Raw genomic sequence first — 71,473 nt, forward strand, 5'->3', positions numbered from 1 at the left:
CTCTTACAGGGGCAACCAACATTGTATCTAGTGTCCCCGATGGTTGGTCCAATTGGACTACATGTGCCCCCGGTGGCGGGTCAGATTGGACTACATGTGCCCCCAGTGGCTGGCCAAATTGGACTTCATGTGCCCCCAATGGCTGGTCAAATTGGACTACATGTGTCCCTGGTAGTTCGTTAAATACGTTCAGCTCACCCCGGAGGGCACATAGCTGGTCTCGGAGAGCGTTCCGCTCGAACTGGACGGCACCGAGCTCAGTCTGGAGGCTGTCGTAGTTGGACTGGAGAGTGTTGTACCCTGAACGGAGGGCATTGTCCTCAGTATGGAGAGTATTGTGCTCGGTCCGGAGGGCATTGTGCTCAGTATTGAGAGTATTGTGCTCGGACTGGAGAGTATTGTGCTCGGACCGGAGGGTGTTATGCTCGGACTGAAGTGTGTTGTGTTCAGACTGGGCTGGAGACTTGTGCTTGGGCTGGAGAGTGCCGCGCTCAGACTGGAGGGCATCGTACTTGGACTGGAGAGTGTTGTACCCGGACCAGAGGGCATTGTGCTCTGACTGGAGGATGTTACACTCAGACCGAAGGGCACTGTGCTCTGACCGATGGGCATTGTGCTCGGACTGGAGAGCGTTGTACCCGGACTGGAGGACGTTATGCTCGGACCGGAGGGTGTTGAGTTTGGATTGCATACTCTCATTCTCGGCCCTGAGACTCTCTCTCTCAACCTCAAAATCTTCCTTCTCAGGAATGGTATTGAATAAGGCCCGATAAGCATTAGCTAGGCCCCAAGTCATTTGTGCCTCCTTAGATCTGCCTGAGCCACAACATTCCTGTCTCAAATATGCGGTCAAACTCTCAGGATTCTTTAAGTGTTCAGGAGTAAAGCTCCATGACACTAAAGATGTCTGTCTTCTAAAAGTCTTTCCAAAGTCTCTCCACACTCCCTGCCACTTAGTAGTCTCTGATTCTAGGGAAGACTTCCTCCTGAGGTTATAAATCCAGATACTGAGTGAGATCACTACAATAACCAACAGTAAATTCAGGGAGATTAATACGATTGACAGTGTGGTCCACTGGGACAACAGGTCATTCGAAGACTGCTTAAAGGATGCAAAGAAAAAAGGAAGACCACGCTCAAAAACCACCATTTCCGTACTATTGGTTGCATTAGTTGCATTAGTTGCTCCCTCTGGAGCTGCATGCAAGTACCAAGTAAGCGTTGCTAACCATGCTTTCAATCTATTATACATTCCTATAACTTCATAGGAAAAAAAGGCTAGCTTAAACATGGTCCATTATGTTTGGAGCATTATTAAAGAGGAACTAATGAAATGCAGTACCTTATAAAGCAAACTTAGGAGAGGAAACTTTTTTTTTTTTTCTTCAATAGAGAGGGAGAAAAAGTAAAAAAGCAAAGCTCAGCATTGTTTATAAAATAAACCGGGGTATTGGCAGTCCGCCTGGACTTTCAAGGTCAAGCTCACAGGTGAGGAATCGCAAACCTAAGATAGCTCCTTAACAGGGAAAAAAAAACTCGTAGCTCTGTTAAAAGCTAAAAGAGCAACAGAAGAAAACACAGAGAAACAGCAACTCAATTATGCCCGCATTCTCCACCAAAATCTATCACGGTTTGAACGAAAAATCCACCAGCGTCCGTGACAGGGGGCCGTGGGCCCCGCAGGGGCCCTAGGCCGAAAGGAAAAAGTTAATTAGGAAAAGAAAACAGCGGCAACGATCTAAGGAGGTGCACACTTATTTACTAAATACTATATCGAAATATAGGATAACACAATATAATACAATATAATTGAAAATTGAGCTAACGAATCAAGCAAAATAGGAGAGAGAATGAGTCCCGTAACCGAGAGGCCTACTGTGAAATCTAGGCGAGACGGTGAAGGCTCCCACACACTCCCCTGAACGCCAGAACTCGAAAGACCTCAGTCTGTTCTGCGACCAAGTTAATATAGAGTCCAGGTCCCGTGACCTATCGTGTTGTTCTCTGGGAGATGTAGTCTTCTTCTATAAGTTGCAGATTCAGTAAAATTATTCATGCTTTATATGATGTTATCATGTGGAATACTGATAGCAAAATTACAAAATTATTAAACCATGACACCTATTTTGCTTGATTCATTAGCTCAATTTTCAATTATATTGTATTATATTTTGTTATCCTGTATTTCGATACAGTAATTTAGTAAATAAGTGTGCCTCCTTAGATCGTTGCCGCTGTTTTCTTTTCCTAATTAACTTTTTTTCCTTTCAGCCTAGGGCCCCTGCGGGGCCCACGGCCCCTGTCACGGACGCAGGTGGATTTTTAGTTTAAACCGTGACATGTGGGGAAAGAAATGCTGAGTTCAGCAGTACTGCACCTGGAAGCTGTGGGGCTTATGGTGGCCATCTGGGAACCAAGACAGATTGTAAGGTTGAATCTATGAATCCTGGGAATTGTAGCAGAAGGGCTGTTAACTCCTCAAATTTATAGGGGGAATTTTTTTAAGTCCTTGGGTTGATACTTCGCAGGGATCAACAGAAAACAATTCACGAGGCAACTTTGTGCACAGACTGAGGTAAGAAAAGCAGACTATAAAGTATTATCTTGGTGGTCAGGATAGTTGAGAGGCCAGGGTTTTCCAGTTGAGAGGCTGGGGTGTGGTCAAGAGGCTGGAGTTTTATGGTCAATGACTTGTTTTTAAGATTTTTTGTTACCAGTATTCCACATCATGACATGTAGTGCACGGAGAGTTAAAGAGTTAATGCTTCGGTTCTGGGTACTTGCCCCAGAAGAGAAGAAGGTCTACATCCCCCAGAGGACTGTTCCCTTTTCTATTACCGTTTCTTCTCAGAGCGAAAGATAAAAGCCACTCATAGGTCACTTGACCTTCCCCTTTTTTGATCGTCTGGCTTCTCTCTGTTGTGGGTGCTGTTTCTCCTCAGATCATTGCTGCGGTTTTGTTTTTAGGCCCTTTTCCTCTCTACCTCTCTACCTTTTTCCTCAAGGTCTCTCTACCCTTTTCCCCTTTTCCCCTTTCCTGCGGTATGGGTCCATGTGTCCTCCTGTCCCGCTAGTCATGGAACCAGGCCAAACCAGCCCGTAAACCAAGGCTGAGTACAGCTGAAAGGCTGGGTCTGTGGCTTGAGACGTAGAGTTTTATGGCCCAGAAACTGGGGTACTCCAAAGCCAGAGAATGCTGACTGGCAGGGAATATGGAGAGGTCTAGGAAAAATCTTAGAAGCGTGGGGGCCCGTATTTGAGTCAGGGATAACAGAATCACAGAATCACAGAATTACCCGGGTTGGAAGGGACCTCAAGGATCATGTAGTTCCAACCCCCCTGCCTAGCAGGGCCACCAAACATACGCCTTTAATAGATCAGGTTGCCCAGGGCCCCGTCCAACCTGGTCTTGAACACCTCCAAGGACGGGGCATCCACAACCTCACTGGGCAGCCTGCAGCTTAGATAGATCTAAGGAGGTATGACTTATTTGGGGCTTTCCTTGTGCTTACTGTGCTCTATTTTACACTGTCCTGGAAGGAGAGAGTTTTCGAGCTGAGGTTCAAGCCAAAGTGGGAAATCCCCAAGTCAAATCTGATCAGTCATAGGCGGCACCAGAAACAGTGTCCGTTGCTCCTGTGGAAGGCAAGAAATGGAAACGGGTATCCTCGCGTCTAGAACGGAAAAAAGAAGAAGAAACAGAGGAGGAGGCAGCAGAGGATCCAGGTGAGGGGCCCTCTGCAGCACCGAGAAAGGCAAAAGGAGAAACAAAGAGGCACGAAGAGGAGAGTGATGAGGCAGAAGTCTCTATTACTGTTCATAGACCTCTGAAGATGACTGAAATCCTAGGCTCAAGAAAGGAGTTTGCATGGCGCCAGAACGAATATCTTGATACTTGGTTGCATTGCTGTTGGGACAATGGGGCCCAGAAACTGGGGTACAGTTAAGAGGCAGAGTTTGCAGCTTGAGAGGTAGGGTTTATGGCCCATGAGGCCGGGGACAGTTCTTATGAAAGAAAGTTCTTATGAAAGCCAAAGCGCAGCTAGAACTGGACTTGGCCACCAAGGTAAAGGAAAGAAATAAATATTTTTATAAATATGTCAACAGCAAGAGAAGGGCTTGGGAGTATCTCCATCCCTTCTTGGATGCAGAGGGCAACTTGGTGACCAAGGATCAGGATAAGGCTGATGTACATGGCCTCAAGTTGCACCAAGGTAAGTTTAGGTTGGACGTTAGGAAACACTTCTTTACGGAAAGGGTAGTTAAACACTGGAATAGGCTCCCCAGGGAAGTGGTTGAGTCACCGTCCCTGGATGTGTTGTCACGGAGTTATCTAAATCAATCTATGTCCGTGTTCATCCCAATTAGCTAGGTCCGGAGCTATCAAGCTGTGGCATTAGTTAGGACTAAGCAGATACCCCTGTGGAAAGACATGGAATGTCCATTGCCTGCCATGTAAAAGCATATCGATCTGACTTCAGCAATTGAGATAGTAAAAAAGTCATTAGGGTGATCTAAAACGCAATTATAAGTTTCTAACTCTTTGCTCAGTGTTTCTAATATGGTGGCAATGTTATGTAAAACAGCATGGATAGCAGGTATGACTTTGGTATGACTGTTTAATTCTCAGTAATCTACCGTTATTCTCCATGTCTTATCAGGTTTCTGAACAGAATGATCACAGATCACAGAATGATCACAGAATGACCCGGGTTGGAAGGGACCTCATGGATCATGTAGTTCCAACCCCCCTGCGTAGCAGGGCCACCAAACATACACATTTACTAGATCAGGTTGCCCAGGGCCCTGTCCAACCTGGTCTTGAACACTTCCAAGAACGGGGCATACATAACCTCCATGGGCAGCCTGTTCCAGTAACTCAGCACTCTCCTAGGAAAGAACTTCCCTCTAACATCCAACCTAAATCTTCCCTCTTTCAACTTAAAACCATTTCCCCTTGTCCTGCTATTTTCAGCCCTTACAAAGAGTTTACTCCCCTCCTGGGTGTAGGTTCCCTTCAGGTATTGAAAGGCTGCAATGAGGTCACCCCGCAACCTTCTCTTCTCTAGGCTGAACAAATCCAACTCCCTCAGCCTGTCCTCATAGGGGAAGTGCTCCAGCCCCCTGATCATCTTCGTGGCCCTCCTCTGGACCCTTTCCAGAATCAACATGTCTTTTTTTGTACTGAGGGCTCCACACCTGGACACAGTACTCCAGATGGGGCCTCACAAGAGCTGAGTAGAGAGGGACAATCACCTCCCTATCCCTGCTGACCACCCCTCTCCTGAGGGAGCCCAAGATCCCATTTGCTTTCCGGGCTGCCAAAGCGCACTACTGGCTCATGTTAAGTCTCTTGTCCATCTCCATCCTCCAGGTCCTTCTCTGCCGATCTGCTCTCAAGGACAACTCCTCCCAGCCTGTACAGGTGCCTGGGGTTCTTCCGGCCCAAGTGCAAAACCTTGCACTTTGCTGTGTTGAACCTCATTAGGTTCACCCGAGCCCAGCTTTCCAGCCTGTTGAGGTCCCTCTGAATGGCATCCCTTCCTTCCACCGTATCAACCGCACCACTCATCTTGGTGTCGTCAGCAAACTTGCTGAGGGTGCACTCCATTCCCTCATCGATGTCATTAATAAAGATGTTAAAGAGCACCGGTCCCAAGACAGACCCTTGGGGGACACCGCTCTTTACCAGCCTCCACCTGGACATAGAGCCATTGACCACCACCCTCTGTCTGCGGCCTTTCAACCAATTGCTTAACCATCGAGTTGTCCACCCATAAAATCCACTTCCCTCCAATTTGGAGATGAGGATGTGGTGGAGGACCATGTCAAAGGCCCTGCTCAGGTCCAGGTAAATGACATCAGTCGCCTTCCCTTCGTCCACCAAGGCTGTCACTCCATCATAAAGGGCCACAAGATTAGTTAAGCATGACCTTCCCCTGGTGAAGCCGTGCTGGCTGTCTCGGATCACATGCTCGTTCTTTATGTGATCGACCATGTTGTCCAGGAGGATCTGTTCCATAATCTTCCCAGGCACGGAGGTGAGACTCACCAGCCTGTAGTTACCCGGGTCCTCCCTGCTCCCCTTCTTGTATATGGGAGTGACGTGACCCTTCCTCCAGTCATCCGGGACCTCACCTGACAGCCACGACTTCTCAAATATGATGGAGAGCGGCTCGGCAACCACCTCATCCAGCTCCTTCAGGACCCTGGGATGCACGCCATCTGGCCCCATAGACTTGTACTCATTCAGTCTAAGGAGACACTCTCGGACTTCCTCTGCCCTTACAGTGGGGAGGGATTTACCTCCTTGGTCCCCACATAGAGGTTTGGGGATGCAGGGCTTAGGGACGTGAAAAAGACTAGAATCCTGGCCACCAGTGAAGACCGAGGTGAAGAACTCATTCAGCACCTCAGCTTTCTCTTCATCTGTTGAAGCCAGATGAAGAGATGCCAGATAAAGCCTTTTAAATTTACCAAAGTAGGTGTCACGGTTTGAACTAAAAATCCACCTGCATCCGTGACAGGGGGCCGTGGGCCCCGGAGGGGCCCTAGGCCGAAAGGAAAAAGTTAATTAGGAAAAGAAAACAGCGGCAACGATCTAAGGAGGCACACTTATTTACTAAATACTATATCGAAATACAGGATAACACAATATAATACAATATAATTGAAAATTGAAAATTGAGCTAACGAATCAAGCAAAATAGGAGAGAGAATGAGTCCCGTAACCGAGAGGCCTACTGTGAATCTAGGCGAACGGCTGAAGGCTCCCACACACTCCCCTGAACGCCAGAACTCGAAAGACGTCAGTCTGTTCTGCGACAGAGTTAATATAGCGTCCAGGTCCCGTGACCTATCGTGTTGTTCCCTGGGAGATGTAGTCTTCTTCTGTAAGTTGCAGATTCAGTAAAATTATTCATGCTTTATATGATGTTATGATGTGGAATACTGATAGCAAAAATTACAAAATTGTTAAACCATGACATTCCACCCCTTATTCTACATCATTACATTATGTTTATACATACATACACACTCATATGTATAATTGTGAATAATCAGCAACCTTATTTTTCTCAACAATTTATATTTATTCCATACAAATCCCTAAGTTGAGAACAAAACTCTATAACCTAACCTACTATTTATTAATTTTGAGAAAATGGCAAAACTGCCAGAAAAAGGAAAACATGTCAGCGGTAGAGGGGAAAGGCAGCGCTAGTAGGGCGTCCCCCACATCAAGGTGCACTCATCCTTTCCCTGCCACCACAGCAGATTTCCTTTTGACTTATACTTCTTTCCATGTGTGCTCTACACATGCATGGCCAGTGCAGGATATCGAGTCCAGATGGAAAACTTGCTTACAGAATGCCTAATTAAGGTATAAAGAGAAAAAGTGTTTCCTTAACATTAATCCACTCTATCTTAAGTCCTATACCTAATTGAACTATTCTGTACCTAATTGAAATATTTTCTGAGACTCTACCTATATATTTACAGGAAAATCATTGGCTGCACTCCCCCAACATCAAATTCCCTTGTGGTACACATTGAACATTCCCATTTTTGTCCATCACCCACCACGTGCACCCAGGTCCCTGGGCAAAGACAGTACCCCGGAGAGGTTTGCCCTTTCCAGACGCTGGAAGGACCCAAACCGTCTTTCCCAACACGCTCTTTATGTGTACTACAGGAACCTTATCTCCCTCCACAGTACGTAGGGAGCTGGATTGGTTAGGACCATTACGATTACTAGATCCTCGAGTGTTGACTAACCAGGTGGCTTCTGCTAAATGTTTCTCCCAGTTTTTATATGTTCCGCCACCCATTGCTTTCAACATAGTTTTCAACAACCCATTGAATCGTTCAGTCTTACCAGAAGCTGGTGCATGATAGGGAATATGGTAAATCCACTCAATGCCATGATTTTTAGCCCAAGTGGTTACAAGGGAATTTTTAAAATGGGTCCCATTATCAGATTCAGTTCTTTCTGGAGTGCCATGCCACCACAGGATTTGCTTTTCCAACCCTAATATGGTGTTTCGGGTGGTAGCATGGGGTACTGCGTATGTTTCGAGCCACCCAGTGGTTGCCTCCACCATGGTGAGTACATAACGCTTACCATTGCGAGATCGTGGCAAGGTGATATAATCAACCTGCCATGCCTCTCCATATTTATACTTTTGCCATCGCCCTTCCCCCCAAAAAGGTTTCATCCTCTTGGCTTGTTTAATTATGGCGCATGTTTCACAATCATGAATAACCTGAGCAATAGCGTCCATAGTTAAGTCCACCCCTCGGTCTCTGGCCCACTTATATGTTGCATCCCTTCCTTGATGACCTGAAGTCTCATGGGCCCACCGAGCTAGGAATAATTCACCCTTGTTCTGCCAGTCCAGGTCTATTTGAGCTACCTCAATTTTGGCAGCTCGATCAACTTGATAGTTATTTTTATGTTCTTCAGTAGCCTTACTTTTGGGCACATGAGCATCTACATGGCACACCTTTACAACAATGTTCCTTATTCGGGCAGCAATGTCTTTCCACAGTTCAGCAGCCCAAACAGGTTTACCCTTTCGTTGCCAATTATCATATTCCCACTGTTGCAACCACCCCCATAAGGCATTTGCCACCATCCACGAATCAGTATAAAGATGAAGCATTGGCCACCTCTCCCATTCAGCCACATCTAAAGCCAGCTGAACAGCCTTTACCTCAGGGAATTGGCTTGATTCTCCTTTACCTTCAGTGGCCTCTGCAACTTGTCGTGTGGGGCTCCATACAGCAGCTTTCCATCTGCGATGCTTCCCTACAATACGGCACGATCCGTCTGTGAATAGAGCAAATTCCTTTTCATTTTCTGGTAGCTCATTGTATGGTGGTGCCTCTTTAGCACGTGATACCTCTTCTGTAGGTGGTATTTCAATTTTTTTACTCTCAGGCCAGTCCATGATCACTTCTAGAATTCCAGGACGGCTGAGTTTTCCCATTCAAGCTCGTTGAGTAATTAATGAAATCCACTTACTCCAAGTGGCATCAGTAGCATGATGGGTGGAGGGAACCTGTCCTTAAAACATCCAGTTTATTACTGGCAAGCGAGGTGCTAGAAGAAGCTGAACCTCTGTCCCAACTACTTCAGAAGCAGCCCGAACCCCCTCATACACGGCTAAGATCTCCTTCTCAGTTGGAGTGTAGCGCTCCTCAGACCCTTTATATGCTCGACTCCAAAATCCTAGGGGTCGGCCTCGGGTCTCTCCTGAGGCTCTTTGCCACAAACTCCAGGTGGGACCTTTCTCTCCAGCAGCAGTGTAGAGGATGTTCTTCACATCCTGTCCCGTCCGTACTGGCCCCAAGGCCACGGCACGGGCTATTTCTTGTTTTATCTGCTCAAAAGCCTGCTGCTGCTCAGGACCCCATGAGAAAATATTCTTCTTCCGTGTTACCTGATAGAGAGGGCTCACTATGTGGCTGTAGTTTGGGACATGCATTCTCCAAAAGCCCACTACTCCCAGAAAAGTTTGGGTCTCTGTTTTATTTGTGGGCGGAGACATAGCAGTGATTTTGTCAATCACATCTGCTGGGATGTGACGACGTCCATCTTGCCATTTTATACCTACGAACTGGATTTCCTGGGCAGGCCCCTTCACCTTGCTGCGCTTAATGGCAAAACCAGCTTTCAAAAGAATTTGGATTATCTGTTTCCCTTTCTTGGAAACCTCTGCTGCTGTATGGCCCCACACTACAATGTCATCAATACACTGCAAGTGTTCAGGAGCATTACCCTGTTCCAAAACAGCTTGGATCAATCCATGGCAAATTGTTGGGCTGTGCTTCCACCCCTGGGGTAAACGGTTCCAGATATACTGAATACCTCTCCAGGTAAAAGCAAACTGTGGCCTACATTTTGCAGCCAATGGGATAGAAAAGAAGGCATTAGCAATGTCAATGGTGGCATACCACCTAGCTTCTTTTGACTCCAATTCATACTGGAGTTCTAGCATGTCTGGTACAGCAGCACTTAATGGAGGTGTGACTTCATTCAGGCCACGGTAATCTACCGTCAGCCTCCATTCCCCACTGGTTTTACGCACTGGCCATATGGGGCTGTTAAAAGGCGAGTGCGTTTTGCTAATCACTCCTTGATTTTCTAATTGGCGAATTAGCTTGTGAATGGGGAGCAATGAGTCCCTATTGGTGCGGTACTGCCGTCTGTGAACCACTTTGGTGGCAATTGGTACCTCTTGGTCTTTTACCTTGAGCAACCCCACCGCAGAAGGATCATCTGACAGACCAGGTAAAGTTGACAGCTGCTTAACACCATTTGTGTTTACAGCAGCTATCCCAAAGGCCCATCGATACCCCTTGGGATCCTTGAAATATCCCATCCTAAGGTAATCGATTCCCAGTATACATGGAGCCTCTGGACCAGTCACAATAGGGTGCCTTCGCCAGTTTTTACCCGTGAGGCTTATTTCGGCCTCCAACATAGTCAATTCTTGGGAACCCCCAGTCACTCCATGGATATATATTGGTTGTGTCCCTTGGTGACTTGAGGGCATTAGGGTGCATTGTGCACCAGTGTCCACCAAGGCTTTATATTTCTGTGGATGAGATGTGCCAGGCCACTTAATCCACACAGTCCAGTATACTCTGTTGTCCCTTTCCCCCCCCTGGCTGGGGGCAGGGCCCCTCTATTGTTTACCTCGTTGACTTGCAGCAACTGGAACTCTCCCCTTCTTGGAAGAGTTCACCTTGGTAGTTGTTTCACCTTGTAATTCTTTCACTCGTGCCTGAAGTGCAGAAGTGGATGAATTACACCACTTCTTCATGTCCTCCCCATGACTACAGAGGAAAAGCAACAAGGCAAGACGTGTAGTCTCATCGTTGATTCGAGGTGACTTATCATCGTCATTTGCTTGAATACGAGGACGTCTCTTTTTTATGGTTGAGATTTTCGATGATACAGGTCGAGAGTAACTCATGTTGTTTAGCTTCCTCAATAGGCGATTGTGGAAATCCTGGTTTCCATCATCTTGTACCACCGTGGATTCATCTACATCAGGCACATTAGCCAATTTGTCAATAATATCATTTTGTGTTCCCTCCACTTCGTTTAACCTTTCCACAATTTTGACAATGGCTGAAGTATACAGATTAACTTCTGTGGCGCTTATAAATAATTCAAGTTCCTGAAGTCTGCCAATTAGTTCATTCACAAAGGGTTTCCTGTCCCCTTTGCCATATACTAATGCAAGTGCACTGGCATGCTTTTCTGGAGCTGCTTTTGTAAAGTCACGCCACATTTGTCGTGGAACGCGGACTGCTTCAGGATCATGTAATTGGTCTGGATCATTACGATTGAACTCGCGGCTGTATAGCATTTCCACCAGAGCATTTTCTCTCAAAAACTGGATACCTTTCTCAATATCAGTCCATTTCTTTCTCTCAGGCTCCAAGTCCCGTTTAAAGGGGAATCTATCTCTTACCGCTATCAACATCTGCTTCCAAAGGGTGTAGGACCGATTTTGGCATGTGCCAATACCTCTGTCCACACGTGAGTCCTTGGAAATGCTACCCAGTTGGCGAGCTTCACTGCCATCGAGCCACGCACTGTTGGCGCCATTGTCCCAGCAGCGAAGTAACCAAGTGACCATATTTTCTTTTGGCGGACGTGTGTAATCCTTTCTTAGATCTCGAATTTCACTCAGTTTAAAAGATCGATCAATAATGGTCGTAATACTTTGCTCACCTTTTGCTCTATCAAGAGTCCCAGGTGTTGATGGTGGCAACTGTGTTGATGAGGCTGCCCCATCTACAAGTTTGGACTTGAGAAATTCTCGTAAAGAAAAAGTAGCTTTTGGCTCCTCTTCTGACTCTGACCCTGACCCTGATGCTTGTGTTATTTCCTCCAGGTAACCCTCCTTCTTTTTCCTCTCTCCTAACTTTCTCTGCTCCTCTAACTTCTTCTGCTCCTCTATCATCTTCTGCTCCTCTATCATCTTCTTATACCCCTCTAACATCCTCTGCTCCTCCAACTTCTTCTGGTCTTCTGACTTCCCCTGCTCTCCGGAGTCTCCTGAGTCTCCTGAGTCCTGCTCTCCTAACTCCCTCCGCTCTTCTAACTCCTTCTTCATTTTCTCTAACTGAGTTGAAACTTGTTTTGTCTTTCGCCCTCTTACAGGGGCAACCAACATTGTATCTGGTGTCCCGGATGGTTGGTCAGATTGGACTACATGCGCCCCAAATGGCTGGCCCAATTGGACTACATGTGCCCCTGGTAGTTGGTTAAATATATTCAACTCACCCTGGAGGGCACATAGCTGGTCTCGGAGAGCGTTCCGCTCAAACTGAACGGCACCAAGCTCGGTCTGGAGGCTGTTGTAGTTGGACTGGAGAGTGTTGTACCCGAACCGGAGGACGTTATGCTCGGCCTGGAGGGCAGTGTGCTCAGTCTGGAGAGTGTTGAGCTTGGTCTGGAGGGCATTGTGCTCGGTCTGAAGAGCGTTATGCTCGGACTGGAGGGCATTATGCTCGGACTGAAGAGTGTTGTGCTCGGTCTGGAGGGTGTCACAATTGGGTTGAAGGGCATCGTGCTTAGGCTGGAGGGTGCCGCACTCAGACTGGAGGGCGTCATACTTGGACTGGAGAGTATTGTACCCGGACCGGAGAGCGTTGTGCTCAGTCTGGAGAGTATTGTGCTCCGTCCGGAGGGCATTGTATTCAGTTTGAAGAGCGTTATGCTTGGACCGGAGGGCGTTATGCACAGACTGAAGAGTGTTGTGCTCGGACTGGAGGGTGTCGCAGTTGGGTTGGAAGGCATCGTGCTTGGCCTGGAGGATGCCGCACTCAGACTGGACGGCGTCATACTTGGACTGGAGAGTGTCGTGCTCGGACCGGAGGGCGCTGTGCTCGGACTGGAGAGTGTTGAGTTGGGATTGCAGGGAGCTTTTCTCATCCCAAAGTTTTTCTGCGTCAGCTCTAAGATTCTCTTTCTCGTACCAGATTGAGTCTCGTTGGTACAGGAGATCTTTTCTCTCAGCTTCAAAAACTTTTTCTCTCTCTACCTTCTCATCCCAAAGTTTTTCTGCATCAGCTCTAAGACTCTCTTTCTCGTACCAGATTGAGTCTCGTTGGTACAGGAGATCTTTTCTCTCAGCTTCAAAAGCTTTTTCTCTCTCTACCTTCTCAGTCCAAAGTTTTTCTGCCTCAGCTCTAAGACTCTCCTTCTCGGCCCTGAGACTCTCTCTCTCAGCTTCAAAAACTTCCCTCTCAGGAATGGTATTGACTAAGGCCCGATAAGCATTAGCTAGGCCCAAAATCATTTGTGCCTCCTGAGATCTGCCCGAGCCACAACATTCCTGCCTCAAATATGCAATCAAACTCTCAGGATTCTTCAAGTGTTCAGGAGTGAAGCTCCATAACACTGAAGATGTCTGTCCTTTGAGAATCTCTTCAAAGCCTCTCCACACTCCCTGCCACTCAGTATTCTCTGGTTCTAGGGAAGACTTCCTCCGGATGTTATAAATCCAGATACTGAGTGAGATTATTACAGTAATCAATAGTAAGATAAGGGAGATTAAAAGTGTGGCCCACTGATCATTCAAAAACTGCATAAAGGATTCATAGAAAGAAAGAGGAGCACGCTTAAAAATCACCATTTCTGTATAATTAGTTGCATTAGTTGCTCCCTCTGGAGCTGTATACAGATACGAAGTGAGCATTGCTAACCATGCTTGCAATCCATTATACAATTGTATAGCTCCATAAGAAAAAGTGGCTAGCTTAAACATGACCCAATATGTTCGGAGCGTCTCAAAAAAGGAACCAATGGCACACAGTCCCTGGTAAAACAAATTTAGTAGAGAAAACATCTTTTTTCCTCCAATAGAGAGAAAAAAAGTAAAAGAAAACAAAGCTCAGCAGTGTTTATAAAATATACTGGAGTATTGGCAGTCCGCCTGGACTTTCAAGGTCAAGCTCGCAGGTGCGGAACCGCAAACACGAGATAGCTCCTTAACAGGGAAAAAACTCGTAGCTCTGTTAAAAGCTAAAAGAGCAACAGAAGAAAACACAGAAAAAAAACAGCAACTCAATTTGCCCGCATCCTCCACCAAAATCTGTCACGGTTTGAACTAAAAATCCACCTGCATCCGTGACAGGGGGCCGTGGGCCCCGGAGGGGCCCTAGGCCGAAAGGAAAAAGTTAATTAGGAAAAGAAAACAGCGGCAACGATCTAAGGAGGCACACTTATTTACTAAATACTATATCGAAATACAGGATAACACAATATAATACAATATAATTGAAAATTGAAAATTGAGCTAACGAATCAAGCAAAATAGGAGAGAGAATGAGTCCCGTAACCGGGAGGCCTACTGTGAATCTAGGCGAACGGCTGAAGGCTCCCACACACTCCCCTGAACGCCAGAACTCGAAAGACGTCAGTCTGTTCTGCGACAGAGTTAATATAGCGTCCAGGTCCCGTGACCTATCGTGTTGTTCCCTGGGAGATGTAGTCTTCTTCTGTAAGTTGCAGATTCAGTAAAATTATTCATGCTTTATATGATGTTATGATGTGGAATACTGATAGCAAAAATTACAAAATTGTTAAACCATGACAGTAGGCACGCCCGTTTTGGCCTGTCTCTTCTGGCCAATGTACCTGTAGAAGGTTTTCTTGTTGTTTTTCACGTCCCTCGCCAAGTTCAGTTCTGCCTGCGCCTTGGCTTCCCTGATCCCACGTCTGCAAGTCCGGACAGCAAACAGGCCATACTGGCAAGTTACATGGACTGTACACTGTTCTAATTCTTTTCTAGTTCCAGGATTGTTTGGGTGATCTCTTCATGCCATCCTGGGAGTTGATATTGTTTTGTATTAGTGACCCAAGGGGGTTGGATTAAGTGGATTCATATTTTGCATACCCTTGTAAAATAGGTTTAACTGCTCAGATACTAATCCTCCTGATTCACAATCAAAATTATGCTATGTTCATCTGTAATGTTTGTCCCCATAGCACATCTATACCTAGTATATACTCCCTAATCAAGGCTATGGACACAAGATACTCCTGAGGGGGTAAACGGTCAATGCACAATGTCAGCTGGATTTAGGTATGTCATGGTTTTGTGATTTTTGATTGGTATTCCATATCATAACATCTTGCAGTGCACTGGGAGTTGAAGAGCTAATTATGCAGTTCCGTGGACTTTCGAGAGTTCTAGTCTCTTTGTCTCAGAAGAGAAGAATGAACTACAACTCCCAGAAGACTTCATTTCTCCGTATCCATTTTCCATTTGGAGGGAAAGATAAAACTTACTGGGAGTCATGAGACTCCCCTATCTTTGCTCTCTTTGCTCCCTAGATGTTTTGCCTGCAGCCTTAGAGTAATGACTTCGGTTTTGGAAGCTTCCTCTCATTTTATTTGATTTATTAGCTTCAATTGCAATCATATTGTATTACACTGCACTATTATATTTAGTAAACTAAGATTTTCCCTTAGCTTGTTGCCGCTGTTTTCCTCATCTAGGCCCATCTCCCTACCTTTTCCCTTTCCTCCCCCTTTTTCCTGAGGTATGGGTCCATGGGTCCCTTTGCTCCCTTGTCACAGAACTAGGTTGAATCAGGCTGAACCATGACAGAAAGGCACACACTCAATACAAACACGTACACATTCATAGTTCACTCAAATACCAGCAAGACCCCTCTGTCCTTCTGGTAACATTGCCAGAATACCAAGCCCTCTCGACAACTTCACAGGCTCTCTACTCAGCAACTTACCCAATTTGATGCTCACTAGCAAACATACAGCACTCACGCACTTGTCCCACAGGCACTCCACATTAACAAGTCCACCACTAGATAGTCTAAGTTGAAGTTTGCTAGTGAACACACACGTGCACCTGGTTTGGAGAAGATGCAGACACTTCACACCCCTCCCCAAGAAGCCACCACAAGCCACACAGACTGTGACTGCCCCTCACTCACCTCACTCACTCCAGTCCCTAACAGTAGCTTGTTTTCATACAATCATAGAATCACCAAGGTTGGAAAAGACCTCAAAGATCATCTAGTCCAAGACCAGTGAGACATGTTGGCGTTTCTTCAGTCAAGACAATGCAGCTGGGCAAACATAAGGGAAAGGCAGCCAAAAACATGGTTTTGACTGGTCTGAGTGAAGGAGCTGGGTCAAAGAAGGAAGGTCAACCCGAGGAAGACTTCTGAATAAACACATACCTGCTTTATAACCTAGTTTTGGTTATAGGGTCTGATTCCATACATCACTATGGCCTTTCCAACAACTGACACTAGGACCCCCGTTCACTCCAGTAGCTGACACCACAGGCCAGTGGCACCTATACCTCTGGGTCTGACTCCAGCAGCTGGCACCAACCATACACACGGGTCTTACCAGTAGCTGTCGCTTAGTCCCTGCAGCACGCGTACACATGGTATAGAGTGAGATTATGCAGAGAGAAGAAAAAGTTTTAATGAGAAGATAGAAGAAGTTAGGACAGACTGCAGTGCTCAGCAGGTGCACGACTCAGCCAGACAAGTATACTGACTGGCTCCATTTTATGTGCAGCTGGCCCCTTTTATATCCTATTCTCTTTACCCTCCTCTTTGTTTCTCCTTGCTCCCCTTCCTCTGTACATGCCTTCATGGGTTTGTGTAGTTCCATCAGTTCCTGTACCACTCCTAGTCCCATCCCCCATGTCCTCCCCCGGTTTTTTGGATGGCAAATCAATTTGTGAGTCTGACAAGGTTGTTTCTTGACACTGTCTTAATGTTTGTTTTATAAGATCTATGTCCCAGTGTGTATGTTTATTTATTGTTTCCCTTTTTCCTTGCCCCAGTTTATCAGTACTTAATCAGATAGCCCTGCTGGAATAAACATTCTCGCACTACTCCTTTTTCTCAATCATTTAGTGCATTTGATCAGGTTTGTTTCTGGTCATTGTCTTTGTAAACACCAATCGATCAAAATTTGTTTGTTCTCTGCCCTTTCCTCCACAGTCCAGTTTTGCAGGGCCTTTAGTCAGACAATTTTACTTCAAAGAATAAACATTTTCATATTACACATATCCTTACAAAATACTATTTGATAAAACAATTGAATGAATAATTAAATTTAAAATATGAATATAAAGCAACTAAACAAAAGCAAAAGTCATGTTTGGTCTCCTCCTCTTTAGCAGGCTGCAGAACAGGTTCAGACACGTGGGGCGTGGGGTGGGGGTGGGGGGTGGGGGGAAGGAAGGATAGGGGAGGATAGGGGAGGATAGGGGAGGATAGGGGAGGGGCACCTAAAGGATGAGCAGGCGTGGGCAAGTCAGAACATGCCCAAGGACTATGGATCCCACCTAGAAGTCCTACCAAGGGGACCCTTGGCACAAATACTGTCACATGCAAAGAAGAGACTGATCAGATGATCTGGGCTGAGAGGCCCCCGCATCTGGGCTCAACCCACCAGGATGACCATGCAGGATTACTAGGGCAGACTTTGGGCTTTGCATGGTGCTGCAAGACAGACAACACTGTCTGCGAAAATGGAAAACCAGAACAAAATGCCAGCTTCAGAAGAACGTGTGCATGGGGACAATAAAGAAAAGACCCAAAAGGGATCCCAAAAAACACCAAACAAACAAGAAGAATTGACCAATGGGCCTGTGAACCAGCAACTAGATTTTGAGGTAAGTGTAATGCAGAGAGCGAGTGATGGTGGAGGAGATCCCTTTCCCAGTAACTGTGGGTTAGTAGTCTATAGCCTTATAGTCTTGTAGTCTTACAACTACCTGTAAAGCCATGATGAGGCGCAGGCTGGTGCTATATATGTTTCCTTGTCCTTAGGTTGATGCTGCAGATAAGAGGCAGAGGACCAAGCATGAAGTTGAGACTGTCCTCTTAGACTGTCCTGATTCCTTCAAAAGCAGCAAGACCCAGTCTTTGCGACACAGACTGCAGCCCCATGCTCTTAGAGACCACAGCTACTGCAGAAAGAGCAAGCAGATCAGTAAAAGCAATATGGGTATTGCAGAACTGAAAGATCATGGCTACTATCTGGTGCAGAGGAGTAGCCATCAGGATGCTGTTGATAAAAGGGCTGGCAGTGGTACCATGACAGAGGCTATCCCATGTCAGGGAGATTGTCATACAAGTGTTAGCTGTGCTCATAAGGCTGTGGCTAATGTTCACAGGACATCAAAGCAAAACACAGATTTACAAACAAGGCCAGTAATTAGTACAGATAAGCCAGTTTTTTGGGGGGTGTAACAGTAAGCAAATGGTTTTAGCACTCAAAGACCACAATTCCTTTCAGGCACAGAGGAGTAGCAGGTAGGATGGTGGTGACAAAAGTGCTGGTGGGGCTGTTAGGTCCGGGGCCTTAGCATATAAGTAAGCAACACAGAAAAAAATAGAATCATAGAACCCTTAGAGTTGGAAGGGACCTTTAAAGGTCTCCTAGTCCAGCTCCCCTGCAACGAACAGGGTCCCCTGCACAGCTAAATCAGGTTGCCCAGGGCTTGATCCAGCCTTGCCTTTAAAGTCTCCAGGGATGGGGCATCAACCACATCTCTAGGCAACCTGTTGCAGTGCCTCATCACCCTCACTGTAAAAGACTTTTTCCTTATATCCAACCTAAATCTACCCTCTTTAAGCTTGAAGCCATTTCCCCATGTTCTATCACCACTGACCCTTGCTAAAGAGTCTGTCCCCTTCTTTCCTGTAGGTCCCCTTTAGATACTGAAAGGCCGTTATCAGATCACCTCAGAGCTTTCTCTTCTGCAGGCTGAACAGCCCCAGCTCTCTCAGCCTGTCCTCATAGGAGAGTTGTTCCATCTCTTGGATCGTTTTTGTGGCCCTCCTCTGGACACACTCCAACAGGTCTAAGTCTCCTCTGTACTGAGGACTCCACATCTGGATGGAGTACTCCAGGTGAGGCCTCACCAGTGCAGAGTAGAGAGGCAGGAACACCTCCCTCGACTTGCTGGCCACACTTCTTTTGATGCAGCCCAGGACTGCTAATTAGAAAAACTAAATAATTTTTCTGTCACTGCAAGTGTCTTTTTGACAAGGGGTTACAGAGACTACCTCAAGGACCCTTAAATGCAAACTGTTTTTCTGAATGTCACAGGCCAGTGAACTCATCTCCCATGAAGCTAGATGATGACCATCTTGAGGGGTCTTCCTGGTTACTGCAGTCTCCTGTAGAGCATAAGCTGTCAAACACAATGAATATGTTTCCCTGGGGAGGCTGCCTGTTGGAATCTCAAGTCCTGAGGGGGCCCTGGGCAGCCTGGTCTAGTATTAAACGTGGAGGTCGGTGGCCCTGCCTGTGGTGGGTGGGTTAGAGATTCATGATCCTTGAGGTCCCTTCCGACCTGGGCCATTCTTTGATTCCGTCATTGGAAAGCCCAGCTTTACCACCATCCTCAAGTGTAGCAGGGGTGGTGAAAGAAGCACTAGTCCAGTTCATGGCTTCTGTAGAGAGTGATAGTCAGTGGGACAGGCCAAATCAGAGGTTTGGAGCTAGGCAACATGTAGTAGAATACAGGTTTGTTAATTTAGATCAGATTTTACTAAATGAAACTTGTGAAACATTTGTTTGGGATGTAGAGCAAATTTTTGATCACTTATGGCACCTGTTTGAAACCTGATGATTACACTCAGCTCTGTCTTGAAGCTGCCAGCATCCATGACTCTGTATTCTCCTGCTATTAATCAAAACAATACAGACACTGCAAAAAAATTTAGACTGTGTCAGGACTCCCCTGAAAAGTGAGAAGGAACTGTGTTTTAATCAGTACTTCTGCCTGGCTGTCATTATTGTGAAAGCTGCTGAGATTGTGGTATGCAGAACCCAGTCCAAAATTATAGACAAAAGGAGACATGTTTCACTAGATCAGGTTGCTCGAAGTCCCATTCAAACCGATGTTGACCACACCCAGGGATAGGAAGCCGCAGTTTCTCTGGTTAACCTGTTCCAATGTCTGTCCACCCTCAGTAAAGAATTTCTTCCTAATGTCTAATCAACCTACCCTTTTTTTTTTTTTTTTTTTTTTTTTTTTTTTTTAGTTTAAAAACCATTAAAAAAAAGTCTCTCCCCATCTTTCTTATAAGTTCCCTTTAAGTACTGGAAAGCCATAATAAGGTGTCCCCCAGAACCTTCTTTTCTCCAGGCTGAACAACCTCAACTCTCTTAGCCTTTCTGCATAGGATAGGAGTTCCGGACCTCTTATCATCCTTGTGGCCCTCATCTGGACTCACTCCAACAGGTTCATGTCCTTTTTGTGCTGGGAGCCCCAGAGCTGAAAGCAGTACTCCAGGTGGGGTCTCAAGAGCACAGTAGAGTGGGGAGAATCACCTCCCTCAGCCTACTGGTCACACTTTTTTTGGTGCAGCCCAACACGGAATTGGCTTTCTGGGCTGCAAGTGCATGTTGCCAGCTCATATCTTCATCTACCAATATCTCCAATTCTTTCTCTTCAGGGCTGCTTTTAATCTATTCAACTTCCAGTCTGTACTGACACCAGGGATTGCCTCGACCCAGGTGCAGCGCCTTGCACTTGGCCTATTTGAACATCATGAGGTTCACATGGGCACTCAAGCCTGTCAGAGTCCCTCTGGGCAGCAACCATTCTCTCATCTGCACCACTCAGCTTGGTGTCTTCCACAAAATTGTTGATGGTGCACTCAATCCCTCTATCTACATAATTAATGAATATATTAAATAGTACTGGTCCCAAGATGGACCCACTCGTTGCTGATTTCCACTTGGACATTGAGCCATTGACATTTGGACATGGCCATCCAGCCAATTTCTTATCAATTGAACAGTCCATCCATGAAACCCATATTTCTACAATTTAGAGGCAAGAATGTTGCGGGGAACTGTATCAAAGGTCTTAGAGAAGTACAAGTAGATAGCAACCATTGCTCTTTCTTTGTCCGCTGTTGCAGTCAGTCCATTGTAGAAAGCCACAAGATTGGTCAGGAAGTATTTGCCCTTAGTGAACTCGTGCTGACTGTCTCAAATCACCTCACTGTTGTCCATATGCATTAACATGATTTCCAGGATGATTTGTTCCATGATCTTCCTGGGTACAAAGGCAAGACTGACTGTTCTGTAGTTACCGGGGTCCTTCTTTTTACCCTTTTCCACAATGAGTGTGACGTTTCCCTTTTTTACAGTCGCTAGTGACTTTACCTGACCAACATGCATTTTTAAATATGGTGAAGACTGGCTTAGCAACTGCCTCAGCCAGTTCCCTCAGTACCCTGAGATGCATCTTGTTGGGTCATAGAATGATAGAATCATAGAATGGCTTAGGTTGGAAGGGATCTCAAAGATCAAGCAGTTACAACCCCATTGCCATGGGCAGGGTTGACATCTGGTAGATCAGGCTGCCCAGGGCCCCATACAGCCTGGCCTTGAACACCTCCTCTTAGTAAAACATTTCCGCCTAAAATCTAATCTAAGTATCCCCTCTTTTAGTTTAAGACCATTTGCCCCTGTCCTATCACTATCTGCTTGTGTAAAAAGTCAGTCTCCCTCCTGTTTATAAGCTTCCTTTAAGTACTGGAAGACTGCAATGAGGTCTCCCTGTAGCCTTCTCTTCTACAAACTGAAAAGCCCCATCTGCTTCAGCCTTTCTTCATAGGAGAGGTGCTTCAGCCCTTTGATCATCTTTATGGCCTCCTCTGGACCCGCTCCAACAGTTCCATGTCTTTCTTGTGCTAAGGGTCCCAGACCGGGATGCAGTACTCCAGATGGGTCCTTATGAGGGCAGAGTAGAGAGAGACAATCACCTCTCTTGCCCTGCTGGCCACCACTCCTTTGATGCAGCTCAGGATGCATTTGGCTTTCTGGGCAGCAAGTGTACACTATTAGCTTGTGTCAAACTTTTCATCCACCAGAACCCCCAAGTCCTTCTCTTCAGGGCTACTCTCAACGAATTCTTCTCTCAGTCTGTACACATATCTGGGATTGCCAAGATCCAAGTGCAACACCTTGCACTTGGCCTTGTTGAATATCATTGGGTTCACTTGGGCTCACTTCTTAAACTTGTCCAGGTCCCTCTGGATGTCATCCCTTCCTTCTACTGTATCAACTGCACCACTCAGATTAGTGGCATCAGAAAACTTGCTGACAGTGCACCCAATCTGTTATGGTTTTGCAATTTGGTTGGTGTTGGTATTCCACATCAGAACACCATGCCTAATAATGGGAGTGAAGGGGACAAGTTTTTTTTTTTCTGTGAACTGCCTTAAATGGGCATGTGGGGAGTGGTACCGGAGGGGAAGTGGGGAAGGGGACAGGGTTGCTGGCCCGGCTCCCTGCGAGGAGACAACGTGGTCGGAGCTTCCCGCCTTCCACAGCTCCATCGGTGAGATTGGGGACTTTGTATTCTCTTTGTTGAAACTCTCTTGTTGTTGTTTAGCGTTATTAGGTTACTAAACTGCCGTTCGTTCTCAGATCACCTTTTTTCTCCTTCATTTTTTGTTAGACCCAATCGCAATCTCCCTTCCCTTCCCCTCCCGAAACGCACATGGCCGGGCCGCGCCGCGCCGTACAGTGCCGCTAGAGAGAAGGGGGGAACTGTTGTTCCTGCTCCCCCGAGTTTGTTCCCACTGTTCCGGAGTGAGCTCTAGAGAGAACTCCGTGACATTTTTGGTGGAGGATGCGGGCAATGCTCTGGGCAATGTTTCGGGCAGTAATTAGGTGGCTTTTTTCAGCAGCCCTTTATGTAGGACTGACGGTCCTTATGTTCCTGTGGTCCTGGCTTCAGAACATCCTGTTGGTGGGGATATGGGTAGATATATTAAGCCTACGGCTGGCAGGGATAGATATACCTGCCTGGCTCCCTTCCAGACTAACGAACATCACAGACACTGTGCTTGAACTGGCTCACGAATGCTCTGAATTCCTTAAGTATGACTGGGGTGTCAAATGGGATACTGTGTTGTTAGTCTCTCTAATTGTAGTAGTTTACTATAAAGTGCAGAGAGACTTGCAAAGAATAGTGCAGAGAGACTCAGGAAAAGGGCCAGAAGCATCGGGACCCCCGGTATCAGGTAATCTCACCCCTGAACAACAGAGGGACCTTGGGAAATTAATAGAACTTTTGAATGAGGTATTAAAAGAACTGGTGAGTGAGGGTGGGAGATCAGGGGGATCTCAGAACGAACGGCTTATGAAGAAGATAGAGAGTCTCGAGAATGAGATCCAAACCCTAAGGGGAAGGTGCCAAGTTAATCCCAGCCGACCACAGGAAGCACCAGCATCAGTGTCAGTCGCCCCAGTGGAAGGCCAGAGATGGGAACGTGTGTCCTCATGTCTGGAACGGACGGAGGAAGTAGAGGAAGATCCGGGCAAGGGACCCTCCCCAAAACCACCAAGGAAGGCAACTCAGAAGACTAACAGACATGGAGAAGATAGTGACGATGAAGGCCAGAGATGGGAGCGTGTGAGAGAACTCCGTGACACAATCCCACTATCTGTGTCACTGATAAAGATGTTAAAGACCATCGGTCCCAAGATGGATCCCTGAGGGGTTGTTATTCATCACCAGCCTCCACCTGGACATACAGCCATTGACCACAATCCTCTAGCTGCCAATTCTTTATCCACTGCAGACTCCACCATTTAAATACATCTGTCTGCAATTTAGAGATAAGAATGTAATGTGGGACCATATCAAATGCCTTGCAGAAGTCCAGGAAGATGACAACAGTTGCTCTTTCTTGGTCTGTTGATGCAGTCTGAGTGGAAAAATATTGATCGCAGCCTGAACAGGTGACAAGCCCATGAAAAAGGTCTCATGTTAGCTTGGGAGCACAAGCAACCTGCCTCAGCTTGCATTCCTGAACATAGTCACGCTGGAAAAATTTTGCTCAAATACGCTTGCTCAATTATCTGTCCCAAACAGAGACAGAAGAGAGTCTCCAGCTTTCTTCATTAAAATAAAGGGAGAGACTACTGGGGGCATTTCCTGGTAGGATCTCTTAAACTATTGGACTTGACAGGTTGCCTTTTATTCTAACTTCTTGATCATACTGTCCCTTTCTCATTGGCTGAAGTACTCAGAGGTTACAGACTTCCCAGTCCGCCTAATACACATTGCCCCCTGCATGTTAGGCCTGCACAGTGTCAACGGTTTACGGGCTGGTTCGGCCCAGTTCCGTGACTAGCGGGGCAGAGGGATTTCGCAAAATCCACGCCTCCGGAAAAGGGAAACAGGGGACCCCAAAATAATTAAAAACAGCGGCAACGATTGAGGAGAAACAAACTAACTTACTAAATATGGTATCGGAAGGCAAGGTAACACACTATAATACAATATAACTAGAACTGAAGCTAATGAATCAAATATAATGAGAGAAAGACTGTCCGAAAAGCTGAAGGCCTTACACTAATACTGAAGTGATGCGTGCAGTCGGGACGGGCAGCAGCGAGGAGAGGTGGAGTAGGAGAGAGAAGAGCAAGTAATCAAGTGACCTTGCCAGGAGTTATATCTCCTCTCTGACCGCAAAGCCACCTGGGGTATGTAGTTCTTCTCTTCTGGACAGGTACCTGGAACTGGAGCATTAACAGTTTAATTCCCAGTGCACTACATGATGATATGATGTAGAATACCAGTAACCAAAAATCACAAAACTATGACATTCTACCCCTTGTTCTACATCACTACATCATGTTTAATATATACAAACAACCATAATTAAAAAGGATTAAACACACACACACACGCAAACCTACTACAAGGAATTTCTGACTGCACTCCCCCAACATCAAATTCCCTTGGGGTATACACCGAATAGCCCCACTTTTCTGCATCGCCCACTAAGCGTACCCAGGTGCCTGGGAAAAAACAGTTCCACGAAGAGGCTTGCGCTTCCCAGAAGCTGGAAAGACCCAAACCGCTTTTCCCAACACGTTCGTTACGAGTCCTACAGGGACCTTATATCCCTTGACAGTATGTAGGGAGCAGCCAGGACCATAGTGATTGCTAGGTCCTCGAGTGTTGACCAACCAGGTGTCCCCTGCCAAATGCTTGTCCCAATGCTTAAATTTTCGGCCACCCATTGCTTTCATCGTGGTTTTTAACAACCCGTTGTATCGTTCGATTTTACCAGAAGCTGGTGCAAGATAGGGGATATGGTAAATCCACTCAATGCCATGACCTTTGGCCCAAGTATTTACAAGAGAATTTTTGAAATGCGTCCCATGATATGACTCAATTCTTTCTGGGGTGCCATGTCGCCAAAGGATTTGTTTCTCGAGTACTAATATGCTATTTCGGGCGGTAGCATGAGGCAATGCATATGTTTCGAGCCGCCCAGTGGTTGCCTCCACCATGGTGAGCACATAATGCACACCATTGCGAGATCGTGGCAAGGTGATATAATCAACCAGCCACGCCTTCCCATATTTATATTTTTGCCATCGCCCTTCCCCCAAAAAAGGTTTCATACTCTTGGCTTGTTTAATTATGGCACATGTTTCACAGTCATGAATAACCTGAGCAATAGCGTCCATAGTTAAGTCCACCCCTCGGTCTCTGGCCCACTTATATGTTGCATCCCTTCCTTGATGGCCCAAGGTCTCGTGGGCTCACCGAGCTAGGAATAATTCACCCTTGTTCTGCCAGTCCAAGTCTATTTGAGCCACCTCAGTTTTGGCAGCTCGATCAACCTGATGGTTATTTTGCTGTTCTTCAGTAGCCTTACTTTTAGGCACGTGAGCATCTACATGGCGCACCTTTACAACAATGTTCCCTATTCGGGCAGCAATGTCTTTTCACAGTTAAGCAGCCCAAACGGGTTTACCCTTTCGTTGCCAGTTGTTTTGTTCCCACTGCTGCAACCACCCCCATAAGGCATTTGCCACCATCCATGAATCAGTATAAAGATGAAGCATTGGCCACCTCTCCCGTTCAGCCACATCTAAGGCCAGCTGAAAAGCCTTTACCTCTGCGAATTGGCTTGATTCTCCTTTACCTTCAGTGGCCTCTGCAACTTGTCGTGTGGGGCTCCATACAGCAGCTTTCCATCTGCGATGCTTCCCTACAATATGACATGATCCGTCTGTGAATAGGGCAAATTTCTTTTCGTTTTCTGGTAGCTCATTGTATGGTGGTGCCTCTTTAGCACGTGATACCTCTTCTGTAGGTGGTGTTTCAATTTTTTTACTCTCAGGCCAGTCCATGATCACTTCTAGAATTCCAGGACGGCTGAGTTTTCCCATTCAAGCTCGTTGAGTAATTAATGAAATCCACTTACTCCAAGTGGCATCAGTAGCATGATGGGTGGAGGGAACCTGTCCTTTAAACATCCAGTTTATTACTGGCAAGCGAGGTGCTAGAAGAAGCTGAACCTCTGTCCCAACTACTTCAGAAGCAGCCCGAACCCCCTCATACACGGCTAAGATCTCCTTCTCAGTCGGAGTGTAGCGCTCCTCAGACCCTTTATATGCTCGACTCCAAAATCCTAGGGGTCGACCTCGGGTCTCTCCTGAGGCTCTTTGCCACAAACTCCAGGTGGGACCTTTCTCTCCAGCAGCAGTGTAGACGATGTTCTTCACATTCTGTATCGTCCGTACTGCCCCAAGGCCACGGCACGGGCTATCTCTTGTTTTATCTGCTCGAAAGCCTGCTGCTGCTCAGGACCCCATGAGAAATTATTGTCCTTCCGTGTTACCTGATAAAGTAGGTTTACAATGTGGCTGTAGTTTGGGACATGAATACTCCAAAAGCCCACTTCTGCCACAACAGACTGGGTCTCTGTCTTGTTGGTGGGCGGAGACATGGCAGTGATTTTGTCAATCACATCAGCTGGGATGTGACGACGTCCATCTTGCCATTTTATACCTAAGAACTGAATTTCCTGAGCAGGCCCTTTCACTTTGCTGTGCTTAATGGAAAAACCAGATTGCAAAAGAATTTGGATTATCTGCTTTCCTTTCTTGAAAACTTCTGCTGCTGTATCGCCCCACACGACAATATCATCAATGTACTGCAAGTGCTCGGGAGCATTACCCTGTTCCAAGACAGCTTGGATCAACCCATGGCAAATGGTTGAGCTGTGTTTCCACCCTTGGGGTAAACGGTTCCAGGTGTACTGAACACCCCTCCAGGTAAAAGCAAACTGTAGCTTACATTCTGCAGCCAATGAGATGGAAAAGAAGGCATTAGCAATGTCAATGGTGGCATACCACCTAGCTTCTTTTGACTCCACTTCATACTGGAGTTCTAGCATGTCTGGCACAGCAGCACTCAATGGGGCTGTGTCTTCATTCAGGCCATGGTAATTCACTGTCAGCCTCCATTCCCCACTGGCTTTATGCACTGGCCATATGGGGCTGTTAAAAGGCGAGTGAGTTTTGCTAATCACTCCCTGACTCTCTAATTGACGAATTAGCTTGTGAATGGGGAGCAAGGAGTCCCTATTGGTGCAGTACTGCCATCTGTGCACCACTTTGGTGGCAATTGGTACCTCTTGGTCTTTTACCTGGAGCAATCTATTGTCCCTTTCCCCTCCCTGGATGGGGGCAGCGCCCCTCTATTTGTTTTATCGGTGGCTTGCAGTAACTGGAGCCTTCATCCTTTTGGAAGAGTTCACCTTGGTGGTTGATCTGCGTTGTAATTCTTTCACTCGTGCCTGAAGTGCAAAAGTGGGTGAACTATGCCACTTCTTCATATCTTCCCCATGATCACGCAGGAAAAGCCACAAGACAAGACGTGCAGCCTTACTGTTGTCATTTGCTTGGACACGAGGACGTCCCCTTTTTATGGCTGAGATATCCGATGATGAAGGTTGGGAGGAACTCACGTTGTTTAGCTCTCCCAATAGGCGGTTGTGGGAATCCTTGTCCCCATCATCTGGTACCACCATGGATCCATCAACATCAGGCACGGTAGTCAGTTTATCTATCATATCTTTTTGTGTGCTCTCCAGTCTGTCTAACCTTTCAATTACCTTGGTAATGGCTGAAACATAAACTTGTACAGAGCTGTCACGGTTTGAACTAAAATCCACCTGCGTCCGTGACAGGGGGCCGTAGGCCCCGGAGGGGCCCTAGGCCGAAAGGGAAAAAATTAATTAGGAAAAGAAAACAGCGGCAACGATCTAAGGAGGCACACTTATTTACTAAATACTATATCGAAATACAGGATAACACAATATAATACAATATAATTGAAATTGAGCTAACGAATCAAGCAAAATAGGAGAGAGAATGAGTCCCGTAACCGAGAGGCCTACTGTGAATCTAGGCGAACGGCTGAAGGCTCCCACACACTCCCCTGAACGCCAGAACTCGAAAGACGACAGTCTGTTCTGCGACAGAGTTAATATAGAGTCCAGGTCCCGTGACCTATCGTGTTGTTCCCTGGGAGATGTAGTCTTCTTCTGATAAGTTGCAGATTCAGTAAAATTATTCATGCTTAATATGATGTTATGATGTGGAATACTGATAGCAAAAATTACAAAATTACTAAACCATGACATTCCACCCCTTATTCTACATCATTACATTATGTTTATACATACATACACACTCATATGTATAATTGTGAATAATCAGCAACCTTATTTTTCTCAACACTTTATATTTATTCCATACAAATCCCTAAGTTGAGAACAAAACTCTATAACCTAACCTACTATTTATTAATTTTGAGAAAATGGCAAAACTGCCAGAAAAAGGAAAACCTGTCAGCGGTAGAGGGGAAAGGCAGTGCTAGTAGGGCGTCCCCCACATCAAGGTGCACTCATCCTTTCCCAGCCACCACAGCAGATTTCCTTTTGACTTATACTTCTTTCCATGTGTGCTCTACACATGCATGGCCAGTGCAGGATATAGAGTCCAGATGGAAAACTTGCTTACAGAATGCCTAATTAAGGTATATAGAGAAAAAGTGTTTCCTTAACATTAATCCACTCTATCTTAAGTCCTATACCTAATTGAACTATTCTGTACCTAATTGAAATATTTTCTGAGACTCTACCTATATATCTACAGGAAAATCATTGGCTGAACTCCCCCAACATCAAATTCCCTTGTGGTACACATTGAACATTCCCATTTTTGTCCATCACCCACCATGTGCACCCAGGTCCCTGGGCAAAGACAGTACCCCGGAGAGGTTTGCCCTTTCCAGACGCTGGAAGGACCCAAACTGTTTTTCCCAACACACTCTTTATGTGTACTACAGGAACCTTATCTCCCTCCACGGTACGTAGGGAGCTGGATTGGTTAGGACCATTACGATTACTAGATCCTCGAGTGTTGACCAACCAGGTGGCTTCTGCTAAATGGTTCTCCCAATTTTTATACATTCCGCCACCCATTGCTTTCAACATAGTTTTCAATAACCCATTGAATCGTTCAATCTTACCAGAAGCTGGTGCATGATAGGGAATATGGTAAATCCACTCAATGCCATGATTTTTGGCCCAAGTGGTTACAAGGGAATTTTTAAAATGGGTCCCATTATCTGATTCAATTCTTTCCGGAGTGCCATGCCGCCACAGGATTTGCTTTTCCAACCCTAATATGGTGTTTCGGGCGGTAGCATGGGGTACTGCGTATGTTTCGAGCCACCCAGTGGTTGCCTCCACCATGGTGAGTACATAACGCTTACCATTGCGAGATCGTGGCAAGGTGATATAATCAACCTGCCATGCCTCTCCATATTTATACTTTTGCCATCGCCCTTCCCCCCAAATAGGTTTCATCCTCTTGGCTTGTTTAATTATGGCGCATGTTTCACAATCATGAATAACTTGAGCAATAGCGTCCATAGTTAAGTCCACCCCTCGGTCTCTGGCCCACTTATATGTTGCATCCCTTCCTTGATGACCTGAAGTCTCATGGGCCCACCGAGCTAGGAATAATTCACCCTTGTTCTGCCAGTCCAAGTCTATTTGAGCCACCTCAATTTTGGCAGCTCGATCAACCTGATGGTTATTTTTATGTTCTTCAGTAGCCTTGCTTTTAGGTACATGAGCATCTACATGGCGCACCTTTACAGCAATGTTCCTTATTCGGGCAGAAATGTCTTTCCACAGTTCAGCAGCCCAAACAGGTTTACCCTTTCGTTGCCAATTATCATTTTCCCACTGTTGCAACCACCCCCATAAGGCATTTGCCACCATCCATGAATCAGTATAAAGATGAAGCATTGGCCACCTCTCCCGTTCAGCCACATCTAAAGCCAGCTGAACAGCCTTTACCTCTGCAAATTGACTTGATTCTCCTTTACCTTCAGTGGCCTCTGCAACTTGTCGTGTGGGGCTCCATACAGCAGCTTTCCATCTGCGATGCTTCCCTACAATACGACATGATCCGTCTGTGAATAGGGCAAATTTCTTTTCGTTTTCTGGTAGCTCATTGTATGGTGGTGCCTCTTTAGCACGTGATACCTCTTCTGTAGGTGGTTTTTCAATTTTTTTACTCTCAGGCCAGTCCATGATCACTTCTAGAATTCCAGGACGGCTGAGTTTTCCCATTCGAGCTCGTTGAGTAATTAATGAAATCCACTTACTCCAAGTGGCATCAGTAGCATGATGGGTGGAGGGAACCTGTCCTTTAAACATCCAGTTTATTACTGGCAAGCGAGGTGCTAGAAGAAGCTGAACCTCTGTCCCAACTACTTCAGAAGCAGCCCGAACCCCCTCATACACGGCTAAGATCTCCTTCTCAGTTGGAGTGTAGCGCTCCTCAGACCCTTTATATGCTCGACTCCAAAATCCTAGGGGTCGGCCTCGGGTCTCTCCTGAGGCTCTTTGCCACAAACTCCAGGTGGGACCTTTCTCTCCAGCAGCAGTGTAGAGGATGTTCTTCACATCCTGTCCCGTCCGTACTGGCCCCAAGGCCACGGCACGGGCTATTTCTTGTTTTATCTGCTCAAAAGCCTGCTGCTGCTCAGGACCCCATGAGAAATTATTCTTCTTCCGTGTTACCTGATAGAGAGGGCTCACTATGTGGCTGTAGTTTGGGACATGCATTCTCCAAAAGCCCACTACTCCCAGAAAAGATTGGGTCTCTGTTTTATTTGTGGGCGGAGACATAGCAGTGATTTTGTCAATCACATCTGCTGGGATGTGACGACGTCCATCTTGCCATTTTATACCTAAGAACTGGATTTCCTGGGCAGGCCCCTTCACCTTGCTGCGCTTAATGGCAAAACCAGCTTGCAAAAGAATTTGGATTATCTGTTTCCCTTTCTTGGAAACCTCTGCTGCTGTATGGCCCCACACCACAATGTCATCAATATACTGCAAGTGCTCAGGAGCATTACCCTGTTCCAAAACAGCTTGGATCAATCCATGGCAAATTGTTGGGCTGTGCTTCCACCCCTGGGGTAAACGGTTCCAGGTATACTGAATACCTCTCCAGGTAAAAGCAAACTGTGGCCTACATTTTGCAGCCAATGGGATGGAAAAGAAGGCATTAGCAATATCAATGGTGGCATACCACCTAGCTTCTTTTGACTCCAATTCATACTGGAGTTCTAGCATGTCTGGTACAGCAGCACTTAATGGAGGTGTAACTTCATTCAGGCCACGGTAATCTACCGTCAGCCTCCATTCCCCACTGGTTTTACGCACTGGCCATATGGGGCTATTAAAAGGCGAGTGCGTTTTGCTAATCACTCCCTGATTTTCTAATTGGCGAATTAGCTTTTGAATGGGGAGCAATGAGTCCCTATTGGTGCGGTACTGCCGTCTGTGAACCACTTTGGTGGCAATTGGTACCTCTTGGTCTTTTACCTGGAGCAACCCCACAGCAGAAGGATCATCTGACAGACCAGGTAAAGTTGACAGCTGCTTAACACCATTTGTGTTTACAGCAGCTATCCCAAAGGCCCATCGATACCCCTTGGGATCCTTGAAATATCCCATCCTAAGGTAATCGATTCCCAGTATACATGGAGCCTCTGGACCAGTCACAATAGGGTGCATTCGCCAGTTTTTACCAGTGAGGCTTATTTCGGCCTCCAACATAGTCAATTCTTGGGAACCCCCAGTCACTCCATGGATATAAATTGGTTGTGTCCCTTGGTGACTTGAGGGCATTAGGGTGCATTGTGCACCAGTGTCCACCAAGGCTTTATATTTCTGTGGTCGAGATGTGCCAGGCCACTTAATCCACACAGTCCAGTATACTCTGTTGTCCCTTTCCCCCCCCTGGCTGGGGGCAGGGCCCCTCTATTGTTTACCTCGTTGACTTGCAGCAACTGGAACTCTCCCCCGTTTGGAAGAGTTCACCTTGGTGGTTGTTTTGGATTGTAATTCTTTCACTCGTGCCTGAAGTGCAGAAGTGGATGAGTTATACCACTTCTTTATATCCTCCCCATGATTACTCAAGAAATACAACAAGGCAAAACGTATGGTCTTATCATTGTCGTTTGCTTGAATACGAGGTCGTCTCTTTTTTATGGTTGAGATTTTCGATGATACAGGTCGAGAGGAACTCATGTTGTTTAGCTCTCTCAATAGGCGATCGTGGAAATCCTGGTTTCCATCATCTGGTACCACCGTGGATTCATCTACATCAGGCACATTAGCCAATTTGTCAATAATATCACTTTGTGTTTCCTCCACTTTGTCTAACCTTTCCACTATTTTTTTTCCCATTTGGACAATGGCTGAAGTATAAAGCTTAACTTCTGTAGCGCTTATAAATAATTCAAGCTCCTGAAGTCTGCTAATTAGCTCATTTACAAGGGGCTTTCTTTCCCCTTTGCCATATACCAATGCAAGTGCACTGGCATGCTTTTCTGGAGCTGCCTTTGTAAAGTCACGCCACATTTGTCGTGGAACGTGGACTGCTTCAGGATCATGTAATTGGTTTGGATTGTTACGATTGAACTGGGGGCTGTAGAGCATTTCCACCAGAGCCCTTTCTCTCAAAAATTGGATACCTTTCTCCATATCAGTCCATTTCTTTTTCTCAGGCTCCAAGTCCCGTTTAAAGGGGAATCTATCTCTTACCGCTATCAACATCCGCTTCCAGAGGGTGTAGGACCGACTTTGGCATGTGCCTATACCTCTGTCCACACGTGAGTCCCTGGAAATGCTACCCAGTTGGCGAGCTTCACTGCCATCGAGCCACGCACTGTTGGCACCATTGTCCCAGCAGCGAAGTAACCAAGTGACCATATTTTCTTTTGGCTGACGTGTGAAATCCTTTCTCAGATCTCGAATTTCACTCAGTTTAAAAGATCGATCAATAATGGTCGTAATACTTTGCTCACCTTTTGCTCTATCAAGAGTCCCAGGTGTTGATGTTGGCAGCTGTGTTGATGAGGCTGCCCCATCTATAAGTTTGGACTCGAGAAATTCTCGTAAAGAAAATTTAGCTTTTGGCTCCTCGTCTGACTCTGACCCTGACTCTGACGCTTGTGTTATTTCCTCCAGGCGACCTTCCTCCTTCTTCCTCTCTCCTAACTTTCTCTCTCCTAACTTTCTCTGCTCCTCTGACTTCTTTTCCTCCTCTAACATCTTCTTATACTGCTCTAACAACCTCTGCTCCGCCGACTTCCTCTGGTCTTCTGACTCCTCCTGCTCTCCTGAGTCCCCCTGACCTCCTGAGTCCCCCTGCTCTCCTGAGTCCCCCTGACCTCCTGAGTCCCCCTGCTCTCCTGAGTCCCCCTGCTCTCCTGAGTCCTGCTCTCCTAACTCCCTCCGCTCTTCTAACTCCTTCTGCATTTTCTCTATCTGAGTTGAAACTCGTTTTGTTTTTCGCCCTCTTACAGGGGCAACCAACATTGTATCTGGTGCCCCCGGTGGTTGGTTAAGTTGGAGTACATACGGTTCAGACTTGAGGGTGTCGCATTCTGCCCTGAGGACGTTATAACTAGACTGGAGGGCTTCGTGCTCAGACTGGAGAGCGTTGTGCTTACACAGGAGGGCGCTGCGCGCTGCCCGGAGATTGTCGTACCCGGACTGGAGGTCTTTGTGTTTGGACTGGAGAGTGTCATACTTGGACCGGAGGGCGCTGTGCTCGGACTGGAGAGTGTCGTGCTCGGACCGGAGGGCATCGCGCTCAGTCTGGAGAGTGTCATGCTCGGACCGGAGGGCATCGCGCTCAGTCTGGAGAGTGTCATGCTCGGACCGGAGGGCGCCGTGCTCGGACTGGAGAGCGTCGTGCTCGGACCGGAGGGCGCCGTGCTCGGACTGGAGAGCGTCGTGCTCGGACCGGAGGGCATCGCGCTCAGTCTGGAGAGTGTCATGCTCGGACCGGAGGGCGCTGTACTCGGACTGGAGAGTATCGTGCTCGGACCGGAGGGCGCCGTGCTCGGACTGGAGAGCGTCGTGCTCGGACCGGAGGGTGTCGCAGTTGGATTGGAAGGCATCATACTTGGCCTGGAGGGTGCCGCACTCAGACTGGACGGCGTCATACTTGGACTGGAGAGTGTTGTGCTCGGTCTGGAGGGCATTGTGCTCGGTCCGGAGGGCATCGCGCTCAGTCTGGAGAGTGTTGTACTCGGACCGGAGGGCGCTGTGCTCGGACTGGAGAGTGTCGTGCTCGGACCGGAGGGCGCTGTGCTCGGACTGGAGAGTGTCGTGCTCGGACCGGAGGGCATCGCGCTCGGACTGGAGAGTGTTGAGTTGGGATTGCAGGGAGCTTTTCTCATCCCAAAGTTTTTCTGCGTCAGCTCTAAGATTCTCTTTCTCGTACCAGATTGAGTCTCGTTGGTACAGGAGATCTTTTCTCTCAGCTTCAAAAACTTTTTCTCTCTCTACCTTCTCATCCCAAAGTTTTTCTGCGTCAGCTCTAAGACTCTCTTTCTCGTACCAGATTGAGTCTCGTTGGTACAGGAGATCTTTTCTCTCAGCTTCAAAAGCTTTTTCTCTCTCTACCTTCTCAGCCCAAAGTTTTTCTGCCTCAGCTCTAAGACTCTCCTTCTCGGCCCTGAGACTCTCTCTCTCAGCTTCAAAAACTTCCCTCTCAGGAATGGTATTGACTAAGGCCCAATAAGCATTAGCTAGGCCCAAAATCATTTGTGCCTCCTGAGATCTGCCTGAGCCACAACATTCCTGCCTCAAATATGCAATCAAACTCTCAGGATTCTTCAAGTGTTCAGGAGTGAAGCTCCATAACACTGAAGATGTCTGTCCTTTGAGAATCTCTTCAATTCCCTGCCACTCAGTATTCTCTGGTTCTAGGGAAGACTTCCTCCGGATGTTATAAATCCAGATACTGAGTGAGATTATTACAATAATCAACAGTAAGATCAGGGAGATTAAGAGTGTGGCCCACTGATCATTCAAAAACTGCATAAAGGATTCATAGAAAGAAAGAGGAGCACGCTTAAAAATCACCATTTCTGTATAATTAGTTGCATTAGTTGCTCCCTCTGGAGCTGTATACAGATACGAAGTGAGCATTGCTAACCATGCTTTCAATCCATTATACAATTGTATAGCTCCATAAGAAAAAGTGGCTAGCTTAAACATGGCCCAATATGTTCGGAGCGTCTCAAAAAAGGAACCAATGGCACACAGTCCCTGGTAAAACAAATTTAGTAGAGAAAACATTTTTTTTCCCTCCAATAGAGAGAAAAAAGTAAAAGAAAACAAAGCTCAGCAGTGTTTATAAAATATACCGGAGTATTGGCAGTCCGCCTGGACTTTCAAGGTCAAGCTCGCAGGTGCAGAATCGCAAACACGAGATAGCTCCTTAACAGGGAAAAAAACTCGTAGCTCTGTTAAAAGCTAAAAGAGCAACAGAAGAAAACACAGAAAAAACAGCAACTCAATTTGCCCGCATTCTCCACCAAAATCTGTCACGGTTTGAACTAAAATCCACCTGCGTCCGTGACAGGGGGCCGTAGGCCCCGGAGGGGCCCTAGGCCGAAAGGGAAAAAATTAATTAGGAAAAGAAAACAGCGGCAACGATCTAAGGAGGCACACTTATTTACTAAATACTATATCGAAATACAGGATAACACAATATAATACAATATAATTGAAATTGAGCTAACGAATCAAGCAAAATAGGAGAGAGAATGAGTCCCGTAACCGAGAGGCCTACTGTGAATCTAGGCGAACGGCTGAAGGCTCCCACACACTCCCCTGAACGCCAGAACTCGAAAGACGACAGTCTGTTCTGCGACAGAGTTAATATAGAGTCCAGGTCCCGTGACCTATCGTGTTGTTCCCTGGGAGATGTAGTCTTCTTCTGATAAGTTGCAGATTCAGTAAAATTATTCATGCTTAATATGATGTTATGATGTGGAATACTGATAGCAAAAATTACAAAATTACTAAACCATGACAAGAGCCTAAATGTAACTCATAGTCTTGAAGTCTACTAACCAGTTCATTCACAAGGGGTCTCCTTGCCCCTCTGCCTTACATTGCTGCAAGTGTACTGGCATGCTTTTCTTATGCAGTCTTTGTAAATGTACGCCACATATTTCGTGTACACTGGATTGTCTCAGGATCATGTAGTTTGTCTGGGTCATTATAGATGAAGTGGGGGCTGTGTAGCATTTCCACCACAGCACTTGCTCTCAAAAATTGGATACCTTTCTCCATATCAGTCCACTTCTTTTTCTCAGGCATCAAGTCATCCTTGAAGGGATATCTTTCTTTTACGGCTAACAACATCCGCTTCCAGAGGGTGTAGGACTGATCATGGCATGTGCCAGTACCTCTGTCCACAGCTGAGTCCCTGGCAAGGCCACCCAGTTGGCGAGCTTCTCTGCCATCGAGCCACAAACTGCTAGCCCCATTGTCCCAACATCAAAGTAACCAAGTGATAATAGGCTCCTTTGGGTGGTGTGTGAAGTCCTTTCTTAGATCCCGAATTTCACTCAGTTTTTAAGATCGACATTGGCTGTCCTCCAGTCTTCAGGCACCTCCTCAGTTCTCCAAGACCTCTGAAAGATTACAGAGAGCGGCTCAGCAATGACCTCCGCCAGCTCTCTCAGCACCCGTGGATGCACCCCATCAAGTCCCATGGATTTATGGACCTTAATGTTTCCTAGGCACTCACGGACCACCTCTTCCCTGACTAAAGGGAAATATCCCATTGCCCAGACTCTCTCATTAACCTCCAGGGTTGTTGTAGAACGGCGGGAGAAAAGCAAACGACCACACCTGTCATTGACATATGATCAGCTAATCTCGTTTATTCCTTGGCTGCTTATACATTTATAATACGGATAATTCGCTCATACATAGTGCAAAAGCGGAGCTCATCATTGGTTCCCAATTACATACCATCGCCAAGTATCTTTGCAGCTTGTTGTTATCATCCTGAAAATTACTCCCTTGCTGAGTTCACAAAATCATGGCTAGTTTCTCACCATCACAGGGCATCCTGTTGTTCTTGCTGTCCTTGCAGGTGGTATGGCTGCTTGTTTAGCTGCACTGTGTTTATGACCCTTCTCAGCTAACCAGCTGTAAATAACACTCTCTACACAGGGTCTGGGATTCCTGAGGGAGAGCCTTTTCACTAAAGACAGATGCAAAGAAGGCGTTCAGTATTTCTGCCTTCTCAGCATCCCCCGTTACCAGAACGCCCCCCTCACTTAGTATGGGGCCTACATTCTCCCTAGCCTTCCTTTTGCTGTTAACATACTTTAAAAAGCCATTTTTATTATCCTTTATCACCTTAGTTAGATTCAACTCCAGGTGGGCTTTAGCCTTCCTTGTCGCATCTCTGCAGTCCCTGACTACATTCTTATATTCTTCCCAAGTGGTCAGACCCTTTTTCCACATATCATGAACTTTCTTCTTTCCTTGGAGCTTCCACATGAGCTCCTTGCTCATCCATGCGGGTCTCCTGGCACCTTTTCCTGATTTCTTAGTCACAGGGACGCACCGATCCTGAGCTTGGAAGAAGAGCTGTTTAAATGCTAACCAGCTCTCACAGGCCCCCTTGCCTTCTAATACCCTGGCCCACGGGATAGCCCCAAGTAGGTCCCGGAAGAGATCAAAATTGGCTCTCCTAAAGTCCAGGGTAGCAATCCTACTTTTTGCTTTGCTTCTTCCACTCAAGGTCTTGAACTCCACCATCTTGTTGTCACTACAACCCAAGCTGCCCCTGACCTTTACTTCCTTAACAAGTCCTTCCTTGTTGGTGAGAATAAGGTCCAGTAACACCTCACCCTGTGTCGGTTCCTCGACCACCTGCATTAGAAAGTTGTCTGCAACGCACTGCAAGAATTGTCTGGACTGTGCATGCCTGGCCGTGTTGGTTGTCCGGCAAATATCTGGATAGTTGAAGTCCCCCATAAGTACCAGTGCCCGGGGAGTGTAATGCTACTTCCAATTGCTTACGGAAGGCCTCATCAACCTCCTCCTCCTGAGCAGGGGGCCTGTAGTACACACCCACAACAGTGTCACCCTTACCAGACTGCCCCTTGATTCTCACCCACAAGCTCTCCACTGATACATTACTCTCCCCCAGGCGGAGTTCAATACATTCTAGCTGCTCTCTCACATAAAGAGCAACTCCACCACCCTGCCTTGCCAGCCGATCTTTCCTAAAAAGCACATAGCCCTCCATGACAACATTCCAGTCATATGACCTGTCCCACCACGTCTCCGTGATCGCAATGAGATCATGGCCACGCGACCACATGCAGAACTCCAGTTCTTCCTTTTTGTTACCCATGTTGTGTGTGTTAGTACACAGGCACTTGAGAGAAGTAGCATCTCCCCACCCCTCTCCATGCCTTTGAACTCCATTTCCTCTACCCATCAAGCTCTGTTTTAAGTCTCGAACTGCCGCCTCAGACCCAGCGGCCCTCATTTTGTCCCCCTCCCCCTTCATACCTAGTTTAAACACCTGTCAATAAATCCCAACAGTTCCTCGGCTAGAACCCTCCTACCCCTTGGAGACAGTCCACTTCCATCTGCAACCGTCATGCCAGGTGCCGAGTAAATTGCCCCATGATCAAAAAACCCAAAACTCCTATGTCTGCACCAACTCTTCAGCCCAACTCAGTATCCTTCCCTGCCACTGAAGGTACAGATGCAATAACCACTTGCACACCTGTTCTTTCAACTATCCTCCCCAGTCCCCTGAAATCATCTTTGATAGCCTTCAGGCTTTTCTTACCAACTTCTTCACTGCCAGCCTGAACTATCAGTAGGGGATAATAGTCAGAAAGGCAGATCAGACTGGGAAGTTTCCCAGCAATGTCCCTGACCCGTGCCCCAGGGAGGCAGCATACCTCCCTGCGGGTAGGGTTGGGCTGGCATATAGGGCCTTCTTTTCCTCGCAGAAGGGAGTCACCTATGAATACTACCCTTCTATCCTTCTGTGTGGAGGAAGTCTTGAGGCACGGGTGTGTCCGCTTCCCCTGAGGCACACTCACAGGTGGGCCTCCCTCCACATCCACACTCACCTCTCCCTCGGGTTTGTCATGATTTTGTAATTTTGCTATCAGTATTCAACATCATAACATAATGTAAAGCATGGATAATTTAACCGAATGTGCAGCTGACAGAAGAAGAGTACATATCCCAGAGAACATCACGGTCAGGGATAAGTCACAGGACTCGGACACTATATAATCTCACTTCGGGGCTGGACTCGCTCTCTTGAATCCTCGGAGCCAGGGGGGAGCGTGTGGGAGCCTTCCAGCCGTTTTGCCTAGAGCTACAGTAGGCCTCTCAGTTTTGGGACTCACTCTCTCTCCTATTTTGCTTGATTCGTTAGCCTTAATTTCAATTATATTTTATTATATTGTGTTATCCTGTATTTCGATATAGTATTTAGTAAATAAGTGTGCCTCCTTAGATTGCTGCCGCTGTTTTCTTTTCTATCTTTCCTTTTTTCCCTTTCCTTTTTGGGCCAGCAGCCCTGCAGGCCAGCTGTCACCCTGTCACGGGCTCAGGTAGATTTTCGGTTAACCCGTGACAGATTTTGGTGGAGAATGTGGGCAACGAGCAGCTGTTTTTCTGCTATTCTTTTAGCTTTTTTCAGAGAGTTTTTGTTAGTGAGCTATCTGAGGTTTACGTTTCTGCACCTGAGAGCTTGAACTTGAAAGTCCGGGCGGAATGCCAGTACCCCGGGATATTTGTAAACTTTGAGCTTTGCTATCTTGCTACTGAAAAAAAGAGAGAAGAAAAAAAATGTTCTTACTTGAATCCTTTATGCAGTTTTTGAATGCCCAGTTGACCACACTGTCAGTCTTGTCAATCTCCCTGAACTTACTGTTGGTTATTTTATTAATCTCACTCAGTATCTGGACCTATAATATTTGGAGGAAGTCTTCCCCAGAACCAGAGAATACTGAGTGGCAGGGAGTGTGGTGAGGCTTTGAAGAAACTTATAAAAGACAGACATCTTCAGTGTCATGGAGCTTTACTCCTGAACACTTGAAGAATCCCAAGAGCTTGATCACATGTTTGAGGCAGGAATGTTATGGCTCAGGCAGATCGCAGGAGACACAAATGATTTGGTGCCTGGCTAATGCTTATCGGGCATTATTCAATACCATTCCAGAGAGAGAAAAAGGTTTTGAAGCTGAGAGACTCTCAGAGCTGAGATGGAGAGTCTCAGAGCTGAGAGAAATGACCTCCTATATCAGCGTGACACCCTCCGGTCCAAACTTGATGCCCTCTGGTCCAGGAAAGATACACCCCAGTCCGAGCACGACGCCCTCCAGTCTGGGCACGACGCTCTCCAGTCCGAATGTGATGCCCTCCAGTCCGTGTGCAATATCCTCCAGTTCGAGTGTAAGAACCTCCGGTCAGAGCGAGGCCCCTCCCCGAGCCCATGCAGGGCAGCCGGCAGCAGAGCAGCGCAGCCCTGAGTGGACGACACCTGTCTCAGCACTCCCGGTGGGTCTGTTCTGTATCTGGATGGGGTCGGTGCGCTTCCGGGCTGAGCGGGCGTCCACCGCTATGGCTGCGGGGCAGGAGGCCACGCTGCCCACGGTCTGGCCAGCTGGAGGCCCAGCCGTACGGTGTCACGGGTTACTTAGATTTACCTATGCCCGTGACAGGGGAAGCCACCCCGTGGGCCCCCCCCCGGGGCCCGGAAAGGAGGGGGAAAAAGGGGAGTGGGATAAAACAGCGACAATCTAAGGAGGAAAAACTTATTTTACTAAATATGATATCGAAATACAAGATAACACAATATAATATAATTGAGGCTAACAAATCGAACGAAACAGAGAGAGAGAGTCCAGAACAAGAGAATGCTGACTGGCAGGGAATATGGAAAGGTTTAGGAGAAATCTTAGAAGCATGGGGACCCACAGTGTCGTGGGTTTTCACTCTTGAACACCTAAGGGACCCTGAGAAATTAAGTGAGTATTTGGGTCAGAGATCTAAGGAGGTAAACCTTATTTGGGGTTTGGCTTATGCATACCGTGCTCTATATCGTACTATTTTGGGGACAGAGAGTTTCCGATCTGAGATTCAAGCCAAAAAAGAAAAATCCCAAGTCAACGTTGATCAGTTGAACAACGCTGATCTGTTGAATTCTGAACAGGAGGCACCAGTAACAATATCAGTTGCCCCTGTGGAAGGCAAGAAATGGAAACAGGTGTCCACGTGTCTAGAACGAAAAGAAGGAGAAGCAGAGGAGGAGCAAGGAACAACAGTATGATTGCACCACGTGTTTCCATGCGGCACTACCTATGTGACCGCGGAGAAGACATGAGGAAGTGGCATGACCAGCCTACTCCTGTACTACGAGCACAGGAGAGAGAACTACACAACAGACCAACCACCAGTAGAGCTGCTCCAGTTATCACAGGTAACCAACAGAGGGGCCCTGCCCTCAGTCAGGGGAGGGAAAGGGATAATAGAGTTTTTTGGACTGTGTGGATTCTATGGCCTGGCACATCAGAACCACAGGAATATAAGGCACTGGTGGATACCGGTGCACAGTGCACCCTAATGCCCTCCAGTCATGAAGGGACAGAATCAATCCATATTTCTGGAGTGACTGGGGGCTCTCAAGAATTGACTGTGTTGGAGGCTGAAATAAGCCTCACTGGTAAAGACCGGCAAAAACATCCTATTGTGACTGGCCCAGGGGCTCCGTGTGTACTTACACGGCGCCTCCGGTGGCGCAGTGGTAAGAATGCCGCTTGCAACACTGGAGGCCCAGGTTCGAATCCCCTCTGTGGCACAAGTGGTAGAAGTGCCACTCTGTTACACAGGAGGCTCGAATCCCGGGGGTTGGACTCGATGATCTCTAAGGTCCCTTCCAACCCGCACGAGACTGTGATACTTAGTATTGATTACCTCAGAAGGGGGCATTTCAAGGATCTGAGGAGGTATCAATGGGCCTTTGGAATAGCTGCTGTAGATATGGACAACATTAAGCAGCTGTCTGTTTTGCCTGGCCTGTCAGAGGACCCATCTGTTGTGGGGCTGCTACGAGTAAAAGAGCAGCAGGTACCGATTGACACAAAGATGGTACACAGGCGGCAGTACCGCACCAACAGGGATTCCTTGCTCCCCATTCATGATTTGATTCACCAGCTGGAGAATCAGGAAGTGATTGGCAAAACTTACTCACCTTTTAACAGCCCCATATGGCCAGTGTGTAAAGCCAGTGAAGCCCGCACCCCTAAGTGCATCATATTTGATATTGCTGTGACTCCTGGGTTGTACAACATTGTTTTTCCCCATTTGTGCTAAAGTCAGACTTACAGTTTTTTTAATCAGTCAATATTGTTGGACCCTTAGCTTTAGTTTTATTAAATTTCTTGCCAGAGTAACCTGGCAGGTAAAAGAATTTCTGCATTCCTACTTACCTTGTATTTAGTTAATCCAAAAAAACGGAAACCTTTTCTTGTTGGGCAGTAGCTTCTACTACTGTTACAAAACCATATGTGAGTAGTAAGAAGCACCCATATCCACCAGAAAATAAATCTCTTTATCCTACTTCCCTAGATGCAATTTCCTGCTGCAGTTTGCACACTGATTTCTTTCCAGTGGGGCGGAGCCCTCCTTGGGTACTTCAAGCCCCCACTCCCCCCACCTCTCCCTGAGGGGATCTCTGGGTCCTACGGCCCTATTCTAGCACCACAACAGTAACAGCTGTTATTATCACCAATTCCCTTACTATCTGTTTGTCAATCAGTTTTGTTTTGTTTGCATATCGTTCACCTCTTTTCAGTCCTGATATCCTTGTTATACCTTGCCAGTCCTTGCCTTCTTCAGCCTGTGTCTGTCCCAAACTTTCTCACTTTCCAAACTCTCATCATTACATAAACTACTAACATCCTATTTCATTTTCATCCCTTTCTCTCCAGAGGTGACCAGTGCTAACACTGGAATTTCAGGTTTCCCAGACCTCTGCACATGAAGGCTGTTCTCACTTCCAGTGCCCTGTCCTCTCCACCTCCCCCTTTTCCACCTCCCCCTTTGTGGTTTACAACAGCAGTCTCTGTTTGGCTCTCTCTCTCTCTCTAAGAGACCTTGTTGGGGGAGGGGGGGGGGGGGAGGGGGGGGGCGGGGCGGGAACAGTGCAGGGGGGTTGCTCTCATACCAATGCACCATCAAAGGAGTTTGTCTCATTCCTTCAGAACCGACAGATCAAACAATACAGTTTTTCAGTTTCCACAAACACCCTTAGTACCATATAAATTTCCTTTAGCAATCCATAGCATTCAGTTCCTTGGGCTGTTCCACCCTTATTTTTATGGCCTTATTTCATATTTTTCTTGATTCTCAATTTCATCTTTATCCCCTAGTTTTAAATCAGTATTCATAAAAAGGGGTACTGTCGTCCAGGTTCTCTCTTCCCCTGTTATGTTTAAGGCCTCATTTATTTGAGTCCTGACACCTTATGGGCCAGCAGTGAATGAGCTGCCCCTGTATCAACTAAAACCACAACTTCCTCCCCCTCAGGTCCCACTTTTATATTTACCAGGGGCTCCTGGTGGGACCAAAATTTTGAAAGCCCCGGAAATTGATCTAAGTGTTTTGCTACTCTTAGTCTTATTTAATTGATCCTCAATTAAAGATTTTATTTTCTTCTTAAAATTTCTAATTTCTCCACTTGTGATTGGGGAGTTTACATAGCATATTTGTCCTTGTCCCATTGGGACCTCCCATAAGGGGCACACTGAGGTGCTGGTACAGCTAGTGTCTGGGAAAGGAAAGTTTTTGATGCCCCTTTCACATAATTTTAATTCTCTCCTGAGCCCAGCATGTCCCCCCTTTTCTGTGAAATGACCCTATGTGCTTTACCATTTTCTCATACTGGGGCAGTGCCTGTCTCCCTTTGTGCTTCATTGGGGTTATATGGGGGGGGGGGGGGGGGGGGGGGGGAGATTCTCAGGAGGGTCCCATTGATTTGTTCCTTTTTCTAATTCCTCTCCTGTGGGAATACAAGAAAAGCTGTTCAGAGCAGCAGCTGTGGAGCAAGATAAACAGCATGAGAACCAAGGACACCTCTGCAAGGAGAAGAAGTCTCACAGCTCTGATTGGATATGTGCCTGCATGGACAGTTGAAAAGTGTTTTGTAGAATGCTTTGTTGACATGTAAAGGTGTTTGGGAAAGTTGTAAGGGTGGATGGGAAAGTTAGAAAATAACAACTTGTGAAGGTATATAAGGGATGTGAGAACTTGTAATAAATGATTTGGATCGTTCACATCTGAGTCCGTGCCTGAGACGCTGCAAATGGCGCCCACTGCGTGGAGCAAATCAACCCGCGGCTGAGCGAGCCCGGTCCGGCAGCGTCGCCCGACTGAACTTCGGAGAGACTGTTTCGCGCGCGCCCGCACCGTTCTGCAGGACAGAAGGTGAGCAGTCGGGAACTATGGGGAGCTCACTAACGAGGGAGCAACGAGTACATCTCGAAGTATTGCGGTCAGTGTTACTGTATCAGGATGAGACTGTGTCTACTTCAGCATTAGCTACTCTTCTTAAATGGATAAGCAAAAATGTCCCTGAATTTCCGAAAACTGGGTTCTCTCTCGATGGAGAACTTTGGGACAAAATTGGCTCAAAACTCTACGAGGCTTCTCTCGCTAAAGACAGAACGGCTGCTAAGCTGTTGTCCGTTTGGAGCCGGATAATGGAAAGGGATTAAGCAATCACGACGGGAAAGAATTTCTTCAGACCATTCCCTGCCGCCCCCCGTCCCACCCCCGCCGCTGCCTCTCGCTGCGGGAAGCGGCCCGTGCCCGGATCCGACTGGCGGCTCCGACCCACCCCCGATTCCGGGAGACAAAAAGCCGCAAACCCCCCACCTCGCGCTCCCGCCGTTCGCTCCTCCCCCGACGTTCGCCGCGTTGCCGCCCTCTACGGCGCCCCCGCCCTCCGCTCCGCCCACGACGCTCGCCGCGCCCCCGCCCTCTACTCCGCCCACGTCGTTCTCTGCGCCTCCGCCCTCCGCCCCCCCCACGTCGTGCGCTGGTGAGTCTGTGCAGCCGGCGTGTAAAGTGGTTAAAGACACGGACGGATCGAAACCAGGGGATCGTTGTGACCCTGGTCCAGTGTATCCGGAAGGCGAATCGGGCGCATTTCCTCCTGATGATAATTTGAAGGGAGCAGGAACGACAAATTTCCCTACAGCGTACTGTGGTGTCTTAGAGCAGTGCAGAAAAGAAGCAATATTAAGGGGTGATGCTGACACGTTGCAAGCCTTTCCTGTGTTGCAAGGCCTTTGACATGGTCCCCCATCACATCCTCATCTCCAAATTGGAGGGAGGTGGATTTGATGGGTGGACAACTAGATGGATAAGCAATTGGTTGAAAGGCCGCAGAGGGTGGTGGTCAATGGCTCTATGTCCAGGTGGAGGCCGGTAACGAGCGGCGTCCCTCAAGGGTCTGTCTTGGGACCGGTGCTCTTTAACATCTTTATTAATGACATCGATGAGGGAATGGAGTGCACCCTCGGCAAGTTTGCTGATGACACCAAGCTGAGTGGTGCAGTCGATACGGTGGAGGGAACGGATGCCATTCAGAGGGACCTTGACAGGCTGGAAAGCTGGGCTTGGGTGAACCTAATGTGGTTCAACACGGCAAAGTGCAAGGTTTTGCACTTGGGCCGGAAGAACACCAGGCACCTGTACAGGCTGGGAGGAGTTGTTCTTGAGAGCAGCTCGGCTAAAAAAGACCTAGGGGTCCTGATAGATGAGAAACTTAACATGAGCCAGCAGTGCGCTCTGGCAGCCCGGAAAGCAAATGGGATCCTGGGCTCCATCAGGAGAGGGGTGGTCAGCAGGGATAGGGAGGTGATCGTCCCTCTCTACTCTGCTCTTGTGAGGCCCCATCTGGAGTACTGTGTCCAGGTGTGGAGCCCTCAGTACAAAAAAGATATGGAGATTTTGGAAAGGGTCCAGAGGAGGGCCACAAAGATGATCAGGGGGCTGGAGCACCTCCCCTATGAGGACAGGCTGAGGGAGTTGGGTTTGTTCAGCCTGGAGAAGAGAAGGTTGCGGGGTGACCTCATTGCAGCCTTTCAATACCTGAAGGGAACTTACTCCCAGGAGGGGAGTAAACTCTTCGAAAGGGCTGATAATAGCAGGACTAGGGGAAATGGTTTTAAATTGAAGGAGGGAAGATTTAGGTTGGATGTTAGGTAGGGGAAAGTTCTTTACTAGAAGGGTGGTTAGGTCCTGGAACAGGCTGCCCAGTGAGGTTGTGGATGCCCCGTCCTTGGAGGTGTTCAAGACCAGGCTGGACGGGGCCCTGGGCAACCTGATCTAGTAAATGTGTATGTTTGGTGGCCCTGCTAGGCAGGGGGGTTGGAACTACATGATCCTTGAGGTCCCTTCCAACCCGGGTAGTTCTGTGATTCTGTGATTCTGTGATTCTGTGAATCAGGTCCCCCATTGGGAATCCCTGCCTTATGAGGCAGTGAAAGAGCTAAGGAAGTCAGTGAGAACGTACGGAGTTCAGTCAGCCTTTACATACAATCTTTTGGTTGCAATCGGTGATAGTTATGTTATGACTCCTCATGACTGGAAAAGTGTGTTACGAATGATCCTCTCTCCCATGCAATACACCGTGTTCATGACTGAATACCGGGAACAGGCTGCCGTCCAGGCCTTGAATAATTTGAACAACCTAAATCATATTGGCCTAGAGGAACTCATGGGGGAGGGGGCCCGGGCAACACCTCAAGCACAGGCACAGCTGGACAGGCAATGCCTGGAGCAAGTTAAGACTTTGGTGTTGCGTGCTGTCCATCGGGTTCCTGATATTAATTCACCTGATGCTTCATTTATTTCAATTAGGCAAGGGGCTACTGAGCCTTACATTAAATTTCTTGACCGTTTACAAAATTAATTAGAGAGACAAGTAGAAAATGAAGCCGCCAGAAATGTCTTGCTTAAGCAATTAGCAGTAGAAAACGCAAATGCAGACTGTTGAAAGGTTTTACAGTCCCTAAAGAATGCAGACCCATCAATTACTGACTTGATTAAAGCCTGTCAAGATGTAGGCACAGAAAGTCATAAAATGGCCCTGCTAGCAGATTCATTGGCAACCCAACTTGATGCAGGGACGGCTCAAAAAGTAAAGTGTTACAATTGTGGGGAACCAGGTCATGTCCAAAGGGACTGTAAAAAGCCCAAGCGAGCAAGTAAAAATGCTTCTGCTGTTCCAACTCGACCCTGTCCACGGTGCAGGAGGGGACTACACTGGGCGAGAGACTGCGGATCCAAACTCCCTGTTGCTGCACAGCCCTGCGATCTGCCGGGAAACGGCAAGAAGAGCGCGAGACCGCGCGCTATGACAGCAAATACGGTCCCGACTCAGCCAGATGCTGTCTGGCTAGCTCACTCAGACCAGCCACCGTTGGCAGCGCAGGAATGGATTTGTCCACTGCCCAGTCAGTGACGCTGACTGATAGCACCATGACTCTTGTTCCAACAGGGGTAATGGGACCCCTTGGGGACGGGCGTAGCACCCTCATGTTAGGATGTTCTTCTGTTACAAGGATGGGACTTTTTGTTTTACCTGGAGTTATAGATGCTGACCATACCGGGGAAATTAAGATAATGGCATGGACACCCTCCCCCCCCCCCCCCCCCCGTTTTATTCCAAAAGGCCAGAAAATAGCACAATTAGTCCCTTTTCATTCTATGACCAAACCTGGTATTAGAGATCGAACCGGTGGATTTGGGAGCACAGATAAACCTGTTGTGCTATGGACCACACAAGTGTCAAAAGACAAACCATTATTACCATGCTTAGTAAATGGCAGACAGTTATTAGGACTAGTGGATACTGGAGCTGATGTTACCATCATTAAGTCCAGTGATTGGCCCTCTGAGTGGCCACTAAGAGATCCTAATTCTGCTATTGTGGGGGTTGTGGGCCTACAGCAGCCAAAACAAAGTGCCCGAATTTTATCTTTTGAAGGGCCTGATGGTCGCATTGCTCACGCTGCTCCTTACATTTTGCCAATTCCCTGTACTTTGTGGGGTCATGATCTCTTAAGTCAGTGGGGTATGATTTTGCAGACAAATTTTCAGTGAGGGTCATTGATCGGCAGCAACCTATATCCTTAGCTTGAAAAACAGAACAACCTATTTGGGTAGATCAGTGGCCCTTAAAAAGAGAAAAGTTGCTGCACTTACATGAGTTAGTTCAAGAACAGCTAGCTGCTGGTCACATAGTGCCTACTACCAGCCCTTGGAATACTCCGGTTTTTGTTATCCTCAAGAAGAGTGGAAAATGGAGACTTTTACAGGACTTGCGTGCTGTCAATGCAGTAATTGAGCCTATGGGAGCGTTGCAGCCTGGCCTTCCTTCACCCTCAGTGTTACCTTCGGATTGGTTTATGGCAGTCATTGATTTGAAAGACTGTTTTTTTACCATTCGGCTTCATCCAAAAGATGCACCACGATTCACTTTCTCAGTGCCCTCCATCAACCTACAAAGCCCTGCTCAGCGGTATCATTGGACAGTGTTACCACAAGGAATGCTTAATAGTCCAACGATATGTCAATTGACTGTAGCAAATGCATTACAACCAGTACGAAAGGCTAGACCTCATGTCCTTATTTATCATTACATGGATGATATTTTAATAGCAGCAGAACAAGAAGAGGGTCTAAAGGATGCTTTACTGCTCGTCCGGGAGGCAGTCCAATCTATTGGCTTACAAATAGCAGAAGAAAAAGTGCAACTTAGTTCTCCATGGAAATATTTAGGATGGAAAATTGCATCTCACACTATCCAGCCACAAATCCTCAAAATAGTACCTCACATACGGACATTTAACGATCTGCAAAAGTTATTAGGAACCATCAATTGGTTGCGGCCACTTTTGGGAATTACTACTCAAGAGCTGCATCCTTTATTCAAACTACTGAAAAGAGACCCAGATCTAACTTCTAAAAGACAGTTAACACCAGAAGCACGACAATGCTTAGACTCTGTAATAACATCAGTGCAAAATCGATATAGCCATCGTGTTTGTTTATCACTTCCAGTACATCTCATAATAATATCCAACTTCTATCAGCCATGTGGCTTGTTATGTCAATGGGATACCTCAAGATAGGATCCTCTCATTATCCTCGAATGGGTATTTTTACCTCATACATTTTCAAAAACTATTACATCACGAGTGGAAATGTTTGCTATGCTAATACAGCGAGTTCGACATTGTCTACAAATTCTACGAGCTCTTGACCCTGATTGCATATACGTACCCGCTACTAAAAAAGATTTAGATTGGATGCTTGCACAGTCACTTGCTTTTCAGGCTGCTATGGCAGACTATACCGGACAATTGTCCATCCATCCTCCCAAACATCAGTTACTACATAATTTGGCTGATATCCCCCTTGCTACTAATACTTTACTTCCACATGTTCCAATACTTAATGCTGTTACTGTATTTGCACATGGCTCCGGCAAGACACCCCAAGCAGTGGTTCTCTGGCGTGCGACTGCTACACGATGGCAGTCAGACGTACATGTTGTTGATGAATCACCTCAAGTTGTAGAACTCGCTGCAGTAGCTCAAGCTTTCCAAATTTTTTCAGACCAAAAGCTTAATATAATAACTGACTCTTTGTATGTTACAGGTATCATTCAGCGGATTGAAGGATCCTTTCTTAAGGAAGTTAATAATCCGGTTTTGTTTGTACAGCTCAAGCGAGTCTTGCATTTTATTTCTCACCGTACTCTTCCTTATTTTATTATGCACATTCAATCGCATACTACATTGCCTGGTCCTTTAACTGATGGCAACCGTAAGGCTGATCAAGCCACAGTCGCTTTTGCTACTCCTCAATTATTTGAGCAAGCACGACTCTCCCATCAATTTTTCCATCAGAGCAGGAGAGCCTTACAAAAACAATTCCAACTGACAGTGGATCAAGCCCATAACATTATTCTAACATGCCCAGACTGCCAGGCAATTGCCCCTTTGCCTCAAACTGGGACAAATCCACGTGGAACAGCCCCTCTTCAACTCTGGCAGACAGATGTCACTCACGTTCCTGAATTTGGCTGTCTAAAATACGTACATGTGATGATAGATACTCATTCTTCTTACATATTTGCCACAGCACATATAGGTTAATGCAGTTGCGACGCCCGTAAACACTGGTTATCTGCTTATGCTGCTATGGGAATCCCTCATACTATAAAAACAGATAATGGGCCCGCCTATACCTCTAAGGCCACTCGAACTTTCCTTCAAGAATGGGGGGTTAGACATATTACAGGCATCCCTCATTCTCCCACTGGACAAGCTATCATTGAGAGTACTCATCAAACACTGAAATCTGTTCTTAATAAACAAAAAAGGGGGAATACGGGAGACACACACAAGAAAGATTATGTAAGGCTTTGTTTGTGCTGAATTTTTTGAATCGTGATCATACAAATACAACTCGTGTGGATCATCATTTTGGGGCCTCCCCAGTGCTCAAGGAACGGCCAATGGTTAACATTCGAAATATGGCCACAGGGCACTGGGAAGGTCGCTTACCATTGATAACCTGGGGTCATGGATATGCTTGTGTTTCTACAAGGACTGGCCCTACATGGGTTCCAGCAAGATATGTTCGGCCTCATCTCAAGGCAGAAAATAACATCCAGCCTTAATAATGATTGTGATTATACGCCTTTTACTTCATTGATATTGCTTTGTAATTTGTTGTATTGCAAATAATAATTTTAGTAGTGGTAGGACATAGTGGGTAACTCTTCCACATTACTGGTACAAATTTAAGAATTAGAATTATTAAGCATTATTTAGATTATTGTGTCTTTCCTATTTTGGCAGTAGATCGAATTTAAGTTAAATAGGATTTGATGTTACCAATGCTAGAAACTATGGGAATAGCTCTTTTAATGTATTAGTAATGTTCAGTTATGATTTTATTAGCCTATCAACTAGCTTCTTCTTAGTTTGTAAAAACAAGACCCTGGAAAAGAATCCTGGACAAAGGAATGATTCTTAAACATAAAAATTATTAACTCTTTTTCATCTCACTAATTGGGATTTTCAAAATATGACCATGCATCAATTGAAACAAAGGTGCTTGCTAAAAGAGCTAACCTCGGCAATTTATTCTGTTTTGCAAGCAGGTGTTCCACTTGGTCTCTGTACTACGCACTGGCCATGCGGATGCAGTGTACAAATGGAAAAAACCATTCAGACCCTGAGTAGGATAAGAGCAAGAGAGAATCCGTGGTGTGTGAGAAAGGGAAAGTGCACCTTGAAGCAGGGGATGCCCTGCTGGCGCTGCCTATCGCATCCACCGCCAACATGATCCTTCTCTCTCTTTTTCTGCAGTTTTCTGCCTCTCCAGGGACAATAAGTAATAATGTGCTAGCTTAGGGAGTATTCGCTTCATGCTAACGGGATGGTCTAAAATGTATAACACGAAATTGAAGTCTTTTCTAACCCATTTCAGATTTACACAGAATTGGATTATCAGGGATTCTTTTCCAGGTTGTAGGAACTTAGGCTGCAGGCAAAATGCGTCTGATATTTTAGTGGATTTAACCATATATTTTGTCATTTGCCTTATCTCCTTTTTCATTTTCAGAGTATTGTCAATCGAGGCCTTGATTGAGTTATAATGATTATGTTATTAATATAATTAGTGTTATTATTTTATAGTATGGTAGTTGTTGTTCTGAATTGTCCCGTGTTCATCCCTGACTATCCGCAGCTGGGCCAAATGCCGAGACAGTGACAAGAGAGCACATGGCAAATGGCGTTTTATTTAAGTTTACACATCCTTATATACCCTTGGCACAGAGCCTTCTGGGGAGTAGGCATGGCTTATGATGCCCACACGCTTGCATCACGCATATTAACTAGGGAGGTGGAACCTTTCCTGTAACAACCCGAAGCCCCGCCTTTCGCCTAATACACTACATTTCCCCCTCCCTATGATAGAGTAGCTTAACCCCTGACAACCCGATCACTTTTACTCTTCATGCTTCTTTAGAGCCTCTCATACATTTGTTCTTGCTCACGTCTCTCTTCGAAGATTCCTGTCACGATCCATCTGATGCATCCTTGGAGGCACTGGATGATACACGGTATGCAGATCAGCAGTGCGAGAAATATAATGAGCCCTATTACTAGCACCTTTAATAATTGCTTAATCCAAGGTCCAATACCTCCAAATATACTACCCAGCCAGTTCCCAAATGGATCATCCTGGATGCCAGTCTTCTTGGTATGATCTTGCAACCAAGCTAACTACTTATGCATTGATTCACTATGATCACTCAGGTTAAAACAACACATCCCTTCGACATCTTGACAACCATTCCCTTGGGCCAGAAGCAAGAAATCTATAGCTGCTCTGTTCTGAAGTACAGCATGTCTAATGCCGCTTACGTCTACAAGCAGGTCCGAAAGGAGTTGAGAAGTAACCTTAGCCTGTTTTGCAGTCCAACAAGCCAATCTTTCAATTTCTTTCAAAGCATGTGCAGCCGCTACCCCAGGGGCAAGGAACGAAGCAAAGATCCTTGCCGTGGGTCCCCACAATTTAACATCATCGCCACATTCAGAATCCAAGGCGTGAATTCCTCTCTTAGGTCGAGTGTGATTGAGTGCCTTATAAACCTCCGTAATGTTGGGTGATAAAATAGTTATCGTTCCTAGATAACAGGGTCCCCCTATTGCATTTCTTGGAATCCCTTACCAAGCGCGATCCCCACAGATAAGGAAAATTCCTGGGGGTAAGGCTTTAGCGGTATTATTATTCCAGACGGAAATCGCATATATGGCTGAGCCTTTGGGAAAAGAGGCAATGATGCAGCCATTGTACCTGGAATAATTCCCGCAATATACCTCTCTAACCGATCCATCCGGTCTGGTAACATTAAAAGTCATTACTGGTGGAATCCAGGACCCATTCAATGGATTCAGTGGACTGTATGCCCTTGTTAAGCACCTAGGGCTCAGCCACTGCAAGCTATTGGTGCCCCAAGTGTCAATCCCAATAAGGCACGTTTGAAAGGGTGAGGCTGAAAGGGTGAGGCGGCTGATTGTAAAGCAAGGCAAAAATGCATATTCCCTGTCTGATTAGCCCATGTAACCCAAAGGTTTCCTGGCTGTTTAAGCAGGTGAAAGCCCCCCACTGGTGACCACAATAAACACATGAGGTATATAAATGTCAACATAGTGATTCTCGTAGGCAGCAAAGATTCTTTGTCAGGGGATTCACGTCCCTTCTTCTTCTTTGGTATCCACAGGAGCGTCTTCCCGTGCTTCTTTTGTTCTGGGTTCTCCGGTCTCTTCGGGCATCCAATTGGCAAATCCTATGAAGAAACACTCGACTCTTGTTACTTCCTTAGCCTTCTTGTATTGTTTGGCCATTTCTGGTTTAACTCGACGCGAGGGTACCCATTGAATATCCCCAGTCTCATTGCTCTTTACTGCTGCAAACCCCTGCCCCACACTAATACAGTCCATCCTGATTCCCAGCACGATGATCACGATGATCAGCACTGATGAAGCACGAGCCATTGTCTGTCTTGATGTGTTGTGGCACACCAAGGACCACGATGGCAGTGGCCCAGTGTCGCTGAGCTGCAGGGGACTTAAATGTTAACATAATCATCATCACTCAATCAAAACCTTGACTGATAATACACTAAACATAAGATTACATGTAACGTCATAATTTTTTGAGTTGACACATACACACTCATTCAAGCATTCATTTTAGACAATTCTATAAATGAAAATTCCGAAGCTAATGTATTATTACTTATCGATAACTATGAGGTGGCAAACCACCAAAAGGAGAGAGAAGGAACACTATAGTGGTGAATGTGATAGGCAGTGCCTGCAGGGCGTCCCCTGCTTCAAAGTGCACTTTGCCTTTCTCACCCATCACAGATTCTCTCCTGTTTTGATTCTTGCTTAGAGACTGCAAGGTTTTTTCACATGTGTTTCATACATGCATGGCCAGTGCATGATACAGAGCCCAGGTGGAACACCTGCTCTTAAAAGATAACAAACCACTATATTAGATCTCTCTACAATACAAACTACTCAGAAAAGTTATTTGGAGCTACAGTTACTTATTCCTATTGTTTGTTACTTGCTTTACCCTTAGCTCCTTCTTTATTTAATTTAATCGGTAAGCCTTTTCTTGTTGACCTACTACTATAGTTACAAAAATCATCTATGGGTAATAATTCTTGATGCAGTATAGAGTGAGATGCACCTGTAACTGTCAGAAAACAAATATATTTGCACTGCTGTGTGCACGTTGCATTCAGCCCACTGGGGGCAAAACTCATCCTGGGATCTTCAGGACCCGCTCTAGTACAGCTGCCACCGTTCCATCCAACTCCACCACCACAATTCCCCCTCCATACAATTTCCAAGCTCCATCAACAAATTTGTCCAAGAACCCTACCCTAGTTCCCTAAATGTGTATATTATTGGGAGAAAATGAAGACATTATTGCTCGGACTAGCAAGAGACCTTCAGAGGTGCAATCAGTTCTGCAGACAAAGAGGGAGAAAACCGAAAGATTGTAACAATTACTGCCAGACAAACACTTTGTCTGTAATACTGGTCCTAGCAGGGGTAGTGATTAACACTAAACTAGGGGCACGAACACCCAGAATGTTTTGCTTTTGTCCCCATTCAGAAGTAACGATTTGTTTACTTTCACAAGCGGCGGAGGGTGGGGGGGGGGGGGTAGGCAGTGAGGAGGGGCAGCGCGGGGGTTTGCGTTCTCTTGCTGGCACTTAAACTTCTCTGGCTAGAGCAGATCACTTTCAATATTTTAACTCACTGTTCTTCTGTAACCTTTTGGCTGTTTTTTGTTTTTCACAATTCCACTACTCATACCCTCAATTACACTTCCATGTAACATTAGTAATTCCACTTCCATATAGCATTTGCATTTATACTTTCATATACCATAAACATTTAACAATCACGACGACAGTGACAATAACCAATACAGTTTATCCTAAGCATTCTTCCTCTCCTCCAAGTTGTCAGCAGGAATGGGCCTTCCCATTAACCTGATTCCAAATTCTTTAATATTATCATATTTTTTCCATGACTTTTCACTCTTTCCTTGTTAATTGAAATGAAGTGAGGGCTACTGGTTGTTGCCCATCATCACATCCTTGATTTAAAAGTTCAAAACATATGTCGTTTTAGCAAGCCTTCCTGCTGGAAGTGCCATCTCTATTCCTTCTTTTTTTCTCTCAAGTAATATAGTTTTCACTGATACCACTGGGCTGGAGCTGACACTGAAATACATCAGTGCGAAGGTCTTTATGATAGATTTCTTTTGTGACCACAACTAACAGATATTAGATAGGTCCCTTGGCTCATTTCATTTGGAAACACTATGGAGGAGTTACATGCAAATCATAATCAGTTTGACAAAAAGAGGTGAAAGAAAGGAATGATTATCACTGTGAAGGAAGTACCAGAAATCCAGGATGACATGAAAAAAGGTCTGCAAACACTTCTAGGTTTTTCAACAGCAATAAACTTCTTGGAGAAGCACAAACGTCAAAAAATTACTTTCTCACTTCCCCAAGAGGTGCACAGAACTTTACAAATTCCAAGATACATTACAAGTTACTTAAACCACCAATCTTCAAGCCATAACCAAATTATGTAGTTTTAACACATCCAAGGACTGATATCATTCTCAATCCATAACCACAACAAACAAAAGCATAGATGAAAAAGGACTTCTCAAAGTTGTTAACAGCAGTTTAACCGACTCCAACTCGGGCTACAGTAGCTCACTCGTCAGCTGGTCTTGTTTCTGCTTCAGAGACTCCACTTGAGCCCAGGGCCCCCTGACCGGGCCCCCAATTAACGATAAAAAGGAATGCCTCCCTTATCTTTGACCAATCCGTGACTTGGTCGCTCTTGTTCTCCCTTCCCCCTACCCCCAGGTAGAGCCGGACCAGTAGTCCACCCTCTTGGGGAAGGGTTATGATGACTAGGAACGCCTCCACCTCCGCCCCCGCTGATGTGGATTAGCTTCTATCTTGGTTACGCCTATCCACCCCGCCCCCCGGGGCGGAGCCACACCCACAACACATCCCATCTCGAGGAAGGGACCCATCCTCCCGCCCCTGCTCACTCCCCTTCCCCACCCCCAAGGATGGGCGAAGGAGTGCAGAAGATACCAGTTGCTTTGGATACCGATATGGGGCCTCAGAGGAAAACTTCTGCTGGTCAAGAGATAAGGATGTGGAATGTGTGGAATGCTGCTGGACAGGGCCATCTGGTTGTCGTTCAGCCGGAGTGATGGCTGCGGTCAGGATGGCTCGGATGGCGCGCTCCACCTTGTCTTTGTCTTTCAAATCCTCACATCTGCAAGAGAAAAAGCCTCCAGACCCAATTCCTGAAGCAGCCCCAACCTGAGCATCCGTCTTCCTTTCTTTCCAAGCCTCTTTCATTGCTTGTAGGGCGGCAGTTGTGAGCGCAGCCACTTCCCCTGCGACTAACTCCACTGCTTGGACCTCTGGGGAGCCCACCATCTTATCCTCCCCCCCGGAAAGAGCAGAACTCCCCCCCCCCCCCGGGCTCTAACCCCAGGAGCGATCTTGCCCGATCGTTAACGAGTTTCTCATCGCGGGCCGCCTTGAGGGCCCCCAAAACCAAACCCCAGGTCTTAAACTCTGAGGCTTTCTGCGTGACAAGAATGCGCTGTGTCAACACAGAAGTAATCCCATCCCAATTAGCAGGGTCGTAAATATCTGAGGGGGCCACCAGCGGCCCCTCTGTCACGGGGTTCTCTCTAGAGCTCACTCCGGGACAGTGTGCACAAACCCGGGGCAGCAGGAACAAAAGCCCCCCCCCCCCTTTTCTCTCGCGGCACGGTACGGCACAGCGCGGCGTGGCCCGGCCACGTGCGTTTCGGGAGAGGGGAAGGGAAGGGAGATTGCGATTAGGTCTAACAAAAAATGAGGGAGAAAAAAAGGTGATCTGAGAACGAATGGCAGTTTAGTAACCTAATAACACTAAACAACAACAAGAGAGTTTCAACAAAGAGAATACCAAGTCCCAAATCTCACCGATGGAGCTGTGGAAGGCAGGAAGCTCTGACCACGTTGTCTCCTCGCAGGGAGCCGGTCCAGCAACCCCGTCCCCTTCCTCACTTCCCTTCCGGTGCCCCTCCCCACATGAACATTAAGGCAGTTCACAGAAAAAAAACTTGTCCCCTTTACTCCCATTATGAAGCATGGTGTTCTGATGTGGAATACCAACACCAACCAAATTGCAAAACCATAACATTCCACCCCTTATTACACATCATCACATCATGCCTAACTTTTATCAACATATAAACAGAACATTAGTTAACATGCATTACATATGTACATACAGATATATATATATATATACACACATGGAATCACAGGCTGCACTCCCCCAGCATCAAGTTTCCCTGTGGCACACACTGAACATCCCCATCCTTCTGCATCACCCACCAGGTGCGCCCAGGTCCCTGTGCAAAGACAGTTCCACGGAGGGGCCTCCCCTTTCCAGAGGCTGGAAGGACCCAAACTGCTTTTCCCAGCATATTCTTTACATGCACCACAGGAACCTTGTCTCCCTCCACGGTACGCAGGGAGTTGGACTGTGTAGGGCCGTCTCGGTTGGCTGATCCTCGGGTGTTTACCAGCCAGGTGGCTTCTGCTAGATGTTTCTCCCAGTTCTTAAATGTTCCACCACCCATCGCTTTCAGCGTGGTTTTCAGCAAACCGTTGTGGCGCTCGATCTTACCAGCAGCTGGTGCGTGATAGGGGATGTGATAGATCCATTCAATGCCATGTTCTTTGGCCCAAGTGCTCACCAGTGAATTTTTGAAATGAGTCCCATTGTCTGATTCGATCCTCTCTGGGGTGCCATGTCGCCACAGGATTTGTGTCTCTAGGCCTAATATGGTGTTTCCGGTGCCAATTACCTCAGAGGCAGCCCGGATCCCTTCATATGCGGCTAGGATCTCCTTCTCAGTTGGAGTGTAGCCCTCTTCCGACCCCCTGTATGCTCTACTCCAGAATCCTAGGGGTCGGCCTCGGGTCTCATCTGAGGTTCTCTGCCACAAGCTCCAAGTGGGACCTTTCTCCCCAGCAGCCGTGTAAAGGATGTTCTTCACATCCTGTCCCATCCGTACTGGCCCCAGGGCCACAGCACGGGCTATCTCTTGCTTGATTTGCTCAAAGGCCTGCTGCTGTTCAGGGCCCCACGCGAAGCTATTCTTCTTTCGGGTCACCTGATAGAGGGGGCTCACAATGAGGCTATAATTTGGGATATGCATCCTCCAGAAGCCTACCACACCCAGGAAGGACTGTGTCTCTTTTTTGTCAGTGGGCGCAGACATTGCAGTAATTTTGTTGATCACATCAGTTGGGATGTGGCGACGCCCATCTTGCCATTTCACCCCAAGAAACTGGATTTCTTGGGCAGGGCCCTTCACTTTGTCTCGCTTAATAGTGAAACCAGCAGACAGGAGGATCTGGATTATCCGTTCTCCTTTTTTAAAAACCTCCGTCGCTGTATCACCCCACACAACGATATCATCTATATACTGCAGGTGCTCTGGAGCACCGCCCTGTTCCAATGTGGCTTGGATCAGCCCATGGCAGATGGTCGGGCTGTGTTTCCACCCCTGGGGCAAACGATTCCAAGTGTACTGAACACCCCAGTCATACTTAAGGAATTCAGAGCATTCGTGAGCCAGATCAAGCGCAGTGCCTGTGATGTTCGTTAGTCTGGAAGGGAGCCAGGCAGATATCTCTATCCCTGCCAGCCATCGGCTTAATAAATCTACCCCTACCCCCAACATCAGGAAGTCCTTAAGCCAGGACCACAGGAACCTACGGACTATCAGTCCTACATACAGGGCTGCTGAAAAAAAACACCTAATTACTGCCCAAAACATTGCCCTGAGCTCTGCCCGCATTCTCCACCAAAAATGTCACGGGGTTCTCTCTAGAGCTCACTCCGGGACAGTGTGCACAAACCCGGGGCAGCAGGAACAAAAGCCCCCCCCCCCCTTTTCTCTCGCGGCACGGTACGGCACAGCGCGGCGTGGCCCGGCCACGTGCGTTTCGGGAGAGCGGAAGGGAAGGGAGATTGCGATTAGGTCTAACAAAAAATGAGGGAGAAAAAAAGGTGATCTGAGAACGAATGGCAGTTTAGTAACCTAATAACACTAAACAACAACAAGAGAGTTTCAACAAAGAGAATACCAAGTCCCAAATCTCACCGATGGAGCTGTGGAAGGCAGGAAGCTCTGACCACGTTGTCTCCTCGCAGGGAGCCGGTCCAGCAACCCCGTCCCCTTCCTCACTTCCCTTCCGGTGCCCCTCCCCACATGAACATTAAGGCAGTTCACAGAAAAAAAACTTGTCCCCTTTACTCCCATTATGAAGCATGGTGTTCTGATGTGGAATACCAACACCAACCAAATTGCAAAACCATAACACCCTCCTTCTCTAGCAAAGAAAGAAGAGCAAACAGCTCCTTCCTAGAAGGGGCCTGTTTGTGAGAGAGAGATTTACAGGAAGAGAAGAGTACCTTAACCACGGCTTCCATAGCGCCACTGACCCGCAGTCAGTATCCGGCGTAAGTATCCCAACAATGGAGGGGTACGTCCGCTCCCCCACCAACCGGGCTTCTGTCTACTCCGCGACGAAAAGAAGAAAGTATGTCGCTTGCAACAGGAACCAGCCATATAAAAGCAGCCACAGTCAGGGCATGGAGGGGTCACCAATTGTTGTTCTGAATTGTCCCGTGTTCATCCCTGACTATCCGCGGCTGGGCCAAATGCCGAGACAGTGACAAGAGAGCACATGGCAAATGGCGTTTTATTCAAGTTTACACATCCTTATATACCCTTGGCACAGAGCCTTCTGGGGAGTAGGCATGGCTTATGACGCCCACATGCTTGCGTCACGCATATTAACTAGGGAGGTGGAACCTTTCCTGTAACAACCAGAAGCCCTGCCTTTCGCCTAATACACTACAGGTAGTAGCTTGTCAATAAACAAAAAAGGGGGAATTGTGGGAATACAAGAAAAGCTGTTCAGAGCAGCAGCTGTGGAGCAAGATAAACAGCATGAGAACCAAGGACACTCTGCAAGGAGAAGAAGAGTCTCACATCTCTGATTGGATATGTGCCTGCATGGACAGTTGAAAAGTGTTCTGTAGAATGCTTTGTTGACATGTAAAGGTGTTTGGGAAAGTTGTAAGGGCGGATGGGAAAGTTAGAAAATAACAACTTGCGAAGGTATATAAGGGATGTGAGAACTTGTAATAAATGATCCGGATCGTTCACATCTGAGTCAGTGCCTCAAACGCTGCACTCTCCTTCCTGGTCCAGGCCTTTTTCTTTTTACTAGTAACAGGCTTATTTCTTGTATCCATCAGGCAGCATATTCTGCCAAAATATTGATTTCCCCTGTAGTGACCCTCTAGGCCATATCTGTACACAATATTTAAACATCTTTTCCCTGTCCTTTTTCCTGATTTTGAGATCACTTTTCCCCATCCTCCAACTTATATTCTAACCACCAATTATTACAACCACCGATAGAGGGTCCTTGTCTGCTCCCGCAGTGATCGGATGAGGGAAGGGAGTGCTTCTGAGAAATCTCGGGGCGCGCCAAATATGTCCCCTCTCTCATCTGGTACTGCAGCCGAACAGAGAGGGTCCCATCTAGAGTGCCAAAATTTGTGGAATCAAACTCTATAATCCAGAGATTGGTTATAAAGCAGGTATGTTTATTCCAGCGTTGCGCAGCGCCCGGTGCAAGGGGGATAGCTCCAACCAAACTTGCACCCCAACTTGTAAAATCGTGACACAGATATAGGTACACCTAATACACAGTCAATGATTTCCTGGAATTCGAATACATATTCAATAGTTCTTTAGCATGCAGACCCCCTCTTGTTATCACCCATCTTATCAGGGAGATGCAACTCCTCTTCTGATATTTAAACATCTAATCCCCTCCTCACCAGGTGTCTCAGGGAAATCTCACTCCTTATCTGCATCCTTCCTGCTCTCCCAGACCCATTGTCTCCATTCCTTGTTGTTGTAACTAACTAGATCATTCCTTTTTCCACCTACAAACTACATTTAACTATCTCCCTCCAGCCCCCCTTTATTCTAAATTCCAACAGAGCCTCTGCTTCTTGCTTCAGTGTTCACAAGGACCCTCTATCGGTGGATAAGGTATGTTTAATGGGTACAGGGGAACCTGTAAGTCGTGAGGAGACGTCCTACGTGGGAGGTGTGAGCTGTCAAGCTCTCCCCTTTGGTAAAGGACCCGGGTGGTTGGTTGTGTAATCACGATCAGAGGCCATGTAAATCGTGGGTTCGAGTCCCACTGAAGTGGCCTCAGAGCCGTTTCAATCGTGGGTTTAAGTCCCACTGAAGCAGTCATAGCTATTCTAATTGTGGGTTTTGGTCCCACTAAGGCAGTCTCAGCTGTGGGTTCAGGTCCCACTGGGATTACCGCGCGTGCACGAGGAGAGTTATTTTTGCTCCCCATTAAGGGGTTGGTTGGTGACAAAGTATAGTGGATACTCTGTCAATGTTAACCTGGGTTTTCCTCGCTGTATTAGCAGGAATTGTTGTGTATTTGGCCATTATTAACATGTCTTATTAGCGCTTGTTACTGTACATTTGAACTAAGTATTGAACCAACAACTTAGATATTTTCTGAGAAATGTTGTACCTTGAACTGTGTAAAGACCGGTCTTGTGCAGTCTGTGTGAGTGTGGTTGTGAGTGAGACGCAGCCCAGCTGCGGGGTGAGTGCGGAGTCCTGACCCGCGGTTCAGTCCTCCCGCGAGGGAAACGGCCGGGGACGGATGAAGCGAAAGGCCTCTATGTTCTATATGTTATGATGTTTTTGTGTATATTACGATGTTTTTGTCTTATTAATTGTTGTTAGTATTCTGGCAACTGTAACACACATAATAGTGAAGTGCATCCGCAGTTGGGTGGTGGAAAGAAAGCCCACAAAGGCAAACCACAATTTGTATCGAGACCCTGTTGCTTTTGTTGTAGAAAAATACCGTGGTTTAAGTGTGATAAAGATCCAGATTAGAGAAACAATAGGGTTGTCTTACCTCCACTTTTACATGTTAACTTTACGAAATTTGTTCTGAACCATTGTTCCCCTGTTGTGTGTGTACGAATCAATAGAAAACAGAGTAATTGGGGAACACAAGGGAAAGAGATACCTAAGAAAACTCCTTTAGCATGTATATTAGCATACTGGAGGAATATTGCTGGTAAACTGGGTGGGACTCTAAGCAAGAACACCCTCCTCAAATACTGTAATAATTCGTGGTTAGTGTATAAGTTGGAGGACGGGGAAAACTGATCCCAAAATCAGGAAGAAGGACAGGGAAAAGATGTTTAAATATTGTGTACAGATATGGCCTAGAGGGCCACTGCAGGGAAAATCAATATTTGACCAAAATACATATCTGATGAAGGCTGGGTTTGTCAGATCTTCAATTTATATGTAAAGAACAAAACCCTTTTTTGAAGGAGGAATCAGAATATGCTGCCCGATGGATTCAAGAAATAAGCCTCTTACTAGAAAAAAGAAAAAGGCCTGGACCAGGAATGAGAGGAATTAGGAAAAGGAACTAATCAATGGGACCCTCCTGAGAATCCCCCCCCCCATATAACCCCAATGTAGCACAAAGGGAGCCCCAGTAAGAGAAAATGGTAAAGCACTGTATGGGAAATCACAGCTCGAACCTCTGATTAATTAGCTGAGGCAAGTGTTGGGTCAGCTGCGGGAGCACAAGTGAGAGTAATCTAGCTGTGCTCCCGGAAGGGGTGGACTTCGACTCCACCTCCTCTGAGACCTCATTTAAGGGCTGACCACCACTGAGGCAGTGTCTCTTGGAAATTGCTCCCCAGTGGAGACTGTCTCAGCTATCTTGTCAAGGCATTGACATTGGTGAGTTTTCTTTACTAATAACCTTTGACTATTTATTACCATCTTGGACAACATCTTTATATTAGCCAACTTTACATTTGGCGTGCAAGGCAGGAGCCTGTGGACATGGGAAAAGAGATGTCTTTCTTGTGGAATATGTTTAGCTGGTTCAAGGGGGAGAAGGCCACTCTTTTAGGAAAGATCCTTCCTGGGCAATTCCCAGGATTCGTGGGATCCCTGTATTTCCAACTCGCGACTATTATTGAGCAATGGGGTCCCTTATGGGTGGTGGACAACATGTCCCCATTTTGTTTAACTGAATATTTTCAAGGATTTCATAAGGACATACTTCTTACCAGAGAAAGACAAATGGCTGCGTCTATAGTAGCCTGGCCCTTACTAACTGCTTTAAATCAGGCCGAAATGAGATCAAATGATACTGAGCATGAAAATCAATAATTAAAGGCTCGAACTGAAAAGCTAGAAAGCGAGCTCAGTTTATTAACAGGGAGAAATCCATCGTTTTTTTCACCAAATCCCCAAATTAGTTTTATTACAGTGAATGATGAACAAGATCCTAAAATAACAGATTAGGACAAAGTCACCAAAACTGATCTAGAAGAACCACCTAAGGCGGACTTATTAGAAGTCTGTCCTGTGGTGACTCAAAAGACAAAAAAGATCCAGGACCAGCTGTCACAGGTTACTTAGATTTACCTATGCCCGTAACAGGGGAAGCCACCACGTGGGCCACCCCCCGTGGCCCGGAAAGGAGGGGGAAAAGGGGAATGGGATAAAAGCAGTGGCAATCTAAGGAGGAAAAACTTATTTTACTAAATATGATATCGAAATACAAGATAACACAATATAATATAATTGAGGCTAACAAATCGAACAAACACAGAGAGAGTGAGTCCCCGGAAACAGAGAGGCCTACTGTGAGCTCTAGGCGACATGGCTGGAACGCTTCCCACTCTCCGAGAAGTTCGAGAGAAGAAGGAGGGCACTCCAGCCTGGGAACGAGATTATATAGAGTCCTGGTCCCGTGACTTATCGTTACTCCTGTTGTTCTCTGGGATATGTAGTCTTCTTCTGTGGACTGCACATTCAACAGAAGTATCCATACTTGACATGATGTTATGATGTGGAATACTGATAGCAAAATTACAAAATTACAAAACCATGACATTCCACCCCTTATTCTACATTATTACATCATGGTTAATATATATACATACATATACACGTATGTAAAATTATGATAGCTAAATAGTAGAATTGCATGTAACATAACTAAATGTACAACTATAATAACTAAAATACACTACACATGCAAACATATATATATAGATACATAAAATTATTGACTGCACTCCCCCAGCATCAAATTCCCTTGTGGTACACACTGAACATCCCCATCCTTCTGCATTACCCACCAAGTGCACCCAGGTCCCTGGGCAAAGACAGTTCCACGGATAGGTTTGCCCTTTCCAGAAGCCGGAAGGACCCAAACAGCTTTTCCCAACATGTTCTTTACATGTACAACAGGGACCTTATCTCCTTCTATAGTGTGTAGGGGGCTAGATTGACTAGGACCATCACGATCCTCTAGTATTCACCAACCAAGTGGCTTCTGCCAGATTCTTCTCCCAGTGCTTAAATGTTCCACCACCCATTGCTTTCAACATAGTTTTCAACAACCCGTTATATCGTTCAATTTTATCAGAAGCTGGTGCATGGTAGGGAATATGATAAATCCACTCAATGCCATGATCTTTGGCACAAGTATTTATAAGGGAATTTTTGAAATGTGTCCCATTATCAGATTCAATTCTTTCTGGGGTGCCATGTCGCCATAGGACTTGTTTCTCAAGACCTAATATGGTGTTTCGAGCAGTAGCATGGGGTACTGCATACGTTTCAAGCCACCCAGTGGTTGCCTCTACCATGGTGAGTACATAACACTTACCACTGCGAGATCGTGGCAAGGTGATATAATCAACCTGCCATGCCTCCCCATATTTATACTTTTGCCATCGCCTTTCCTCCCAGAGAGGTTTCATCCTTTTGGCTTGTTTAATTACGGCACATGTTTCACAGTCATGAAAAATCTGCGCAATAGCGTCCATGGTTAAGTCCACCCCTCGGTCTCTGGCCCACTTATATGTCACGTCTCTTCCTTGATGACCTGAGGTCTCATGAGCCCATCGAGCTAGAAATAATTCACCCTTATTATGCCAGTCCAAGTCGATTTGAGCCACCTCAATTCTGGCAGCTTTATCTACCTGATGGTTGTTTTGTTGTTCTTCAGTAGCCCGACTTTTGGGCACATGTGCATCCACATGACGCACCTTTACAACCATATTCTTTGTTCAAGCAGCAATGTCCTTCCATAATTCAGCGGCCCAAACAGGTTTACCCTTTCATTGCCAATTATCATCTTCCCACTGTTGCAACCACCCCCATAAGGCATTGGCCACCATCCATGAATCAGTATAAAGATGAAGCATTGGCCACCTCTCCCGTTCAGCCACATCAAAAGCCAGCTGAACAGCCTTTACCTCTGCAAATTGACTTGATTCTCCTTTACCTTCAGTGGCCTCTGCAACTTGTCGTGTGGGGCTCCATACAGCAGCTTTCCATCTGCGATGCTTCCCTACAATACGACATGATCCGTCTGTGAATAGGGCAAATTTCTTTTCGTTTTCTGGTAGCTCATTGTATGGTGGTGCCTCTTTAGCACGTGATACCTCTTCTGTAGGTGGTGTTTCAATTTTTTTTACTCTCAGGCCAGTTCATGATCACTTCTAGAATTCCAGGACGGCTGCATTTTCCCATTCGAGCTCGTTGAGTAATTAATGAAATCCACTTACTCCAAGTGGCACCAGAAGCATGATGGGTGGAGGGAACCTGTCCTTTAAACATCCAGTTTATTACTGGCAAGAGAGGTGCTAGAAGAAGTTGAACCTCTGTCCCAACTACTTCAGAAGCAGCCCGAACCCCCTCATACACGGCTAAGATCTCCTTCTCAGTCGGAGTATAGCGCTCCTCAGACCCTTTATATGCTCGACTCCAAAGTCCTAGGGGTTGGCCTCGGGTCTCTCCTGAGGCTCTTTGCCACCAACTCCAGGTGGGACCTTTCTCTCCAGCAGCAGTGTAGAGGATGTTCTTCACATCCTGTCCCGTCCGTACTGGCCCCAAGGCCACGGCACGGGCTATTTCTTGTTTTATCTGCTCAAAAGCCTGCTGCTGCTCAGGACCCCATGAGAAATTATTCTTCTTCCGTGTTACCTGATAGAGGGGACTCACTATGTGGCTGTAGTTTGGATCATTACCCTGTTCCAAGACAGCTTGGATCAATCCATGGCAAATTGTTGGGCTTTGCTTCCACCCTTGAGGTAAACGGTTCCAGGTGGAGTGAATACCTCTCCAGGTAAAAGCAAACTGTGGCCTACATTTTGCAGCCAATGGGATGGAAAAGAAGGCATTAGCAATGTCAATGGTTGCATACCACCTAGCTTCTTTTGACTCCAATTCATACTGGAGTTCTAGCATATCTGGTACAGCAGCACTTAATGGAGGTGTGACTTCATTCAGGCCACGGTAATCTACCGTCAGCCTCCATTCCCCACTGGTTTTACGCACTGGCCATATGGGGCTGTTAAAAGGCGAGTGAGCTTTGCTAATCACTCCCTGATTCTCTAATTGGCGAATTAGCTTGTGAATGGGGAGCAATGAGTCCCTATTGGTGCGGTACTGCCATCTGTGAACCACTTTGGTGGCAATTGGTACCTCTTGGTCTTTTACCTGGAGCAACCCTACAGCAGAAGGATCATCTGACAGACCAGGTAAAGTTGACAGCTGCTTAACACCGTTTGTGTTAACAGCAGCTATCCCAAAGGCCCATCAATACCCCTTGGGATCCTTAAAATATCCCATCCTAAGGTAATCGATTCCCAGTATACATGGAGCCTCTGGACCAGTCACAATAGGGTGCCTTTGCCAGTTTTTACCAGTGAGGCTTATTTCGGCCTCCAACATAGTCAATTCTTGGGAACCCCCAGTCACTCCATGGATATATATTGGTTGTGTCCCTTGGTTACTTGTGGGCATTAGGGTGCATTGTTCACCAGTGTCCACCAAGGCTTTATATTTCTGTGGTCGAGATGTGCCAGGCCACTTAATCCACACAGTCCAGTATACTCTGTTGTCCATTTCCCCCCCCTGGCTGGGGGCAGGGCCCCTCTATTGTTTACCTCGTTGACTTGCAGCAACTGGAACTCTCCCCTTCTTGGAAGAGTTCACCTTGGTAGTTGTTTCACCTTGTAATTCTTTCACTCGTGCCTGAAGTGCAGAAGTGGATGAATTACACCACTTCTTCATGTCCTCCCCATGACTACAGAGGAAAAGCAACAAGGCAAGACGTGTAGTCTTATCGTTGTCATTTGCTTGAATATGAGGTGTCTTATCATTGTCATTTGCTTGAATATGAGGACGTCTCTTGGTTGAGATTTTCGATGATACAGGTCGAGAGGAACTCATGTTGTTTAGCTTTCTCATTAGGCGATCATGGAAATCCTGGTCTCCATCATCTTGTACCACCGTGGATTCATCTACTTCAGGCACATTAGCCAATTTGTCAATAATATCACTTTTTGTTCCCTCCATTTTGTTTAATCTTTCCACTATTTTGACAATGGCTGAAGTATACAGATTAACTTCTGTAGCGCTTATAAATAATTCAAGTTCCTGAAGCCTGCTAATTAGTTCATTCACAAGTGGTTTCCTTTGCCCTTTGCCATATACTAATGCAAGTGCACTGGCATGCTTTTCTGGAGCTGCCTTTGTAAAGTCACGCCACATTTGTCGTGGAATGCGGACTGCTTCAGGATCATGTAATTGGTTTGGATCATTACGATTGAATTGGGGGCTGTATAGCATTTCCACCAGAGCACTTTCTCTCAAAAATTGGATACCTTTCTCTATATCAGTCCATTTCTTTTTCTCAGGCTCCAAGTCCCGTTTAAAAGGGAATCTATCTCTTACTGCTATCAACATCCGCTTCCAGAGGGTGTAGGACTGATTTTGGCATGTGCCAATACCTCTGTCCACTCGTGAGTCCTTGGAAATGCTATCCAGTTGGCGAGCTTCACTGCCATCGAGCCACGCACTGTTGGCACCATTGTCCCAGCAGCGAAGTAACCAAGTGACCATATGTTCTTTTGGATGACGTGTGTAATCCTTTCTTAGATCTCTAATTTCACTCATTTTAAAAGATCGATCAATAATGGTCGTAATACTTTGCTCATCTTTTGCTATATCAAGAGTCCCGGGTGTTGATGGTGGCAGCTGTATCGATGAGGCTGCCCCATCTCTAAGTTTGGACTCGAGAAATTCTCGTAAAGAAAATCTAGCTTTTGGCTCCTCTTCTGACTCTGACCCTGATGCTTGTGTTATTTCCTCCAGGTAACCCTCCTTCTTTTTCCTCTCTCCTACCTTTCTCTGCTCCTCTAACTTCTGCTCCTCTAACATCTTCTTATACCCCTCTAACATCCTCTGCTCCTCCAACCTCCTCTAGTCTTCTGACTCCCCCTGCTCTCCTGAGTCCCCCTGCTCTCCTGAGTCCTGCTCTCCTAACTCCCTCCGCTCTTCCAACTCCTGCAGTTTCTCTGAGTTGAAACTCGTTTTGTCTTTCGCCCTCTTACAGGGGCAACCAACATTGTATCTGGTGTCCCCGATGGTTGGTCCAATTGGACTACATGTGCCCCAAATGGCTGGTCAAATTGGACTACATGTGCCCCCAGTGGCTGGCCAAATTGGACTACATGTGTCCCTGGTAGTTGGTTAAATACATTCAGCTCACCCCGGAGGGCACATAGCTGGTCTCGGAGAGCGTTCCGCTCAAATTGGACGGCACCGAGCTCAGTCTGGAGGCTGTCGTAGTTGGACTGGAGAGTGTTGTACCCAAACCAGAGGACGTTATGCTCGGCCCGGAGGGCATTGTGCTCAGTATGGAGAGTGTTGTGCTCGGTCCGGAGGGCATTGTGCTCAGTCTGGAGAGTGTTGTGCTCGGACCGGAGGGCGTTATGCTCAGTCTGAAGAGTGTTATGCTCGGACTGGAGGGTGTCGCAATTGGGTTGGGAGGCATCGTGCTTGGGCTGGAGGGTGCCGCGCTCAGACTGGATGGCGTCATACTTGGACTGGAGAGTGTTGTACCCGGACCAGAGGGCATTGTGCTCAGTTTGGAGAGTGCTGTACCCAGACCGGAGGGCATTGTGCTCAGTCTGGAGAGTGTTGTACCCGGACCGGAGGGCATTGTGCTCAGTCTGGAGAGTGTTGTACCCGGACCGGAGGGCATTGTGCTCAGTCTGGAGAGTTTTGTGCATGGTCCGGAGGGCATTGTGCTCAGTCTGAAGAGTGTTGTGCTCAGACCGGAGGGCGTTATGCTTGGACTGAAGAGTATTGTGCTCAGGCTGGAGGGTGCCGCGCTCAGACTGGAGGGCGTCATACATGGACTGGAGAGTGTTGTACCCGGACCGGAGGACTAGAGGACGTTATGCTCGGACCGGAGGGTGTCGAGTTTGGATTTCATACTCTCATTCCCGGCTCCGAGACTCTCTCTCTCAACCTCAAAATCTTCCCTCTCAGGAATGGTATTGAATAAGGCCCGATAAGCATTAGCTAGGCCCCAAGTCATTTGTGCCTCCTTTAATCTGCCTGAGCCACAACATTCCTGTCTCAAATATGCGGTCAAACTCTCAGGATTCTTTAAGTGTTCAGGAGTAAAGCTCCTTGACACTAAAGATGTCTGTTTTCTAAAAGTCTCTCCAAAGTCTCTCCACACTCCCTGCCACTCAGTATTCTCTGATTCTAGGGAAGACTTCCTCCTGAGGTTATAAATCCAGATACTGAGTGAGATCACTACAATAACCAACAGTAAATTCAGGAAGATTAATACGATTGACAGTGTGGTCCACAGGGACAACAGGTCATTTGAAGACTGCTTAAAGGATGCAAAGACAAAAGGAGGAACACGCTCAAAAACCACCATTCCTGAACTATTAGTTGCATTAGTTGCTCCCTCTGGAGCTGCATGCAGATACCAAGTAAGCGTTGCTAACCATGCTTTCAAATCATTATACATGTTTACAATTCCATAGGAAAAAGTGGCTAGCTTAAACATGCTCCAATATGTTTGGAGCATCACAAAAGAAGAACTAGTGAAATGCAGTCCCTGGTAGAACAAATTTACTAGAGGGGACATTTTTTTCTCTTTTTTTTTTCTTCAATAGAGAGAAAAAAAGTAAAAGAAAACAAAGCTCAGCAGTGTTTATAAAATATACCGGAGTATTGGCAGTCCGCCTGGACTTTCAAGGTCAAGCTCACAGGTGCAGAACCGCAAACACAAAATAGCTCCTTAACAGGGAAAAAACTTGTAGCTCTGTTAAAAGCTAAAAGAGCAACAGGAGAAAACACAGAAAAACAGCAACTCAATTTACCCGCATCCTCCACCAAAATATGAGCAAAGTCATATCCCCCTCGCAAGCTATCTGCAACCATGTATTCAGCTGTATTCAAAATCAATTCCTTTTCAGTTTCTGTCATGGAAACCAACAACAGCTGCATAGAGGAGAGAGAGAGGAGATAGGTGAGGAGAGGAGAGGAGAGGAGAGGAGAGGAGAGGAGAGGAGAGGAGAGGAGAGGAGAAGAGAGGAGAGGAGAGGAGAGGAGAGGAGAGGAGAGGAGAGGAGAGGAGAGGAGAGGAGAGGAGAGGAGAGGAGAGGAGAGGAGAGGAGAGGAGAGGAGAGGAGAGGAGAGGAGAGGAGAGGAGAGGAGAGGAGAGGAGAGGAGAGAAGGCGAGAGGAGAGGAGATAAATGTGGTGGAGGAGAGAAATTGGGGTGAGGAGAGAAGAACAAAAGAGAGGGAAGGAGGGGTGAGGAGAAAAGAGGAGAGGAGAGGAGAGGAGAGGAGAGGAGAGAAGAGGAGAGGAGAGAAGAGGAGAGGAGAGGAGAGGAGAGGAGAGGAGAGGAGAGGAGAGGAGAGGAGAGGAGAGGAGAGGAGAGGAGAGGAGAGGAGAGGAGAGGAGAGGAGAGAAATGGGGAGGAGGAAAGAAATTGGGTTGAG

The 71,473-nt window shown here is 46.6% G+C and overlaps 2 protein-coding genes across 4 annotated transcripts; both read right to left on the reverse strand.

Annotated features, from left to right (window-relative positions):
- Positions 1-31,041: 31,041 nt before the first annotated feature.
- Positions 31,042-36,304, reverse strand: LOC146762695 (uncharacterized). 2 transcript variants are annotated; one of them, XM_085533904.1, is made up of 2 exons: positions 34,954-36,304; positions 31,042-34,911 (listed from the first exon to the last, which is right to left on the reverse strand). In XM_085533904.1, the coding sequence occupies exons 1-2, from the start codon at positions 35,548-35,550 to the stop codon at positions 32,215-32,217; spliced, it is 3,294 nt and encodes a 1,097-aa protein (XP_085390030.1). In that variant the 5' UTR covers positions 35,551-36,304; the 3' UTR covers positions 31,042-32,214. The 2 variants fall into 2 exon arrangements, with proteins under 2 accessions (XP_085390030.1, XP_085390029.1); XM_085533903.1 differs by having other exon boundaries at positions 31,042-33,593; positions 33,630-36,304.
- A 15,820-nt stretch (positions 36,305-52,124) lies between these two features.
- Positions 52,125-60,283, reverse strand: LOC146762696 (uncharacterized). Of its 2 annotated transcripts, none has more exons than XR_014941328.1 (2): positions 57,452-60,283; positions 52,125-56,747 (listed from the first exon to the last, which is right to left on the reverse strand). XR_014941328.1 is itself a non-coding variant. In XM_085533925.1 (2 exons), the coding sequence occupies exons 1-2, from the start codon at positions 59,976-59,978 to the stop codon at positions 57,793-57,795; spliced, it is 879 nt and encodes a 292-aa protein (XP_085390051.1). In that variant the 5' UTR covers positions 59,979-60,283; the 3' UTR covers positions 57,362-57,792. The 2 variants fall into 2 exon arrangements, 1 of the variants encoding a protein (XP_085390051.1); XM_085533925.1 differs by lacking the exon at positions 52,125-56,747 and having other exon boundaries at positions 57,362-58,653; positions 59,961-60,283.
- Between the last annotated feature and the right edge of the window lie 11,190 nt (positions 60,284-71,473).

Source organism: Coturnix japonica, chromosome 1 (genome assembly GCF_054131305.1).
Source record: "Coturnix japonica strain WE chromosome 1, WE-NBRP24, whole genome shotgun sequence".
In the NCBI taxonomy this organism is placed as follows: Eukaryota; Metazoa; Chordata; class Aves; order Galliformes; family Phasianidae; genus Coturnix; species Coturnix japonica.

What these genes read in the sequence shown, in the direction of transcription:
- LOC146762695 (XM_085533903.1), bottom strand. Translation starts at nt 35,550, where the DNA reads ATGTTTTCTCTACTAAATTTGTTTTACCAGGGACTGTGTGCCATTGGT. An exon ending in AGAGCAGGGGGACTCAGGAG is followed by an intron (nt 33,594 to 33,629) that starts GTCAGGGGGACT and finishes GGGACTCAGGAG; the next exon opens with GTCAGGGGGACTCAGGAGAG.